We start from the raw sequence: 71,761 nt of genomic DNA, 5'->3' as shown, positions 1-71,761 counted from the left end.
AGATGCTGCGATACAATTGCAATCGCTGCTAGTCATAATACAATCTGTAGCTGCTTGTAGCATTCTGGAAAAATCTTTCCTTGGCTTAAACCTGCTGTTTATTTTATTTCAGTAGTGTTATTCTTCAGGTGAAAGAAATATTCTAAGCATTGAATTGTCTCAGACAGAACTGAACGCTGCCGGCATCATATTTTTCAATGTTTTCAGAGTATTTCTACTGTGCTATTTGCAGGGTATTTTTTTTTATATCAGCGCTAATGCAATGTTGTTTAATGTCAGCCTCACTAGTGCTCCCTGTTCTTGCAGTGAATTAGAGCTGTCGCTTTGAATATTCACTTCAGTTTCTCCTCAGGCTATTTGACTTGTCTGTCATGCTCTCCTCCTGGCAAAGGCGTTTATCTAATAGATCCGCTTCTTTACAAAGCCACACTAGCTATCTTGTGCTGCCCGACACGGTAACAGCTCTGACATTCATAGAATTCCTATTAGCGTCAGAGCTGTTACTGCCACAGCCAGCGCTAAAAACACTAGCGCGGCTTTGTAAAGGAAGGGGAGGGGGGAAATGGTCTGACCGGTAATTGCCGCCCTCAGCTCGTCCAGAAATAGGTCTGGCTACCACTTGTGTTCCCTCTAAGCAGAGCATGTCAGCAATCGTTCCGACAGTTTACATGGTCGCTCATAAAAATGCTGACCCGACCCGCCTTTCCAACAAAATTAAGCGCAAAATCACAAATAATGAAAAGTGGAGTCGAAGGGAAAAGAGAGGTTAGGTCCCAGCAGTTCATGTTGTGCCTCAAATCCGCGGAAAGTGAACAGTGTGTGGTTTTTCATACATTGGCATAGTAGGGGGAGCAGGGGGGGGCGCGGTCCGTCCTGGCTCATAGACGAAACCGCACAAGACAATCGCGCGTGGACAAACCCGCTCAGACAATCACGCGCAGGAACGTCGGCGCACTGGATTTCAACACCATTTTAAAGCGCTGTGAAGGGGTGTGTGTGGGGGGGGGAACCCCGCCACTTTAGTTAGAAATGTTGGCGCTCCCGTTGTGTGTGTGTGGGACCCCCCCCCCCATTACAGAGGAAACAGCCTTTTTCCCTGTTTTTTAGGGAAAAATTACTGTTTGCTCTGTAACGATGGGGGGGGGGGAGGGGGGTTACATGCAAAAAAAAAAAAAAAAGCTTATAGAATCACCCCTTAATCTGAAAAGAGTATTACTACCTCTTTCTTTAATGCTGGTATTATCTATGACATAAGGCAATGATAGCAATCAAGTTCAACATTAGTTTGTTCCCAATAACTTGGTTCTTTTGATGCTCATCAAGGGTAATCTAATTTGTCCCACAACCATTCAAAGGAAAATGCCCTTAATTAGCTGTAACAATACAGAAAGGATAACGGATACCAGATGCATCGTGCATCTTCATACAAAGTGTGGCAGAGGATGCCATAAGGGTAGCCCATAAGGGGTTACCACGCCACAAAGTGGGCTAAAACATACAACCTGTACATAGAAGAACCACCCAGACCAGTATCCTAATCTTGTCGATTCTTTATTAAAAAAAAAAAAAAATGTTTAAACACCTGTAAAAATTAATATGTGGTGGACCTGCCTCAAATAAGTTCCCTCCTGGCAAAAAAAAAAGGTCAATCGGTAAGATATTGTGCTTTCAAAACCCAATTAAAACCTATTACAATCACTCTTATTAAGAGAAAAAAATTATAGCTACATTTTGGAGAAGGATCCTCCCCCCCCCCCCCCCCACATACACATATTTAGATTGATTGAATAAAGTTTGGAAGGTCTTTAAAAACTGGAGAAATTAATAACATATCACCCTTCTAGGAAATTTGGGCTCTGTTTCTTTGTTGTAAGGAAACATAGGGAACTTTACCACCCTACCTCCCCTTTACAAAGCCGCATTAGGCTTTTTTTTTTATCATCGGTCGTGGCGGTATTAGGTCCGATGCTCTTAGAATTCCTATGAGCCATGGCCATCATGGCTGGCGATAAAAAAGCCTAACGTGGGGGGGGGGGGGGGAGAGGGATTAGTTTTGTAACATACTGTAAACCCACGAGCTATTATTTTCGAAACGGAATTTATCTGGCGTGCCTGTTTGTATTTTGCTTAATTTTTAATACTTAGGGTTGAATTTCAAGTTCCAGGTTTCTTAGGTTTTTATATACCGCCTATCAAGGTTATCTAAGCGGTTTTTACAATCAGGTACTCGAGCATTTTTCCCTATCTGTCCCGGTGGGCTGACAATCTATCTGACGTGACTTGCCTAGGGTCATAAGGAGCAGGCCAGGATTTGAACCCACAACCTCAGGGTGCTGAGGCTGTAGCTCTAACCACTGCACCACAGTCACCTCTAATGCAATAGCAGCAGTAAGCCAAGTATAGAACACTGAAGCTATTGTGACATCACCGATGAAGTTAGCTCTTAGACATTGGTGGATTGAGGCATTATGACATCAAGGAAAGGAATTGGGACTTGTATACTGCCTTTTTGTAGTTTTATAACCACTCTCAAAGTGTTTTTTACATACAGGTACTTGAAGCATTTTCTCTCTCTGTCCCGGTGGGCTCACAATCTATCTAACGTACCTGGGGCTATGGAGGACTGAGTGACTTGCCCAGGGTCACAAGGAGCAGCACGCGGTTTGAACACTGCACCACAAAGGTTATTGCACCACAAGTTGTGCTATTTTAGCAGAAGGTCTCATTGGATAAAATGGGCCTTGTGGTAAAATAACCCGTCTTGACAGTAGCACACATTGATGAATTCCCCCTTAATGTAATTTTTTAAGTGATATGGCTACAATTAACAATATGAATGTTTGTTTGGTGATTTGGAAGGTGAGGGATAGGGGATGGGTGGGGGAGACATTTTTCCTCCTCCCTTATAAAGTTGCGCTAGGTTTTTTAGCGCTGGTTGCTGTGGTCACAGCTCGGACGTTCATAGGAATTCTATGAGTGTCGGAGCTGTTACCAACGGCCAGCGCTAAAAACGCTACTGCGGCTTTGTAAAGGAGGGGGGTTGATCACTATCCCCCCCCTTTTACATAACCACCAAAGCGGTTTTTAGCGCCAGCCAGCATGCTGAATGCTCTTTACTGCGCTGCGCTGCTCCTGATGCCAAATATATATACAGTGGTGCCTCACACAACGAACTTAATTCGTTCCAGGAGCAAGTTTGTTATGCGAAAAGTTCGTTATGTGAAACGCGTTTTCCCATAACAATACATGTTAAAAAAAATAATTCGTTCTGCAGCATAAAATATGCTAAGATGACATAAAAAAAGATAATTTTTTTGTTATTATGTTTATTTAGATACATCTAAAAACATAATTGTTTTTTAAAACAACACACATTTTTTAAATTTAAAGACAGACTAAGTAGAGTCTAATTTTACAGTGAGAGAGGGCAGAGTCTCAGCGGCAAAAACTGGGACTTAACTGTTCATTTTTTAAATGCCTGCATGGTTGAAAATGTTGTCCATTTCCTTGGGCAGATCATTCTGTCTATAATACTAGTTTATACTTATTACAAAATGGTCTTAATGGATAAGCTTTTTTTTTCCTGTTTCTTTCAATATGTAAACAGATTGCCAATGGTGAGAGAGAACAAAGCTGTTATTTTTCTAGCATCGGGGAAGCGGCGAGAGTAGCTCCGCCCCCCCCAACGCATCAGCAGTAGGCGCCGGGCCCCTGCGAGCCGACGGTCCGCCACTGCACAGGGAGCCAGGCGGAGAGAGGGCAGTTAAGCGCAGTGCCTGCGCAGAAGGATGCAGCTCGGGCGACTTCGTTGTGTGAAACGAAGTTCGTTGTGGGAAGCAAGACCTGAAGTTCGTTGTGCGCAGCGTTCGCTGTGCGAGGCGTCCGTTATGCGAGGCACCACTGTACATGCAATGGGCCAATCAAGAAGAGAATGATGTGGAACCATGAAACTTAGAAGTTATTCTACACTTTTCTTGATACTTTTTGTTTCAATGATATCAAATGAAATGAAAAGTGTCAAGAAAAGTGTGGAATAAGTTGCGAGTTTCATGGCTCCACATCATTCTCTCCTTGGTTGGGCTGAGACTTTTTCAGTGACCCCCCTCATATTGTGATGTCATAATGCCTCATTCCACCAATGCTTAAGAGCCAACCTCATTGGTGATGTCACAACGGCTTGGTTTCCCTATACTTGTGCCCGTTAACTAGATTAGGGGTCTCAAAGTCCCTCCTTGAGGGCCGCAATCCAGTCGGGTTTTCAGGATTTCCCCAATGAATATGCATGAGATCTATGTGCATGCACTGCTTTCAATGCATATTCATTGGGGAAATCCTGAAAACCCGACTGGATTGCGGCCCTCAAGGAGGGACTTTGAGATCCCTGAACTAGATGCATCTGCCTCATTGAAACCAAAAGAGTCAAGAGAAGTGTGGAATAACTTGTAAGTTTTATGGCTCCACATCATTCTCTTCTTGGTTGGGCTGAGAACTTTTCAGCTGCCCTTGTATTGTGATGTCATAATGCCTCATTCCACCAATGCCTAAGAGCCAACCTCATTGGTGATGTCACAACGGCCTGGTTTCCCTATACGGTACTAGATGCATCTGCCTCATTGAAACCAAAAGAGTCAAGAGAAGTGTGGAATAACTTGTAAATTTCATGGCTCCACATCATTCCCTTCTTGGTTGGGCTGAGAACTTTTCTGTTGGTCCTCGTATTGTGATGTCATAATGCCTCATTCCATCAATGCCTAAGAGCCAACCTCATCAGACCTGTTGCCCATTTATTAGATGCATTTGCCTCATTGAAACCAAAAGTGTCATGAAAAGTGTGACATAATTTGTAAGTTTCATGATTCATTATATATACTTGTATAGTGCAGTTTGGCACAGACTCACATTATATTTGTACTGATTGCTGTTAGAATTGATACCCAGTCTTACATTATGCCTTGGGACCTAGAATCATCAGGACTGAATTTAAAGGAAGTCTGTGAATCATTTAGAGGCTTGAGATCTGAAGATATATTATCCCATTAAACTGTACGAATAACATTTCAGGCCAGATGAACCAGAGGGTTGTTTTGGGGTTTTTTTTTTAAATTTTCATATAGGGGAAATCTTTTCATGTAATTTGTGTGTGCTGATGACTCGGTGTGCTTGCTCCAGAAATCATATTTACTCTGAGCTTCATTTATCTTTTTCTAACTAAACTAAACTAAACTAAACCTTAGGTTTGTATACTGCGCCATCTCCACAAGCGTAGAGCTCGGCACGGTTTACAGAGTTAGGAGGAAAGGAACTACAATGAAGGGTTATAGGAGAGGAACTAAGAAGATAGAGAGGGACAAGGGTACCAGAGAGCGGGAGGAGATTAGATTTTTGAAAAGAGCCAAGTTTTCAAGTGTTTGCGGAAGGATTGGAGGGAGCTTGAATTTCTGAGCGGGGATGAGAGGTTGTTCCAGAGTTCTGTGGTTCTAAAGGGGGGGGGGGGGATTTTCCAAGTTTTCCTGCGCGGGATATACCTTTTATAGAGGGGAATGATAATTTCAGTTTTTGGGAGGGTCTGGTGGAGTGGGGGGTTTGAGGAATTCCAAAAGAGTGGAAGCCAGTGAAGCTTGGAGAGGAGTGGGGAGACGTGATCGAACTTGCCTTTTGCGAAAATAAGCTTAGCCGCGGCATTCTGAATTAGCTGAAGTCTATGTAGGCTTTTCTTAGTTAGGCTTATATAGATGGAGTTGCAGTAATCCAGTCTAGAGAGGATGGTGGATTGAACAAGGACGGCGAAGTGAGAATGATGAAAACAGGATCTCACTTTCCTCAACATATGAAGGCTAAAGAAGCATTTTTTTTTTTTACCAAGGAGTTGAGGTGATCATTGAAGGAGATGTTCCTGGTTGGCTTACAATTTAAAAGTAAAAATAAAATAAAAATACTAGGACTAGGGAACATGCATGAATCTACAGTGGAATCCCAATTATCCTGGACTCAACCAACCGACACTCTCACCCAACTGGCAAAAAATAAAAATAATAATTGTTCACCCTCCCGTCCCCAAAGCAGAAGCGGCAGTGGTCCTGACCAGACACCCCCCCCTACTGAAGCAGCAGTCCTCTTGACCGGATAATCCCTCTTCATTCCTCTCTACAGCCCATGATGCAGCAGCGGCAGTGGTCCTGACCAGACACCCCCCCCCCCCTCCTGAAGCAGCAGTCATCCTGACCGGACAATCCCTCTTCGTCCCTCTACAGCCCATGATGCAGCAGCGGCAGCAGTCCTGACCAGACACCCCTCCTCCCTCCACCCTCCTGAAGCAGCAGTCCTCCTGACCGGACAATCCCTCTTCGTCTCTCTCTAAAGCCCATGATGCAGCAGCAGCAGAGGTCCTGCCAACCCCCCTCCCTCCCTTACTTACATGAAACAGCAGCGACTGTGGTCCTGACCCATCAATCCCTTCCCTTCCTCCAGCGCCAAAGCAGCAGCGGCAGTGGTCCTGACATGCCAACGTTAGCTCTAATACTGGGATCTCAAAGTCCCTCCTTGAGGGCCACAATCAAGTCGGGTTTTCAGGATTTCCCCAATGTACACGCATGAGATCTATTTGCATGCACTGCTTTCAATGCATATTCATTGGGGAAATCCTGAAAACTCGACTGGATTGCGGCCTTCAAGGAGGGACTTTGAGATCCCTGCTCTAATACGTCTAGTACCTTGGGTCTTATGGAGATACCAGCAACTTCAGCCACTGCTAATACTCAGGCTGCCATGAAGGAAGCAGCAGTCTGCTCTCCGGCACTTCAGGCCAAGGTACACCTATGGGACCGAGTTGTGCAAACATCCTGTAAACATTTGCTGCCACCTCTTGGTGCAAAAATATACAAACAGTCATTTGTTACGAATGAGATCTTTATTGCTATTCTTACTTTTTATTATTAGCATGATTTATAGACAGCAAACCGACATTTTTTTGAAATTTTGCAAACATAAATTAAACTCACTAAAGCAAGGGAAAACAAAATTAAGTCTACAGAGGAGATACTAATTTGATTACATGTTAATGTTGAGCTTGGAGCCATTGTCAACTCTCTTCTGCTCCACAGCAAAGCTCCCGTCCTCTCTCTGGCTTGACGAAGCCTCACGAAGCAGCTGTGTATCTTCTGTTAAGTCTTTTATTAATTTGTCATATTTTTATTATACCTGTCATAATAGCCTACAAAGCAGATTACAAGAGATCAAAGAACAACATTTATAAAGGAATAAAACATTTATAAGGAATAAAAAGGCAGTGTATGGGAATGGAGTGAAAACATGGTACAGGCACAAGATGCTTTATCAGAAATCCTTGGGGACCAGACATATTTTTTCATAAGAATAGCCTTACAGCAGGGATGTCAAAGTCCCTCCTCGAGGGCCGCAATCCAGTTGGGTTTTCAGGATTTCCCCAATGAATATGCATGAGATCTATTTGCAAGCACTGCTTTCATTGTATGCTAATAGATCTCATGCATATTCATTGGGGAAATCCTGAAAACCCGACTGGATGGCGGCCCTCGAGGACCGACTTTGACACCTGTGTCTTACAGGGTCAGACCAAAGGTCCACCAAGCCCAGTAGCCCGTTCTCATGGTAGCCAATCCAGGCCACTAATACCTGGCCCAAACCAAAAGAGTAGCAACATTCCATGCAACCGATCCAGGGCAAGCAGTGGCCTCCCCCGTGTCTTTCTCAATAACAGACTATGGACTTTTCCTCCAGGAACTTGTCCAAACCTTTCATAAAACCAGCTACGCTATCTGCTCTTACCACAACTTTTGGCAACGCGTTCAAGAGCTTAACTATTCTCTGAGTGAAAAAATATTTCCTCCTATTGGTTTTAAAAGTATTTCCCTGTAACTTCATCGAGTGTCCCCTAGTCTTTGTCATTTTGACAGAGTGAAAAATCGATTCTACATGTACCTGTTCTACTCCACTCAGGATTTTGTAGACTTCCCTCAGCCGTCTCTTTCCCAAACTGAAGAGCCCTAACCGCTTAAGTCTTTCCTCATACGAGAGGAGTTCCATCCCCTTTATCATCTCGGTCGCTCTTCTTTGAACCTTTTCTAGTGCTGCTGTATCTTTTTTTGAGATAAGGAGACCAGAATTAACGCAATACTCCAGGTGAAAAAAAACAGAAGTGGTGCTTTTATTTTTAGGATTTTTCTTTGGGGTTCTTTGATATTGAAGTTTTCCCTTCTGTTGTGCCTTTTACACAGCTATAGTACTGAATTTATTTCATTATTTTTTTCCCTCTTCCTTCTCTTTTAAAGGTAAATGTAAGTAATTATTTCGTTCATAGGGACTATAGTTAGTTTTTGAGCCCGTTGGAACAGAGAGGGAAATTCAAAGTACCTGATTAGATTTTTGGCCATTACTTAAGTCAACTTCATTGTTTTGTAACCGCCTTGAATTCCTTGGGAGATTTAGTGGTTTATAAGACACCACATTAAATGCGCTAATCTCCTCCCTAGGCTTTCAGTATCACCTTTATGCCAATGACTCATAATGCAAAAAAAATATGATCACGTCACGCCACTTTTGATCGATTCTCACTGGCTTCCTATCAGTCACATCTTCTTTAAGGTCATGCTGTTAACATTTAAAACTCTAACCTATAATGAACCTCAATTTATAGCCAGAATGTTAATACCTCATAATACTATGTGACCACTCAGATCATCCTCCCAGAATCTTTTAACCATTCCCTCCTTGAAAATAATAGGTACGAGAAGATCCGACATGTTCTCCGTAATGGGCCCCAATGGTGGAATTCTTTACCACAATATATTAAAAATGAAAAAGATCTTTACCTCTTTCAAAAAAATCTTTAAAAACTCATCTTTTTAAAGATGCTTTTAACATCTAAATTTTTAGACTCGTTTCATAATTTTAGATTTTTAACTCTCCCGTTCCCCTTTGTGCCTTTCCTTTTTGGTTCTTTCTTCTAAATGTAAAAGTTGTAACTTTCCCCTTCCTTCCTCCCAATTCAAGTTCGTCTTGTCGTCAAGCCTTAGTCACTTGGTTTGTATTTTGTACCTTTCGTCTCTTTTTATACTTTGTACATCGCTTAGCAGACCGATTAAGCGATACATCAAATATTAATAAACTTGATCTCTCTTTCGCTACACCTGACATCTTGACAGACATTCAATCCCGGATCTCAACCTGCTTGTCTGACACCACTACCTGGATATCTCGCCGCCATCTAAAATGAAACATAGCCTAGACTGAGCCATCTAAACCCATCTCTCCTTTTCCCCCGTTCTCTATTTCTGAGAGCAACACCTTCATCCTCACTGTCCCTTGGGGTAATCTTTAACTCATCTCTCTCCTTCTCTTCACATAATCCAGTAGACTGCCAAAACCTGCTGTTTCTCTCTCTACAACATCACTAAAATGAGACCCTTCCTTATCCTCATCACCTCTCACCTAGACTACTGCAACCTGCTTCTTACTGGCCTTCTGCTAAACCGGTTCATAGACAACGGCGCGAAAGACAAAGGCGTGCCCGGACAATTGAGCGCAGCGCGGAGGTGCGCGCCGCTCTAAATTACTGTTTTACTGTTTTACTGATGGGGGGGGGCGTGGGGGGGAACCCCCCACTTTACTTAATAGACATTGCGCCGGCGTTATGGGGGGTTTGGGGGGTTGTAACCCTCTACATTTTACTGTAAACTTAACTTTTTCCCTAAAAACAGGGAAAAAGTGACGTTTTCAGTAAAATGTGGGGGTTATAACCCCCCAAACCCTCCCCAACGTGGCGCGATGTCTATTAAGTAAAGTGGGGGGGGGGTTTCCCCCCCACGCCCCCCGTCGGAGCCCTAAAAACAGTAATTTAGAGCGGAGCGTGCCTCCGCGCTGCGCTCAATTGTCTGGGTGCACCTTTGTCCCGGCGCGCTTTTGACCTGACACCGCTAAACCATCTCTCTCCCCTTCAATCTGTCCAGACCTCTGCTGCACACCTCATAGTTTGCCAGTGTCGAAACGCTCATATTACCCCACGCCTCAACTCACTTCTTTGGCTCCCTATCCGTTTCCGCGTACAGTCCAAACTCTTCTTACTGACCTACAAGTGTATTCACTTTGCAGATCCTCAGTCTCTCTCCTCTTTCCCCACACCCCAGCACTCCGCTCATCGGGTCTCACTTAACTGTACCCTTCTCTGCTATGGCAGACTCGAGACGCCGCCCCTTCTACTTTGCTGCACCATGTGCCTGGAACAAACTGCATGACTCAAATCCAGACTCGAAGCCCACTTCCAAACTCCAACCCACCTTCTAAGCACCAATATCTGTCTTATCATTCCCTCTGTAATTCCCTCTCCTGAGCACTGTGTCTAGATGCACCTTCTTGTCCAGTTTGTCTGTCTTGACTAGATTATAAGCTCTGTTGAGCAGGGACTGTTTCTTTCTGTGTTTTGATGTACAACGCTGCATTTGTCTAATCTAATCTAATCCTTAGGTTTGTATACCGCATCATCTCCACGTTCGTAGAGCTTGACGCAGTTTACAGTATGAGAAATAGGAAGGAACTACAACAGAGGGTTAGAGGTAGAAGTGTGAAGAAAATTTAGAGGACTTGGGATGCCAAGATATAAGAATTTCCTTGATTCCTAAGTTGGAGGGAGACTTACATTTTTTGAGAAAAGCCAGGTTTTCAGATGTTTGCGGAAAACTTGGAGAGAGCTCAAGTTCCGAAGAGGGGAGGTAAGGTTGTTCCAGAGCTCAGTGATTTTGAAGTGGAGGGAGGTCCCTAGCTTTCCTGTGTAGGAAATGCCTTTTAGCGAGGGGAAGGATAGTTTTAATTTGTGGGAGGATCTGGTGGTATTAGGGTTTGAGGAATTCCAAGAAAGAGGGATAAAGGGAGGGAGGATACCGTATAGGATTTTGAAAGTTAAACAGGCGCATTTATAGTGGACCCTGGCGATTATCGGAAGCCAGTGGAGCTTGGCCAGGAGCGGGGAGACATGTCAAATTTACTTTTAGCGAAGATGTCTAGTAGCGCTATAGAAATGTGGAGTAGTAGTATAAACAGAACGGGAACCCTGAAAGAAAGAGTGGTCTGATCTACTGCTTTCTGACAGGGGAGGCATATTATTTCTGGAATCTGCCATGAAAGATGTCTAGATAGCACGTGCTTAGTGCTTGATGCCAAACTTCCAGGAGAATCTAAACAGTTGTTACATTTGATCTCTGTTTGAATGCAGCAGAAAAAAAAAAGTGAGTTCTGAGAGACATGGACAGACTGTTAACCGGTTGCCTCTGTTGCTTCGGGAGAGGGAGGGGGGGGGGATTGGTGTGGCAGCATAGGAACATCCATCTTGTAAAATGGCTACTGAAGTTCATGCAGAAAAGAAGAGGAGCCTGTTGGCGCAGTGGACTAAGAACCAAAGGACTCGGGTTCAAATCTCACCAGCTCTTCTAGAAATATATTTTTCTTTTAAATTGTGAGAAACAGAAAAGTGCATACTGTATTTGAATGTGCACGGTTCAGTTGTCTTCAGGTTTGCAGGCATATTTTTTCATGTTCTGGGACAGTAGCTATTTTTCTGTTCCAGGATGTCTTACAATTTAAAAGTAAAAATAAAATAAAAATACTAGGACTAGGGAACTTGCATGAAACTACAGTAGAATCCCAATTACCCTGGACTCAACCAACCGACACTCTCACCCAACTGGCAAAAAAAAAAAAAAAAAAAAAAATTTTACAAAATAATAATTATCCACCCTCCAGTCCCCAAAGCAGAAGCGGCAGCGGTCCTGACCAGACACCCCCCCTCCCTCCAGCCTCATGAAGCAGCAGTCCTCCTGCCTGGACAATCCCTCTTCGTCCCTCTCTACAGCCCATGATGCAGCAGCGGCAGAGGTCCTGACCCCCCTCCCTCCCTTACTTACATGAAACAGCAGCGACTGTGGTCCTGACCCATCAATCCCTTCCCTTCCTCCAGCGCCACAGCAGCAGCGGCAGTGGTCCTGACACGCCAACCCTCCTCCCTCACTTACCTGGAGCAGTAGTGGCAGCAGACCTGACCCGCCAATCCCCCCTGGCAGAGGAAAGGCCCTCCTAAAGTATAGCGCTGCCTCTATTGATCGACTGCCGCTCCTGCTTTGGGTGTGGGAGGTAGGGAGAATTGGCGGGTCAGGACTGCTTCAGGTAAGTATGGGGGGGTCCAGGAGGCCAGACCTGTGGGGAGGGAGGGCAGACCTGGGATGGGGAGATGCACCAGAAGTGTGTGGGGAGGGTCCAGCATGGTGAAGGGCTAGGGAAGGATGCTAGATGGACGCTAGACCCATAATTGTGTGTGTGTGTGTTGGAGGGGGGGGGGGGGGGGGGGGGAGGAAGTGAGAGAAAGTGACTCAGACCAGAAAGGAGGGTGAAGAGGAACAGATGCTGGACTACAAGTGGGGGTGAGGGGATGATAGAGGAAGAGAGTGAGGTGGGGACACGATACAATATGCCACTATTGAGATGGCTTGGGCAAATCCACTGCTTATTCCTAGGATAAGCAGCATAATACCTGCTTTACTACTTAGGATCTAACTAGGTACTTGGGACCTGGGTTGGCCATTGTTGGAAACAGGATACTGGGCTTGATGGACCTTCGGTCTGTCTCAGTATGGCAATTCTTATGTTCTTAAGTGAGCTAAGTAAAGGACAATTAAGCCATTATGACATCACTGCTGAGGTTGGCTCTTAGGCATTGGTGGAATGAGGCATTATGACATCACAATCTCAGCTCTGGAATGTTGCTATTCTTTGGGCAAACAGCGTACCGGGCTTGATGGACCTTCGGTCTATCCCAGTAAAGGCAATTCTTCTTATGAGCTATCGATCCAAGCTCGTATACGGCACTTCCTCCATCAGGCGCGCGATCAGGGAGGTCACATGACACGATTCCTGGCAAGGGGCGTGGCTGAACGCTGCCTGGGCGAACCCGCAGACCAGAGCCGCCCGGCACTGGCCACCGCAGGGGCCGACGGGACTTGTAGTTCCCCCCAGCGCTCGCCCCGACCTCCTCGAGTTCTCACTTTTCTTCCGAGCCGCGCGCGAGCTCCTGCGCGGCTTCCTTTCCCGCCCCCTGACGTCACGGCGCGCCCCGCCCCCTCCTCCTCCTCCCTGTCAATCGGCCGCCGGCTGCGGGCTCCGCGAGTCACGGTAAGGCGTTGTCGCGAGCTTCCATCCCCCCCCCCGCCACCGGGTCTTCCCCGTAGGGCGGGTTGCTGCCCCCCCCCGCTCTAACCCGAGCCAGCGAGCAGGCCGGCCACGCAGCCGAGGCATGACCTTTCCCCGATGCCTCGCGCTCTTGTGCAGCATGTGCGCCTCGCGCTCAGGGGGTTGCGCGAGATCCCGGCCCTGGTCTCCTTCCGCCGCCCAGATTCCTATGCAATGAATCAGCCCCTTTTCCTATGGCTGGCGGACTGAGCGCATTCGGAGCATGAAGTGGGCCCGAGGCATGTGCTTTACATGCATTAGATATATATAGATAGTTGAAATCCTTATTTAATTCTATGCCCCGCGCGTGGGTTAATTTTGCGTGCAGTGGAGGCGGCGACTGCAGCTCCTTCACCCTCCCATCCCAGCTCAGCTGTGGCACGGGAAGGTGACCTTCCTTTGGAGCGGCAAGGCTAGGACTTGCCATGATGCAGTGCTGCAGCAGGCCCGGACGCGGTGCCCAGCTTGCAGGGAGAAGAGGGCCAAGGAGAAGCCTCTAGTGACCTTAGCGAGGGGGAGGGGGAGCCCTAGGTTTCGTTTAATATCTTTTTAGTACTGGAAGCCAGGCCTGTTTCCAAGGCCATCCCAGTCATTGTATCCAAGTCCGATGGGTATGATGCTGAATTTTGCCCGATGTCAGCAGTTGTATTTTTCCTGGTGTCTACCGAAACTCAAATTTATTTTGGAGAAGAGCATTATGTAGCAAATTATATGAATTAAAGCAGGGAGGGCTGCAATCCAGTCGGGGTTTCAGGATTTCCCCCGATGAATTTGCATTGAAAGCAGTGCATGCGCATAGATCTCGTGCATATTCATTGGGGAAATCCTGAAAACCCGACTGGATTGCGGCCCTCAAGGAGGGACTTTGAGACCCCTGTATTAAAGCAAAGAAAATTTTTGTAAGATTAAAGAGAGCATCTGAGACTGTGAACGATTTTTCTAGGAGCATATGAATTTTGAGGCTTCAGCAGAAATAACCAAAATTTTCCACCTTCATTAAAAACTAGAGTGGTCAGCTCAGTCAGTGTTAGGGAGAAGGCCTGCCATGATAAGAAAACTAAAAACTTGTATACATATAGTTTCCTGAATATTACACACATTTTGTGTTATATGGTCCAGTTGGATATGCTATCATCTTGATTAACTGTGCCGTGCTAGCTCAAATTAAAGCACAGAGACATGTGAAGTGATTGTACCCCCCTCTCCGTTCTAGTAGTTATGGATTGATCTACCAGCAAAAACACTAGGAAAGAAGCAGCAGCTAGTGTGCTATAGAGCAGGGGTGGGGAGCCGTATTCCAGTCGGGTTTTCAGGATTTCCCCAATGAATATGCATGAGATCTATTTGCATGCACTGCTTCCAATGCATATTCATTGGGGAAATCCTGAAAACCCAACTGGAATTCGGCTCTCGAGGACCGGAGTTCCCTACCCCTGCTATAGAGGGAACTTAAGTACATTTATTAATGAAACAGTACAAACATCTTTGCTAGTTAGTATCAGTTTTAACTACAAATATGGAGTTTCATATTTGCAGAGAGCTCACTACTGAGACAGAGTAACAGAAATGAGAGCTGTAACCTGCCTGGAGCATCAGGTACAGTTCTAGCCACATTATTGGTCAGAATGGATGGGCCCATGCGAGTCTTCATATCTGCTATCATTTTCTATGGCTCCCTTCTACTAGTGTTTAGCATGCTGACAGATATTCACATGTGCTAAGTGCCACATGGCCCATAGGTATAAAATAGGACATGCAGCATTTATCCTGTGCTAAACTTTAGCAAAAGGATGGAGTCGGGTCCAGAGGAAGGCTACTAAAATGGTGCGTGGCCTTCGTCATAAGGCGTATGGGGACAGACTTAAAGATCCCAATCTGTATACTTTGGAGGAAAGGGCGGGAGCGGGGAGATATGAGGCGAGTCTCTTTCATTTGAAAGGAAGCTCTGGAATGAGAGGGCATAGGATGAAGTTAAGAGATGATAGGCTCAGGAGTAATCTAAGGAAATACTTTTTTTTACAGAATGCATGGAACAGTCTCCCGGAAGAGGTGGTGGAGACAGAAACTGTGTCTGAATTTAAGAAAGCATGGGATAAGCGCGTGAGATCTCTTAGAGAGAAAGAGATAATGGTTACTGCGGATGGGCCATTTGGCCTTATCTGCCATCTTGTTACAATGTTTCTATAACCATAAAGTTCTATGACATCACAATGCCTTAGCTAATATGGAGAGGAGGATCCCCTCTATAGCGATTAACTTGTTCTATTGATCACTCTCTCCTCAAAAATGGATTTCCTGTCCTATTAACCCTCTTTCTCCCTCCCCTCTTAAAGTCAATCAATTTGTACCTTTGCTTAATCTTTGTAAACCGCATAGAACTTCACGGTATTGCGGTATATAAGCTGTTATTATTATTATAGTGGATGCTGTGGATGGGCCATTTGGCCTTTATCTGTCATCATGTTACAATGTTTCTATAACCATAAAGTTCTATGACATCACAATACAGGTGTAAAGAGCCTTAGCCAATAGGAAGAGGAGATGCAAATGTTAAGAGCCTTAGGCTATAGGGAGAGGATGCTGCGGATGGGCCATTTGCTCTATGACCTCACAATGCAGGTGGAAAGAGCCTTAGCCAATAGGAAGAAGAGATGCAAATGTTAAGAGCCTTAGCCAATAGGGAGAGAAGGAGAAAATAGATGCTGCGGATGGAGAGACTTGAACTTTATCTGCCATCATGCTTCTATGTTAACTTCAGGTATTAATTAATATTTGAGGTTTTTAAACTGAAATTCCTTGGGGCAAGTGCATATTTCATAGCAGCATTCTGGATGATTTAAGGGGGGAAGGACTCATCTAGTCTTCCCATTTATTCTGTTATGGTTTTTTTTTTTCCTTCCTGAGAATTTCCTTTTGCCACGTTTCATTTATATCCTTTGTAGACATGCTCAGCTCTAGGTGACCCAAGGCAGTCTTGCAACACCTCAGCAGGCTGTGTGCCTCATTAAATCCCTGTAACAAGTGGGTGCTTTTCAGCAAGCTTTGCAATGGAGATGATTTTCTTGAAGGTGTTGTAATCTGTTGATAAAAGGGACGTAAATATATAAAAAAAATTCCAGGCGCGTCTTTTGTCTTTTCAAGCAGCTTTATGGATTAGGGACCTGACTCATATTTACGTTTTCTAACTCATAGCAACAGTTTCAACGTGCTCTAAAGACGCATCTCTTTAAAGCAGGAGTGTCAAAGTCCCTCCTCGATGGCCGCATTTCAGTTGGGTTTTCAGGACTTCCCCAATGAATATGCACAAGATCTATGTGCATGCACTGTTTTCAATGCATAGTCATTGGGAAAATCCTGAAACCCCGACTAGATTGCGGCCCTCAAGGAGGGACTTTGAGATCCCTGCTTTAAAGAATCTTTTGCAAGTTAGACACTTGTGACCTTCATTTGTATTTTATCATCTTTGTGAACCGCATAGAACTTAACGGTATTTGCGGTATACAAGTGAGTGTTATGTTATGCTCTTGGGCAGGGATGTCAAAGTCCCTCCTCGAGGGCCGCAATCCAGTCGGGTTTTCAGGATTCCCCCCCATGAATATGCACGAGATCTATTAGCATACAATGAAAGCAGTGCATGCAAATAGATCTCATGCATAGTCATTGGGGGAAATCCTGAAAACCCGACTGGATTGCGTCCCCCGAAGAGGGACTTTTGACACCCTTGCTCTTGGGGGCTGATGTCTATAAATGGCGCCAAAATCATCAGGCACCTAGAAAAATGGTGCCAGGATGCGTGTCGATCACACTTGGGCGCCATTTACAGAATCGCGGCTAGCGGCGCCTATTCAAAAACATAGGCACCTGAAGTGTAGGCCAGGGTTTTAAAGGCTTACATTTCAGGCACCTAAGTTTTTGGAGAATTGTGCTCTGCCCATAGAAATGCCCACTTAGGCGTTATGCGCTGCTAAAGTAATTGTGGATATCCTGAAAACCTGCGCTGCATGTTCATTGTGGATATCCTGAAAACCTGGCCTGCCAGTAGATTTCGAGGACAGGACTTGGGCAGCCCTGCTCTATACTAACTCCTATAACCCTTCACTGGAGTTCCTTTTCTATACCAATTCCTGTAAACCGTGCCGAGCTCTATGATTGTGGAGAGGATGCAGTAATCAAACTTAAGGTTTAGTTTAGTTTAAGATACAATACGGATACATGTTATTGGGCGCTGTTGGGTTGCTTTCTAATCATGGTGATCCTGTAGTTCAGGGGTTCTCAGCCAGTCAAGTTTTCAGGAAAATGCTGAACAAACGAAGTACTCACAAAAGCATCAATATTAAAAAAATAAAAAAGTGCTTTTGTGAGTACTACGTTTGTTCAGCTTTTTTCTTGTATTTTGCACTATATGTGACCTGGTGACACATTTATAAGGACTCCTGAGGCAGGCTTTTTAGCCGAAACATGGCCCGTGTCGAGTCATGTGAATGTTTGCTTCTTCTGGTTGCTAATAAAGTTCACTTGGTTTGAAGCCTTGGTTTCTTCTGCTTGTCTGTTTGCATTACCCATGCTTGAGTGCCATTTATAGAATCGGGCTCAGTGTGTGTTCTTTGATAGTAAATTGCTCCGTCAGCGTTCCCAATGGTGTAGGGTTCAAGTTGAACAGCGTAGGGCACCCCGCTAACCCCTGGATCTGGATCAGACTTCACGTATCCTTTGGCTTCTATCTCACAAGCGCAACTGAAACCACTGCAAGACTTCTGACACTAGAGTTTAATACAGGTTGATTCAGTGCATCAAATGCCAAACTTAAATCTAATAGCAGTAATAAAACGTCATCATTTAGATCAGGGATGTCAAAATCTCTCCTGGAGGGCCGCAATCCAGTCGGGTTTTCAGGATTTCCCCAATGAATTTGCATGAGATCTATTCATTGGGGAAATCCTGAAAACCCGACTGGATTGCGGCCCTCCAGGAGGGACTTTGACACCCCTGATTTAGATATTCTCTTTAATAGAAAGAAAGCACCACATTCCTCGATTAAGCTACTTTTACTTCCAGGTGTTTACCGCTTTCTTTTGCTCTCTTGGTAAGTGTCTGATGATTGTGCTCATAGTTACTGTAAACATTCTCGATTCTTAGGCTTTGTAGAGTCCCAGACAGTTGAGTTTGCTCCTGAGCTATTCTTGTTCAGTCCAGAATATATTGTTTTGATGGCTAAACCTGGCTGTACTTTCAGGGGTGTGGTAGACTCTTTTTATCAGCATTAGCAGCTGGTGAAAAAGATTCTCTGGCTAGCAGCTTGTCAGAACTGGTTGAAGTTGAGTGTAAATGGATGGTATGTTCATGGAGTTAGATAGGGTATAGTAGAAACCACTTAAATAATGGAGCAAGAGAGGTTAAAAGCAGCTTTATTTTTACCACTTTGCACCTTCTTCCTGATTCTTTGGGCTTTCAGATAACAAAGCAAAATGTGGAACTGATGTTCTGGATGAAAAATGTATTAACAGCCAAAATTATTCAAATGACGAGCAGGAGGAGATGCTCATTGTTTGAATAAGCCAAAGAAAGGAGAAGCTTCCAGAGCCATTTTTGGAAGACTGTTCCAGACTTCTTAAAATTGATATAATTTCATATTTAAAAAACACCCATGGATCCCAGAGAAAGGCTACATTTAGCCAAAACACAATCTGTGTTGGGTCTGGAATGTTCATCATTCTTTTTTTTGTAATCTTTATTGATTTTCCAAACTTCCATTGTGCAAACAAAAAATTTCAAAATACATAATGATACAAGAAAAGCACATTAAACTTCTAGACATTAATGAACAAATATTTTCCCCCACCCCCCACCAGATAATCAGAAAGACGATACCTACCAGAAACTACCCATATGTTCCCTGAATTAAAGTCCAGTGAAAACCCCTCCTACCCACTAACCCTGGATGTGTATGCTAAAAGGTCAACAAAATAAATTATCATTCCTTACAATACTTAGCCAATGGTTCCCAAACATCCATAAAATTCTTGTACCATCCCCGTTGTATGACCAAATGTTCATCATTCTTCGTATGTCAGCCATATTGAATGCATTGCTTTTATTTTGGTTGTTAATAAACTTTTCATCCAGAACATTGGTTCTACATTTGGGATTCTCCTCTTTTGTGGAACTGTGTGGGTTTTCTTCTCTTTTTGTTGTTTGGCTCTTTCAGATAACAATCCTCGCTTGATTCAGCAGTTCCATGAGGCCTCAAAGGCAACTGCTTGAGGTTTTTCCTTTCGCTTCATGTTTTAATCCCCTTTCCTTCAGGCCTGTAGGTTTCAGCCAGGGACTCATTAGCATTTAGAAGTCTATAAGAACATAAGAAATGCCTTCGCCGGATCAGACCCTAGGTCCATCCTGTCCGGCGACCTGCACGCGCGGAGGCCAATCCCAGTGTTCCCTGCTAATACCTTGTTTACCCGTATCCCTTATTGGTCTTCATGGTGGACCTTGAACAAAAAGAATGTCCTTTTGAAATGTCTATTGCGGTTTTTATATCTAAGAATGATACATCATACGACACTTTGGATTTTGACACACAGTTGACTTGTATTTGAAAATGTTGTCTTGTTTGTCTAATCTAGCCTTTTTTTATTGACAGGACATGGCAGTGCCACCAGCTTATGTTGACCTAGGAAAAGCTGCCCGAGACGTTTTCACCAAGGGATATGGTAAATGCTATTAACAGGAACCTGTGGAGATCTTGTATGTAGATACATTAGAGGAAAGGAGAGCCACCAACCCATACCCTGCTGCTAAAATTTTTGTAGAGTGACACAATGTATTTGTTGCGATTTTATTATTTTACTGGGAAGAAACTATAAGCTAACTTTCCAATTTGTCTCTTGGGTATGAAAATACAAATTTGGAAGTACAGATGTGTCCGGTTAACTTCTTCTAAATATAGAATAAGGATAGTCATAGAAATAAAGCATAATCATCCTGATACACAGTTTTGAACATCGCACAATCCTCGATGCCTAGGGGTATGTAGTTTAGTTAGAAAAGGAATATCAAATTATTAATAATGCCCAGTAAAATAATAACATCACAAAACTCTAAATGAAGTGTGTTGAAAGCAAGTGGGAAAACAGCCGTGTTCAGTGAGGGTGTATTTATATGTATACATGCATGTTTATGTGTACACATGGGACGGGGAAAAATTTATTCCTGTTACATTCTCTACTTGGGAGATCAGTATAGAACATTGAATCAATAAATAGTGTGAAAAGTTTCAGCCTCTGATAGCCAGAGCTGCTATTGTGACATCATAATGCCTCATTCCACCAATGCCTAAGAGCCAACCTCATCAGTGGTGTCACAATGGCTCGATTGTCCTTTACGTGGCTCACTTTTACTACATTATGATGTCTAGAGTGGTGCAATAATATCAGTGGCAGTTACAAGGCTTTGTAGTTTTCTGTAAGTATGTGCCAGTTGCCAATAGCGTCTGCTTTGCAGATTTACATATTTACTTTCCCAAAGCAGGGGCAGACATTTACATCAACTGTCATAAGGCCCTGGTCCTGTAAATGGTGCCTAAAAATAGGTGACAAGGGGCGCAGTGCACAGTGGCTGTCAATCTTCAGTTAGGTGCAGTTTATCAAAATGTGTCCAGCGGCACCTAATTTGCTAGGCGTCAAAATCTTAAGCGCTCCCTATTTATGTTAGAATTTTCTTGGCCAAAACACTAACTCCTACGTCCACTTTAGGAGCCTACATGGAAAACGCAGCCGAAACCCGCCCACTGTCTGGTAGGCGCCTCAGGCTAGGCACCTGACTAGCAATTAATTTTAATTGAAGCCTATTATTGAGCCAGTTAACCTCCCCCCTCCCCTTTTTACAAAACCGCACTAGACGCAGCGGTATCAGCTCCGATGCTCATAGGAATTCTATAAGCGTCAGAGCTGTTACCGCTGCGACCAGTGATAAAAAACGGTTTTGTAAAATGGGGGGGTAAAGTTGTTAGCACCGATTAAGCTAATTAAGTTAAGCACCTAAATTGGCTTCTTTTATAGAATCTAAGCCTATATGGGCACTCGTAAAAACAAGCATGTGTTTGCCTGGTTACACTAGTATTCTATAAATAAGACTGTTCCTGCTTTTTCTTCATTGAATAGGGGTGTTCATGACACCTACAAATACACTTCTCCCTCCCATGGTGGTTAGGGACAAAGCCGACCTGCGAATATTTAAAAAAATGCGAATAATATTCGGTCTAGTTCTGCCCCTAACCCCCGCTTCCCCCTGGCTATTTTAAGCCCAGTAAGCACCCCCTTAAGCCTTACCTGGTGGTCTAGCGGGTTTTTGGGCAGGAGCGATCTTCCCACGCTCCTGCCCCGTGCAGATCGCTCACAGGAAATGGCTGCCTTGAGCTCCCATCGTTTCTCGAGACGACGACGGGAGCTCAAGGCGGCCATTTCCTGTGATCGCTTCATGCTAGACCACCAGATAAGGCTTGGGGGGTGGGGGGGGGGGGGGGGCGGCTTACAGGGCTTAAAATAGCCCGAAAAAAAGAAAAAGAAATTTTTGGTTTAAAATCGCGAATAAGTGAATCCATAGATACAGAAGCCGCGAATGCGGAAGGGGAAGTGTAGCTGCTGTCTTAACGAATAGCCCTCTTTGTGTAGATATAGACACAGACCCAGGTCATAAACACCAACATATATTGGAAGAGTAAATGTACAAAATAGTTATCTTTTGTTTTTTTTATTTTCTAGGATTTGGGTTAATAAAACTTGATCTGAAAACAAAATCTGCAAATGGATTGGTAAGTTTGAATCGGAAGAGCACAATTTTGGATTTGTGTTTGTCCCTAACAATAAACTCCAGCTAATCTCAAAGGGGTTATTTAACTTCACTTTTACATCCTGGATGTTTTTGCTTCACGCAGGAGAAAGGGGGCAGGATAATTTTTGAGGAGTAAAGTTTGCATTGCCAAGTTGTAATCATTCCTTGTATGAGAAGAGACACCGTTAATATAGCGTGAGAGCTGGAGAAGGGGAACATTGTACTTCGCTTATCTCCTTTCTAAGGGGTATTTAGGATAGGTTACATTATACAGACCGAATCTAGTAGGGATTGTGAACTTTAGAATAGTTTTACTGGGCCCATCAAGCCCAGTAGCCCATCCTCACGGTGGCCAATCCGGGTCACAAGTACCTGACAAAAACCCAAATAGTAGCAAGCAGTGGCTTCCACCATATCTGTCTCAATAACAGCCTATGGACTTTTCCTCCAAGTTGTCCAAGCCTTTCTTAAAACCAGCTTTGTTAACCGCTCTTACCTCATCCTCTGGCAATGCGTTCCAGAGCTTCACTATTCTCTGAGTGAAGAAAATATTTCCTCCTATTGGTTTTAAAAGTATTTCCCCACATTTCTCATGTTATTGTGTGCTTCTTGACCCTCTCCAGGAGGCACACCTAGCCATGCATGTTTTCAGGATTACCACAGTCATTATTTATGAGGAAGATTTGCATGAAATAAGTGTCCACTGTATCATTCTTGAAATCATCAAAGGCCAACGGGCCAGATGTGCTTCCAGGCGAGGGGGTTGGGAAACGCTGCTAAAGGGTTACACTGTGCGCAGAATTGAATCGGTTCAGCGGACGGCCACCAGGATGATCTCGGGGCTCAAGGGTCTCTCGTACGAAGAGAGACTGAACAAATTGCAGCTCTACACTCTCGAGGAACGTAGAGAGAGAGGAGACATAATCGAAACATTTAAGTACCTCACGGGACGTGTCGAAGTGGAAGATGATATTTTCTTTCTCAAGGCACCCTCGGCCACAAGAGGGCACCCGCTCAAACTCAGGGGCGGAAAATTTCATGGCAACACCAGAAAGTATTTCTTCACAGAGAGAGTGGTTGATCATTGGAACAAGCTTCCAGTGCAGGTGATCGAGGCAGACAGCGTGCCAGACTTTAAGAATAAATGGGATATCCATGTGGGATCCCTACGAGGGTCAAGATAAGAAAATTGGGTCATTAGGGCATAGACAGGGGGTGGGTAAGCAGAGTGGGCAGACTTGATGGGCTGTAGCCCTTTTCTGCCGTCATCTATGTTTCTAATTCATAAACAGTCAGGTTTTGTTCTTCCTTTTTCATGCGTGAGTATCCCAGGCTGTATTTAACCAGAAAATTCATCAGCAAGGTGTAGGAACCACTAAAATGTCCAGATTCACAGTTTATGATAATAGCTGAGGCTTCCACATTGTTGTTTGTGGCTTGCTTTTTTTTTTCTTAATGGCATTTTAGTAAAAATATATTTACTAATATTTATCTCATTCTTTAAGGAATTTACAAGCTCAGGTTCAGCAAATTCAGAGACGAGCAAAGTCACTGGCAGTCTAGAAACCAAGTATAAGTGGAAAGAATATGGTATGACCTTCACGGAAAAATGGAACACGGATAACACTTTAGGAACCGAGATTACAGTTGAAGACCAGGTAACCCTGAGATAAAAGCGCCACTTTGCCTTGAAAAGTAAACATTATGGGTGCAACCTCCCCCCCCCTCAAATAAACAACAAAGATTGTCAGCATAGTTTGATGTTGATGTTAATAGTAAAATGCACCAGCAAAATGTACCATGTGGTAAGTAATTGCTAGATCTGCAAATGACGTTCAAGTAGTCTTCAGTGAATTTTACTCTTTGGTTCACCCAAAAATTGCGAACTAAATTCTGTGATGGCAAAATATGATGAAATGTATTCTGTCAGTTTTTAGCCTGGGCCAGGGGTAGGGAACTCCGGTCCTTGAGAGCCGTATTCCAGTCGGGTTTTCAGGATTTCCCCAATGAATATGCATTGAAAACAGTGCATGCAAATAGATCTCATGCATATTCATTGGGGAAATCCTGAAAACCCGACTGGAATATGGCTTTCGAGGACCGGAGTTCCCTACCCCTGGCCTAGGCTGAAAGCCTTTTTTTGTTTCAAAATTCTTTTTTTATTATGCAAAAACATGCAAAAACAGTTCAGCACTCATAAGTGTACAAATCCAAGAAAATACATGGTCCACAAGTGGGTCATATATAATGGAACAATATAATCTCTTATAACCCTCCATAATTATTGCCTAGGTTCCCACCCCTCTCCCCAAAGATACAAATGGCCAGGGTGACGGTGCTCTTAGACACCCCAGCTATATAACCAAACCCCCCGTCCCCCTTTCCTTCCCACCTTAACCGATGTGCATGTGCCTAGCAAGATCAATGGATATCAGTGTTTGACTTCGTGCTCTCGGTGAAAGAGTTTGCATATAGTTATCCCAGCCCTGTAAAAATATTTTTTGCGGCCACCACGTACCCCGTAGGATTCTCATAACACCAGGGCATGTAATTTGTTGCGCCAATGCCAAAAGGATGGAGGCTGCTCTTGTAACCAGTAATTCAAAATGCTCTTTTTCCCCACCAAATAAGCCTTTCCCAGGAATTTGCGTTCCCCACTATGCAAAGTACCTAAATAGCGGACATCATGAAATAAAATCCCCAGTTTCACCTTGTATTTATGCACACACGTGTATGCTTTTTATCAATGTATTTTTTTTGTGTGTCATGCGTGTAACTGACTCTTTGTTTCCGTTCAGATGGCAAAAGGCCTGAAGCTCACCTTTGACACTTCATTCTCGCCTAACACTGGGTAAGAAGTGAATGCATTTGATTGGGTAACAGATAAAATAGGAGTTTTCTTATCCATTATTGAAGGGTTTTCTATTATATCTGTTTGAGATTCGCAGGTAGACTGAAGTACTGAGTACAGACTGGCACATCATGGCTGAGTTGTACACTAACAATTATTTTGTATTTATATAGTGAATTTCTGTTTCAGATTATTTTATTGTTGTCAAAAGCAGCACCAGGCAACGTACAGTCAACAGAAGATGACTGCAGGGTTGGGTTCACCAGAAACATTTTGAATCTACAAAGGGGTACTGAAAAGTTCTCAGCCCAACGAACCAACTTCCTAAATTCTGAGCGTTATTTTGCTACTGTAGCTGAAAAGAGCGTTATCTTATTTCGTTAAGTGCCAATTTGCAGAAACGAACTTCTATGTTTTGACATTGTCTTACATCATTGATTGAACCATATCCATATCATTCTCTTCTTGGTGGGGCTGAGAACTTTTCAGCACCCCCTTGTAAGGTGAAGAGTTTTCCTTGTCTGGTAACCAGAGCTGAGATTGTGATGTCATAATGCCTCATTCCACCAATAAGAGCCAACCTCATCAGTGATGTCACAATGGCTTGATTGTCCTATACTCGGCTCACTTTTATTACATACAAAGGGGTGCTGAAAAGTTCTCAGCCCAATCAAACAACTTCCTAAACTCTGAGCATAATTTTGCCACTGGAGCTGAAAAGAGTGTTGTGTTATGTTTAGGAACGAAATTCTCTGTTTTGACATTGTCTCAGATCATTTCTTGAACCATATCCACGTCATTTTCTTCTTGGTGTGGCTGAGAACTTTCCAGCACCCCCCTTACTCTAAAACCTCCTATAACCCATCTCTTCTTCCCTGCATTGCTATAGAGTGAAACTTTTCTCTATCGTTTTAACAGTTCCCCAAAATACAAGTAAAGCAATTCACGTATAGCTATAACAATGGCCAGAAGCAAAGTTTGATAAAAAGAAAACCTTCAAGGAAATATGAGGTTTCCAGGTAAACCATTTTACACACAGCACAAATATAATTTTAGAAGAAGGAAAAGAGGAAACCAAAAAAAAAAAAAATGGCATCCCTTACCCAATCGCCCAAATTCAGAACATATGTATAGTGGCTCATTGAACTGGGATACATCACCCTTTTATTGTTTTATAATTCAGGCAGAGTCACTTCTTCGTTATAATGTACCAGTTCTTATGCACATGTTACCATTGCTGGATTGTTCCTATATATTACATTACATTACATTACATTACATTAGGGATTTCTATTCCGCCATTACCTTGCGGTTCAAGGCGGATTACAAAAGGTTAATTTAGAAATACAGAGTTACATTGATTGGCTAGATAGGTAAGTTGTAGCTTTTATAAATATTAACTGGTTGTTGAGGGTGAGGTGGTTTGTAAGAGAATTAATAGTTGGTCATATTGGAGGTTCTTTTGTTGTTGTTAGTGCAGTAATGGGTAGATCAGATGTCGGTTTTAGAGTTACTAAGAGGTCGTGATGTTAGTGCTGCTTCAGGAATTTCTTGAAAAGTGTGGTTTTTATTTCTTTTCTGAACGTCCTATAGTCTGGAGTGGTCATCAGAAGGTTGGAGATCTGGTTATCCAGCCTTGCGGCTTGGGTAGCTAGGAGGCCGTCGTGTAGTTTTGTTCTTTTTACTTCTTTGATTGGGGGGGGTATGAATGGGGAGTGTGTTTTTCTGTGTCTGGTAGTGGGTGCTTGGATGAGGCGATTATTCAAGTATGATGGGCTGTCTCCTTGTAGGGTTTTAAATAGTATGCAGTAGAATTTGAATTGGATTCTTTCTTGGATTGGAAGCCAATGTGAGTTGATGAAGGCTTCAGTGATGTGGTCGTGTTTTCTCAATGAGTAGATGAGTCTCAAAGCTGTATTTTGGATTGTTTGGAGTTGTTTAATCGTTGTTACAGGGCAAGGAAGGAAGAGGATGTTGCAGTAGTCCAATATACCTAGTATTAGTGATTGTACTATGAGTTGGAATTGTGTTCTTTCAAAGAATTTTCGGACTTGTCTCAGATTTCTCATGACAGCGAATGATTTCTGAATTGTTTTATTTATTTGCGGTTGCATAGTGCAGCATCTGTCTATGGTCATGCCAAGTAGTTTAATGGTGGTTTGGATTGGGTATTTGATTGCGTTTATTTCTAAGTTGGTTGTGGTTTGGACCTTGTCATTTTCGAGAAGGATGAATTTGGTTTTGTCTTGGTTGAGTTTAAGTTTGTGTTTTTTCATCCAGGTTGTGACTGTTTCAAGTGTTTGGTGAAGTTTGTCTGTCATGGTCGGTTTAGAGTGATCATATGGGATGAGGATGGTGATGTCATCAGCATAACTATAGGTGGTTATGCCCAGATTGTCCAGATGCGTTCCTAGAGAAGCGGTGTAGAGATTGAAGAGGGTAGGGGATAGTGGAGATCCTTGTGGTACGCCGCAGGGGTTTGACCATGATTCTGACTTTTCTTTGTTTGATTTTACACTGTAAGTTCTGAATTTTAGGAATCCTTCAAACCATGAGTATACTTTATCTGAGATGCCTATTGCGTCTAAGATCTGTAGAAGGATGTTGTGGTCCACTAAGTCGAATGCTGCAGTTAGGTCCAGTTGTATGAGAAGCATTTTTTTCCCTGTACTAAGGTGTTGTCTGACGGTATCCATAAGGGAGCCTAGTAGTGTCTCTGTACTGAAGTTTGTTCTGAAGCCTGATTGCGTGGGGTGGAGTAGGTTGTGGTCATCTATGTAATTGGAGAGGCGTTTGGCTACTAGGCCTTCTATAATTTTGACATATAGCGGAATTGAGGCTATAGGTCTAAAGTTAGATGGGTGGTTTTGTGGTGCTTTTGGGTCTTTTTGGATTGGGGTGATGACGATTTCACTGAGGTCAGCAGGGAATGTGCCTTCTGTGAGCGTGAATTGAATCCATTGTAGAATTATGGTGCGGAATTTTACACTAGCGGTGGTAAGGAGATATGAGGGGCAATGGTTGAGGTCACAGGAGGCATGGCTGTATTTTTTGTAGAATTTGTTGCCGTTTTGGCCTATCTTTGCTTGTTACTGTTAATTGTGGAACTGAATAAAGATGATTAAAAATAATAATAATTCAGGCAGAGTCGTGTGCAGTCAAGCTGGATGGGCTTCCAAGTTTAATCCATTTCAAAAAGAAATAACATTTTGTCAGCTTTTGTAATCATTTTGTGCTGTGATTTCAAAGTTCACCTGCCCCCTCCCCCCACCCCGCTGAAGATTGCACTTTTGAGTTTCTCTTGCTTAATTTTACATCTGAAGAGAATAACAGGGTAAATGTCGAAACCTTGTGTCTCTACACACTGTTTATAGCAGTGGCCCCGCAAACATTTTGACACCGCAGGGCGTTGAACTCGGCGCCGCAGCTGGAGGGCATCCGGAAGTGCGTGGTCGTCGAAGCAGTGATGTCATGTGCATGCATGGTGTCGTCACCCGCACGTGGGCAGAGGCCCTCCATCCGCGGCCCTGAGCCTATTTCTATGCCGGTAGGGGTTGCTGACAGAGGAGAGGTGTGGGGAGAGGAGAGATGCCTCTCACACGTCTTGTAAGCAGCCAGCTGGCGCTTCTCCTTCGCATCAGCGTCTGGCGGCACACAGTTTGCGATACACTGGTTTATATTAAAAATCTTGAGGTATCATTGATTCTGAAGAAAACTGAAATCTTTACAGTTTGATCTTACTGAAAAATAAGCCAGGTATTTCAGTGTTAACTTCTGAGACGACACAAGTGCCTTGTTCAGACTTTGAAGAGGGCGTCTTGCTGTCCTGAAAAGCACAGGGGCTCCTGCATCTCATGATAACCTTGCAGAAATCATTTCCATTTTGAATCGGAAAAGCTATGATCTCGATAAGCTTTTTGAATTATTTTAATACTAATTGTTGCTTAATTTTGGGATTTCTTTAGGAAGAAGAATGCTAAGGTCAAGACGGCGTACAAACGGGAGCACATTAACCTGGGCTGCGATACGAATTTTGATATTGCTGGGACTTCAATTCAGGGGGCCATGGTCTTTGGCTACGAAGGCTGGCTGGCTGGTTACCAAATGACCTTTGAAACAATAAAGTCCAGAGTTTCTCAGAGCAATTTTGCGGTTGGTTATAAAACTGATGAATTTCAGCTTCATACAAATGTGTAAGTCCGTGTTTTTTTTTTTAATCCTCCTTCCTCCCCCCACTGTCTCTTCTTTCCAAGAGTCTTACACACCCTTCAGTATTGTATTGTTTTTTTCATAGGCATTCCTTAAGTTATGCATCTTGAGTGAATTAAACACCCAACAGAGATGCTGGACTGACAGCACTCAATAAAGCAACTTTAGTCTGGATAGCTGCAGTGCAGTCTTTCATAAAAATGACACTCTTCTGGCATATACAGTCTCAAAAGTTACTGTAGCAACAACTTTTAAAATAATGCTACATGTTCATAGAGATGCATATTCTCAAAAAAGACTGTAGCAACACCTTGATGTAATGCTACACACCCATAGCCGTGCACAAGCTCTGTGACTGTAGCAACAACTGGGCTACAATTTTCTATATTTGGTGAACAATAGTTGTCTAGCAACGAATTACTGACATTGGCACCAGTTAGGGTTTGCACACAGATCTGGCTGCGTGCTGGACTATTAACACTTGAGTGCGTAAATCTAATAGCATGCAACCCAAAAGGGACCGTGGCCATGGGAGGGGCATGAGCAGTTCAGGGTTGTTCCGAAAAGTTGGACGCAATGTTATAGAATATTGGGTCTCTACACCCAACTTGGGCACCAGGATTTATACTAGGTTTCAGCAGGCATAAGTCTGGCACCCAGAGTTTGGTGTGAGAATTGGTGTCATGCACCATCTTATCAAGGATGCATGCCCTTTATAGAATAGTGGCTAGCGTTGGCCTATTCTGGTGCATATTTTTGAGCGTGAATTATAGAATCCCCCCGTAGAGCATAAGATTGAGGCGGGGGGGGGCTCATGTGGGCAGAGAGTGGATAGATGATGAACATATGTATTACTACAAGTTAAGTGCACTTGGCGTAACTTTTTAAGTCCTAACTAACCCCAAAAAATTTTTGTGAAATACACTAAATCCCTTGCAAAGGCAAGTCACAAGACAGAAAAATCCCAAACTGGAATTTATAGAGGGATCTATAGGGAACTCAAGCGCTCACAGCTAACCCTAACCCGGATGTGACATCAGACGCCTTCATTTCTCTAACTCAGAAGGTTGGCACGGCACGACGCTGAATAAGGCGGTAGTAAAAGGTTAAGCTTGTTATGCCTTAATCCTGAATGCCTGCCTGCGGTCCGAACTGCCGCTGATATAAATAGTGAAATCGGTGGCCTTTTTTCCTGACGAAGCTCTCTTAAAAATATTCGGATGAGCGAAACGGAGATCTTCCGTCGTCTTTACCTTTCTGTCACCATGCTATTAAGCTAAGTACTCTTAAAATTATATAGAGGACTTTAAAAGTATTGTTTGCTATTTGAAACAAAGCAAAATACTGAATAAGTTTTTTAAGAAAACAGTTGAAATAAGAATAAAATAATAATTTAAAGATTTTTTGATAAATAAATAGTTTAGGGGAGAACTTAAAGGGTCCGATGATAGCTCACCCTATGGTTATCAGTTTGTAAAACATATCAAGCTGTTAGCTGTGAGCGCTTGAGTTCCCTATAGATCCCTCTATAAATTCCAGTTTGGGATTTTTCTGTCTTGTGACTTGCCTTTGCAAGGGATTTAGTGTAGTAACTTTTTAAGTGCCAATGTCAATTTATGCTGATATTCTATAGATCTGGCACTAAGGGCAAGTCGCTAGATTCCCAAAACAAGGTTTATCAATAATGAAGTGCTATATCGAAGGGAAAGGATCTCAGAAATCCATGCCAAAAGATCGTACAATCTCTCGTAGGCATTAATGTGGTTGGGGGTTTCATTCATTGATCCAAAAACCTTCAGAAATTTAAATTTAGTTATATTTTGGCACACTTTATTTGTGATATTTTTTTCAAGATTTGTTTCAAAATTTTTCCACTCATTTTACTTTTTTTTTTTGTATAATCATTTTTATTATGTTTACTATTCAATTTTTCTTCTTTTTAATTATGTTTCATTGGGGAATATATGTAATCCCTTCTTATCGATAAAAGTACAATAACATTAATTCAGCAACTACTTATCTTGCCAACAGCATGGGCAGATCTTTGCTTTACTCCTCCTGCCAGTGACTTAGCATTTTGTATTCTATTCTAACTTTACAGCTGACTCAATCCTCCACTGCCCCAGGTACGTTAGATAGATTGTGAGCCCACCAGGACAGATAATGACAAATGACTGAGTACCTGAATGTACACCACTTAGACAATTACCGTATTTTCACGCATATAACGTGCGCGTTATACACGATTTTTACAAACCGTGCATAACCTTGCGCGTTATATGCGTGAGCGCGTTTTACAATGTTTTTTTACATAATTTCCCCCCCCCCCCCCGACGTCCGATTCACCCGCAGGACCGCTCGCACCCCACCCGATGTCCGATTCACCCCCCCCCCCGCAGGACCGCTCGCACCCCCACCCCGCAGGACCGCTCGCACCCCCACAGCCTCCCCACCCTCCCCCATCATGGAGAAGCTCCTACCGTTCTCCTGCTGCTTCCTCTGCCGGCGGTCCCGGGCCTTCTGTGAGCCCTGCTCTGAAATGCTTCCTCTTCCAGCGGTCCCGGCCCTTCTGTGAGCCCTGCGTCTGCGCTGCTTCCCCTTCCGGCGGTCCCGCCCTTTCTCTGACGTCAGAGATGATTTCTCTGACGTCAGAGAAAGGGCGGGACCGCCGGAAGAGGAAGCAGCGCAGACGCAGGGCTCACAGAAGGGCCTGGACCGCCGGCAGAGGAAGCAGCAGGAGAACGGTAGGAGCTTCTCCATGATGGGGGGTGGGGTGGGGAGGCTGTGGGGGTGCGAGCGGTCCTTCGGGGTGGGGGTGCGAGCGGTCCTGCGGGGGGGGGGTGAATCGGACGTCGGGGGTGGTGGTGCGAGTGGTCCTGCGGGGTGAATCGGACGTCAGGGGGGGCATCAGGCTTTCAAGGTGGGGACAGGACTTCAAGGGGGAGAGGAGAGTCGGGGCGGCCAGAGGAGAGTCGGGGCGGGCGAAAGGAGAGTTGGACGGCGACGGGAGAGTCGGGGCGGCATGCGCGGTATATGGGTGTGCGTGGTATATAAAAATTTCTTTACATAAATTACAGTTTCCTGCGTGCTATACCCGTGTGCGTGTTTTACACGGGTGCGCGGTATATGAGTGAAAATACGGTAATAGGCAGTAAATAAATAAATAAATGCTTGCTGTGTTGGAGTACCTAAATCATGATGCCAAGTTATAGAATTTGTATCTTATTGTGTTTAAAAAAAAAAATTATTATTAGTTTTGAACATTGTTTCTGAAGTAATAAACAATTTACTTGTTAAAGGAATGATGGAACAGAATTTGGTGGCTCCATTTATCAGAAAGTAAATGACAAATTGGAAACTGCGGTGAATCTGGCCTGGACCGCTGGAAATAGCAACACTCGCTTCGGAATAGCAGCCAAATATCAGATTGACCCTGATGCAGCTTTCTCTGTGAGTACATCTGTATGCAAATTAATAAATTGTATGCAGATATGTGTGATGGATAGTCATTGCTTATATCCTGAAAACGTAACCATTTTATGATCCTCCAGTAGCAAAGTGTGGAATAGGATGAGGGAGAATTCAGGGAGGAAAATTCTTAAACAGAGGAGGGGGAAGTGGCTCACCTAAACATTGTATGTTTTTTTTTTATGCCATACTGTTCCTTCAGCCTCTTTGGTTTCTCCAGGAGAGGTTATACTTTTCTTTTATCTCCTGGAGCTGAGCTTTCCTGGGTTTCATTTCCCACAACTATTTGTGCCTTGCGACTGTCGGAAGCTCCTTTATTAAAATCATGTCTGTGTTATCTAAATTCTGATTCTTTATTAATTTTGGTACATCACTTAATAGCTTTCTAGTAGATGATGCCTGATAAGGGCTGGTTTTTCTGCCCTGATTTTATTTATTTATTTAATTAAAACTATCTATTACTTGCCTAAAATCCTAGGCGGTTTACATTAAACAAACAAACACCAAAAATGTTCGTAATCATTTAAACAAGCACACAAAAAACCAATTCCCAAAACCCCAAATCACCTGTAGCCTGAGATGTTCTTGTTGACCTGGCTTTTAGCTAAGGATAAATCCCTACTAAACAGATATGATTGCCTATGGCAGGGGTCTGCAACCTTTAAGACATAAAGAGCCACTTGGACCCGTTTTCGAAAAGAAAAAAAAACTTGGAGCCGCAAAACCATTATAAAACAAATCTAACACTGCATATATTGTTTCTTATCTTAATGCTATATACAGGATCACTAAATTGAAAATAAAATCATTTTTCCTACCTTTGCTATTTGGTGATTTCATGAGTCTCTGGTTGCACTTTCTTCTTCTGACTGTGCATCCAATCTTTCTTCCTTTCTTTCAGCCTCCTGTATGTTTCCTCTCCTCCAGACCTCATTCTCTCCCCCAACTTTTTCTTTCTGTCTCCCTGTTCCCCCTTCTTTCTGTCTCCGTGCCCTCCCCCAAGCCACTCGGTTTGCTGCCACCGCAATCGGGGAACAGCCCCCAAGCCACCGCCGTCCCAAGCTTTCCCTGCAGAAGTGTTGCGCTGACCAGCATTCCGCTCCTTGACGTCAATTCTGACGTAGGAGAGGAAGTTCCGGGCCAACAAGGCATTTCTCCTCATTCCATCCAGCCTGAGCCCCATCTCTCCTTGATCCAGCATTTCCCTTCTGTGTCTGTCAGAATTACCATTCCACCTATTTTCCAGCAACACCCTTCTTTATGTCCATCTCACCTATATCCCTATCTCACCACTTTTTCAGAATCTTCATTTGTCTCTGTCCTTATCTTTACGCCATGTTCACCATTTGCCCTTTCAATGTCTTTATCTCCCCCCCCACACACTTTTTCAGCATTACTTCTATGTCTCTATTTCACCTCCTCTTCATGTCCCCTCTGTATCTCTATCCTTATTCAGTAGGTCCTGCTTACCCTTTCTCTTCTTTGTGTCACTATCTCCATTTTCAGCTTTCCCCCCCTTTTCCTTTGTTACTGCACCCTGTAGCCAGAATCTTTCCACCCTCCCTCCACTCCGGCCCAGCCCAGTATGAAATATTTCCTTTTGTTTCCCTCCCCTCTCTCTTTCTCTCTCTCTTCTCCTCCCTCACCCACGAGTCCTGCATCTGGCCCTCTCCCTTCTACCTGCACCTGGCAAAACCCCCCTGCTCCGCGGCTCTCTTCAGCAACTCGTCAGCAGCAGTGATCAAGACAAGCTACCGACATCGAGGCCTTCTCTCTACGAGTCCCGCCTTTGTGGAAAAAGGAAGTTGAAACAAGCGGGACTCGCAGAGGGTAGGCCCCACCGTCAGAAGCTTGTGTCGATCGCTGCTGCTGAGTTGCCGAAGAGAGCCGCGGAGCAGGGGATGTGGCCGGAAGCAGGTAGAAGGGAGAGGGAGATAGGAAGGCTGTAGATCTCCGGAGCATGACACCGACCCCGGCCAGGATGATTTCTTTTTCAGGCACCTTACAAGTCCAGCGTTGCGGCGGGAAATAGCCATGCTGAGCAGTGAGCTCAGCACTACACAGATGAAAGCCTTGCTTGCTGATTGGTCCGGCGGCACGGCGGGGCGGGGCCACCGGACCAATCAGCAAGCAAGGCTTTCATCTGTGTATGTGCTGAGCTCACTGCTCAGCATGGCTATTTCCCGCCGCGACGCTGGACTTGTAAGGTGCATGCCTGCGTGACACACTACCGGAGCCGCAGCAAAGGTGGAAAAGAGCCGCATGCGGCTCTGGAGCCGCAGGTTGCCGACCCCCGGCCTATGGGATAAAGGTTTTTATTCCAGGCAGTTAATCTACAGGCCTTTAGTTTTGTTCAGCTCTGAGATGAGTGTTTTAAGTTCACGTGCTTTAAATCAGGGGGTCTCAAAGTCCCTCCTTGAGGGCCGCAATTCAGTCAGGTTTTCAGGATTTCCCCAATGAATATGCATGAGATCTATGTGCATCCACTGCTTTCAATGCATATTCATTGGGGAAATCCTGAAAACTCGACTGGATTGCGGCCCTCGAGGAGGGACTTTGAGATCCCTGCTTTAAATGAACCCCTGGCCCTTTATTTGTGTATCCTCTCGACCCTGTGTCTATCCTCGGTCTCTCTTGGGTGCATTTTTTTCAGGCACCCACACTTGCTACAGATTTGGTGGGTGCTTAGCAGCGGTTTTTCGAACTTTGAATGTGTGTATTGTTTACTTTAGGCTGCTGCATTTACATGGGTATATTTTCCAACCAAAATAATGCCTGCAGTCTGTAAAATCCAAAACTGTGAATGTAATTTTCTCTCTTAACCTAACCACTCCTGCCCCCCTGGGGGCTGCCTCTGCTGCAGTGTGAGCACAGGTGGGCAGGTTATGAAATGATATATGTGTTTTAACTGCATGCAGGGTGGCTAATTTTCAAGTAGCCCATTTCCCAGGTTAAAAATAGTTTAATCTAAGGGAAGGGCTTTGATAATTGGCACCTGGATTTGTCTCCAGTATGTTTAAATTCTGTCACGCCTCACCAAACCTTTTTCCTAGGTGCTGGATTACTTTAGACATTGTTCCCATTCTATGTCTTGTGAATCAGGTTCTTCACGTTCTTGTCTAAATGCAGTGTGTGGTCTTTTGACTGAAATATCATTTTCTGTTCCATTTTGGGAGTGATATTCACAGGTATATGGGCACAATCTGTATTTTAACATGGTAATGTTGTAAACGACAGCAGATAAAGACCAACTGACCTATCCAGCCTGGATCGAGAGACTTTCTCTCCGATTTTATATCACTGGATAGATGAAAATATAAATTTCCATTGCATAAGCCAGCAGTGGGCTCCCCTTGTGTCTCCCAACCAGCCTCTCAGCCCTGCTCTCCACAAATACATCAGGTACGTGCACCTCTCATTTCTTGTACCTGTCTGTCCCCCCCCTCACCCCTGCGGTCTGTGTCCTACCCAGGTATATTCATGTTTTGGCTGCCACCACAATATTGGTAGACCACTAAAGACACCTCAGCCCCTCCCCCCAGCAAAAAAAAAAAAAAAAAATCATGTTCCTATTCCTCCTTTGCATTTCCTTTCTCGAACCACCCTCCATGGAAGACCTTTTCCCTTTCTTTCACTAAAGTCCATCAAATATTTGAAAGCTTCTATACTTTCCTTTCCATCTACCATTGCAAGCAAATCCTGAGAACCGTAAGCCCCTCCTTGCACACCCTGTATCATTTCAGCAGCCTTTCAGGCACTTCACCTTCACAACACCCAAGCCGAGGTCTGAGAAGTCACCCGCACAGAGCCAACACCGCACACCCCTCCCTCACTCTTAACCCTTCCCTTGCACACTGACAGACTTTTCAGCCGCTTAACTACGATAACCAATCACTCTTGACTGTAAAGTGACCCATCCCAGGCCCATTTCCTTACCTGGCGGCCCTCCAATTCTGCTCCTCACAAATGATAAAGGAATGCCACTTTCCAAATGCACAACTCTTGTCTGCTATCACGTTGAAGCCCATCCTCTAAATTCCTGACCCCAGTCCCCAAGCCTCCTCCTACCACTTCAGCTGGTTTTATCAGCAAACGAGCGCACCTCTCCTGCAAGATCTCGAGCAGGGCCACAAAGATCACAGCTCTCTAGATCAGGAGTCTCCAAATGTTTTGCCACGAGGGCCACATTGGGTACTTCGGCACTTTTCAGTGGGCCGTAGTAAGAAGAAAAAAAAAAAAGGATAAATAACTCTAGATATGAGTTTTATTGAAAGTAGGAAATTTTATAAACTAATTAGAGTATGTGAGATTAAATTATCATATATTAATGACGACAAACACTACCAGCAAATTCTCATTTTGTCGTCACAAATTATAATAAAACCATTATTGTGAATGACGGAGCTGTTTTTGTGTTTTAAAAATCTTATTAAACTGAGGTTCAAATTTTGAAACGCTAATTACAATTAGCAAGAACTCCATATAAGCAAATATGTGGATACCGTATATACTCAAATATAAGTCGAGACCCCCATTCCCCCCCCCCCTAAAAGAAGGAAAAATGGTTGACTCGAATATGTCGGGCGGCTTAATATTCAAGTGCCCTGTCTCATTGGAAAATTAGTCCAATCGGTGCGCATTTCCGTACAATTCTCCCACAGGCCGGGTAAAATCATATTGCGGGCCGTACTTTGGAGACCTCCTGCTCTAGATTAATCATGAAAAGAGCCACTGGCCACGCTGTCCATGTACGTTCTCTGGTATCCTTGCCTTCCATCAGAGTGGCATGGTTTCTGGCTGATTTAGTTTTTAATTAATCCTTTCACCACACAGGAGGTCACAGTGATATAGTCATGCCACTATTTTAACAAACTAATACCTTCATCTAATGTGGATAACAACCAGCTGATCTCAGAAAGTAGCTTCTATATATCAGAGTAGAAGCAGTGTTGTTAGACCTTCTCTTAACCAACACACATGCATATAATCCATGTAAGAACTCTTAAGGGTCCTTTTAGTAAGGCACGCAAGTGCGTATTAGCGTGCGTTAAATGCTAACGCTTTCTAACGCATCCATAGGATATAATAGACACATTAGCGCATGCTAAGACACACTAGCGCGTCTTAGTTAAAGGATGCTTCATAATATACCATCATTTAAACTGATTTGTTTTGCAGGCTAAAGTGAATAATTCAAGTCTGATTGGATTAGGATACACTCAAACATTAAAGCCTGGTAAGTGCGGTTGAGAGGATTGTTTAAGCAAAGTTCAGTTAAAAGCTTATTTTACTCTGTTTTTTAAAGGTGAAACTTCATCATGGTAGTTGTAAAGCTCCAGTGCTAGTCCTGAGACTTACCTAACTGGTCTGCTGTTCAGGATATCCTTATGAATATGTATATGAAAGATTTGCATGTACTGGGTCTCCAGTATGTGCCAAATTTGTTTTCATGTATGTAAAACATAAAAATCAACTTAAAGACTGCATAACCGTGAGGATCTAAGTGGTTTAGAAAAGATTTAACTTGTAAATTACAAATAGAACAATGAAGAAATTTAATTACCCCCCAATCTAGAAAATAGATGGACCTTCAAATGTCTTCTGAACTCCAAGTATGAAATATATACAAATAATAGTTGCCTAAAATCCTTGTCCCAAAGAGCAGCCTGATATGATAATGTACGCTCATGTTGTCTTTTAAATTTGCAACCCTTCACTGATGGATAACTGAAAAAAGCACGAGCTTTGCAAAAATATTTTGGATTAGGGACTGTGAATGCGTCTAACAAGTAAGAAGGAGCCTGGCCCGTTATGATTCTGTAGTAAATACAACTGAATCTGAAAATAATACGGATCTCCATGGGCAGCCAGTGCAATTTGTGGTAAGGTGGAGATATGTGATCGTATTTTTTCAAACCATGTATGTTCTTATTTTTTTTTTTTTTAATGTTATACGAGTATTTATAAATTACCCAAATAATCATACAAGGATATGATTGAAAATTGAGTGCAAACTTTAGCAAACTTATTATCTAATGCAACATTGTTGAAAATTGAGGGCCTTCATAAAGTAATAAAGTAACAAGAAAATCATTCTATCTGAAGAATAACTCTTTCAATACTATAATCCACAAATATGGGTGAGGGGAGATTATTTAAAGGAGGAGAAACAAAGAAAATGCTCTTTCCAGCTAAACTGTGCCTCACAGTATTGTAACAGAACAAGCAATTGAAAAGCTAATAGGGCTGTAAAGTTAATTCTCTGCCTTTGACCTTTATTTCTACATGGAATATGAAACATGTTGCTTGCCAAAGGTTGGTATTCATGCTTCTTCCATTCAGCAGGTCACTTATAGTAGTGGTTTTAAATTAGAATAGGGGGAGAGTGTGGTGCAGTGGTTAAAGCTATACAGCCTCAGCACCCTGAGATTGAGGATTCAAATCTCCTGCTGCTCTTTGTGACCCTGAGCAAGTCGCTTAACCCCCCCATTGCCCCAGGTACATTAGATAGATTGCGAGCCCACCAGGAAAAATGCTTTGAGTACCTGAATAAATTCATGTAAACCGTTCTGAGCTCCCCTGGGAGAACGGTATAGAAAAATGATTGAATAAATAAATAAATAGTCAGCCAGGCTTGAGGTGGTTCATACAGGCCAGAAAGTTGCTGGTTACATCAGAAATAAAGCCAGGAAAATGCCAGCGAAAACAGCAAACCCGTAGAATTCAAGAATCTGTAGTCGGTGAGAAAGCAGCATTAAAAAAAAACAACCCTCGTTTGTGTGGGTAACAAAGTACAGTGGTACCTCGGTTTATGAGTGTTTTGCAAGACGAGCAAAACATTCGCAAAATCGGCGCCTCGGAAACCGAGCGCGCTTCGATTTGCGAGCGCCCCCCCTGCGAACCGGCACCCTCCCCCCCGCTATACGGCACCGCCCCCCCCCCCCCAGCTGCCATCGGTCACCCCCCACGCCACGACCTGAAGTCCCCCCCAATCCACCCGAACCCTCTTCTTACTTTTCTGTAGCCTCCGCAGCGGCACCGGCACCAGCACCAGCATGTCCTGTGCGTGGTGCCGGTGCCTGAAGATCTGCTTCCTGTGCAAGGCCTGAGAGTTCACGTCGAACGTGAAGTCTCACGTCGAACGTGAACTCTCAAGGCCCAGCACAGGAAGCAGATCTTCAGGCACCGGCACCACGCACAGGACATGCTGGTGCAGGTGCTGCTGCGGAGGCTACAGAAAAGTAAGAAGAGGGTTCGGGTGGGTTGGGGGGACCTCAGGTCACGGCGGGGGGGGGGGGGCCAGTTCGCGGGGGGGGGGGGGGGAGGGTGTGTGCACCTTCGGGGGGAGCAATGCCGGTTCTCGTGGGGGGAGAGCAGCGCTGCTGGCCTCGAGGGGGGGAAGGGGGGGGGAAACATATCAAAGCAAGTTTCCCTTCCTATGGGGAAACTTGCTTTGATATACGAGCATTTTGGATTACGAGCATGCTCCTGGAACGGATTATGCTCGTAATCCAAGGTACCACTGTATATGGTCACCTTAATTTCAAATGTTTTGTGTTCTTATGTAGTTCTGAAAGTCAATAAAGAGATGAGTGACCATAATACATTTCATTGTTCCATAAAATAGTTGTCATCAACCCACTACTTTGAGAATGCAGTTATATCTTTCCTTTTCACAATAATACCACAATTTTACAATCGTTTTGGGATGGTGAGCATTCAGACATACATTTGGACAAAAATTCATGAGTTCTTCTTTAGGTGAATATGTACATTTGCTTCAGTTCTGACCCAGCTATATTCAAATTAGCCTGTGAATGTACATTCTTTATTTTTTAAAAATTATATTCTACACAATCTGAAATGGAAGGCAAATAACAAACACACATACGTAATCATCTAAAAACATAAAACACGTAAACTGTACACCAGGCAATCTAACACATTCTTTTTCTGCGTTTCCCCATGCAGGTATTAAACTGACGTTGTCAGCTTTGCTGGACGGCAAGAACGTGCAAGCTGGTGGTCACAAGCTTGGTCTAGGACTGGAATTTGAGGCATGAATAAGGCAACATTGTACAATTCATTTTCACACAATTTACAGCATAGCTCCCTTCAGAATTTAGTGTATCTTTCAGTGTGTCATGCTGTGTGTCAATCATGTTGAACATTCTGGTCACGGGACAACTCAGCCACTGGGGCTGATTCCACGCCTTCAAGGGCCACAGATTGTTCTGGTTTTCAGTATATATACAGTGAATATCCATAAGTTGTATTTGCATAAAATGGCTATGATGTAAATATGAATAGTGTCAGTTGCAGTCGCAGAGTTATAATTATAACTCCCCCCACCCCACCCCCACCGAACAACAAAAAATCAGAACTGCATCTGGCCCTCAAGCGCTGGGAATGGTCACCCTTGCAATCAAGTTAACTCGGCATAAAAGAAAGAAGAGTGTAATCCCTACAATGTCCAGCAGGGGCCAGAATATTTTGGGCCCTTTTGAACTGCTTTTATTAAACTTTATGGTACCTGCCACCTTTTATTTCAATATTCAAAGCATTATAAATTAAAATGGGAAACATGTAATAATGGATGTTCTATGCTGTATGTGTGACATTTTCAGTACAGTTATAAATGATGACTTTGAAGAGAAGCACTGTATTACTTGATCAAAGTTTTATCCTGTAACAAGGCATGTAGGCTGTGCCTAAAAGCAAATGGTGGCTCATAAGCACTTCTTGGTTTAGTTGCCCTTTGAAACCCTGTGCTGTCTATTTGTGGAGAAGGGTTGATTTGTCTCGGCCAGTGGCCATTCACATTGTCTGTTGTGGTTCCCACCCTTCACACTTGCTTTGGAGAAGCTTGTAAGAGAAAACGTATGCAGGGAGAGAGTTTCTGTTCTTGTATTAACACCATGGCATCACCAAGACCAACTTAAAAATGTGACTTGTATTTTATTCCCGCCATTTGGTTTTCTTTTAGCAGCGTGATTTTACAGTCTTCCATTTTGTGGAATTAGATTTCCCCGGTATGCTGTATTTCACACCACTTAAAACAAAAAACTTGAATAAAATATCGAATCATTGTTCTTGCTTTGTTTCTCTCTGTCTGAGCCCTGGAAAAAAAAACAAAAAAAAAAAAACAACCCAAAAAAACATTCCATGCAAATCCATTTGAGTTTGTGGATGCAGCTTCCCTCCCCCTTCCCCAGTCAGGCTCCTAGAAAGCACCTATGTAGTGCTTAGTTTAATGAAGACACCTATTTTCCTGTATAGAAAAGGAGCATAACCAGATACATAAGCATATAGATAGGCAGGAGCATTTAAACCAGCCTTAGAGCTTAAGTAAGTGTTTACACCTAAATGCCAGAGCTTATTTGTGGGGGAAGGACATAGAACACAGTTTTACCTCTTCTTTTCATACTCCAGTACAGCTAGGGCATTCTGCTGTATCCCCCTCCCTTCCAAGCAGCCCGCAGGAGAGAGGAGGGTAGGTGGTGAGCCTGAAGAGGAGCAGAGAATAGTGATGATCCCCTAATCCAGCAACTCTGCTCCTGTTGTTCCTGTCCCAGCACCATAGTTCCACTTCTTTTTTATCTACAAATTAAGCCCTGTGTATGCCTACCTATAAAAATATGCATAAAGTTAAATTTAATAATAATAATAATAACAGCTTATATACCGCAATACCGTGAAGTTCTATGCGGTTTACAGAAGATTAAGCAAAGGTACAAATTGATTGACTTTAAGAGGGGTGGAAGAAAGAGAATTAATAGGACAGGAAATCCATTGTTGAGGAGAGAGTGATCAATAGGACAAGTTAATCGCTGTAGAGGGGAGAGAGATGAGAGGAATCAGTTGTCTAGATGCTTTAGGAACAGGTGTGTTTTTAGACGCTTCCTAAATTCCTCATAAGTAGTGGGCGAAAGCAATTGCTCTAGGTCTTTACAATTTACAGAATAGTGCTTGCATAATTTCACATTTATGCACAAATGTGATATGTATGCCATTCTAAACTAGGGGGTCTTCAAATCTAGTCCTTGAGGTCCCACAGTGCAACCTGGTTTTCAGGATTTTCACAGAAAACCTTTATAGATCTCATGCATATTCATTGTGAAAATCCTGAAAATCAGGCTGTGTTGAGGAACTCGAGGACTGGATTTGAGGACTCTTCTAAACATTTGCTTACCTACTCAGCACATTAATGGTAAAGCCTTCTTGTGGAGGGTCAAAACCCAATATTTAACACTTTATTGGGATTTATTAACCGCTTTTTCATGAAGAGAGTCATCCAAAATGGTTTACGATACATTGAAGGAAAAGGATACAGTAGAATGCCCCAGATGTACTTGAATTTGAAATGAGCAGTAGAACTGCGTTCTATGTCTTTCCCCCTAATCCAGCACCTCTGCTCATGTTGTTCCTGTCCCATCACCACTTCCTTTTTATCTACAGGGTGTCATGGATACAGTTAGAAGAAAGAAGCACAGTTAAACCTTGGTTTGCGAGCATAATTCGTTCCAGAAGCATGCTTGTAATCCAAAGCACTTGTATATCAAAGTGAATTTCCCCATAGGAAATAATGGAATCTCAGACGATTCGTTCCACAACCCAGAAACTTTAATACAAAATACTATACGCACTTGTATTGCAAGACCTCGCTCGTTTAGAACAGTCACTACACTCCTGCAGCATCAGAGAGCGAAGAACCATCGGCTCAGTTGTGAAGTGTGTATACTGTATGTACTTGTATTGCAAGATATAATAAAATGTTTTGCTTGTCTTGCAAAACACTTGCAAACCAAGTAACTTGCAATCCAAGGTTTTACTGTATATAATACCCTATAAAATTTTTTTAAAAAATAAGGTAGTAGAAAACCTTTTTCTGAGAAATCATTTTTGTACAATATTTTGGGGGGTCAGCTGCTGTGGACAGATTGTTTGCAGTGTCATAAATATTTTTAGTTTATCTGTTATAACTATTATTGAAATGGGGTTTTTTTTGCAAGTTGTTTGCATTTGCTGACAACTGTCATCTTTTGTGCATTCTGTTTTTGGGTTGTGAGCAAGGGCTTCTAGGTCCTGAAAGCTGGTCAAGAAATTAGTTTAATTAGTGCAGTTAGAAAAAAAAACTACCACTGTCTCATATTTATTTATCTGTAGAATGATCACAGCAATTGCTGATATTTAAAAGTAAAGCTAATTATTGTAGACTGCTCAGATATGTTTCTTGATGTGTGACAGCAGAAGCTTGATAAATGAGAAACTCATAAAGGGAATGTATAATAACCTCTTACCTTCCAATCAATGCTCAAGGTGGATTTTTCAGGGGGTGCACAGTTAGAAGAAAGGAGGTTAAGTAGAGGTTCTTAACCTTTTATTGTTCTACATCTCTTTGATCAATGCAACCACATGTCAGCCACTAACAATTTGATGGAGAAGCTGGGGGAGGGGAGTACTTATGAACCTGAGGCCCTCCCACCCTTTGGGCTTGGACTTTCCAAACTGCACTATCCAGAATGGCTGGTGTGGGTTACTTAAGCCCTGCTAGCTGAAGCGCTCTGCGTGCTGAGTGAGCCTTCCCCCCGTGAGGAAGTTGGCAGTGTGCTTTCCAGCTGCTTAGGCCAGCATTCCTGTGCATGGGTGAGGAGTGCTGGCACTGGTGGCTGGAAAACCAGAAAAACTCGGTGGAGTGACGATGTTCCCAAATGGACTTTATTTGAAAGTATCAAAGTTCCAAAGGTACACTAAAATCATCCACATAAAATAATTCCATCCACATAAAAGTAAATCATCCACATAAGAGCCTTAAAGGACCTAGTCCGCTAGGGATATAGGACCCAACACGGTCCGCGTTTCGACAAAAAGTCTTCTTCAGGGGTCCCTGGGGCGTCCTATAAAGGTGAGTACGTGGGAAAGCAGTGTCTCACTTCCGGCTCACCACACAATTGTTTCCCACGTACTAACCTTTATAGGACCCCCAGGGACCCCTGAAGACGACTTTTTGTCGAAACGCGGACCGTGTTGGATCCTGTATCCCTAGCGGACTAGGTCCTTTAAGACTCTTATGTGGATGATTTACTTTTATGTGGATGGAATTATTTTATGTGGATGATTTTAGTGTACCTTTGGAACTTTGATACTTTCAAATAAAGTCCATTTGGGAACATCGTCACTCCACCGAGTTTTTCTGGTTTTCTCTGGATTTTCTTCTTTGTGGATATTTTGGGGTCAATTCCTTTGTTTTTTACTGGTGGCTAGAAAGAATTCTGCCAACTTGGGCTAAGAAGCAATTTAGTTGGTGGGGCTTGGGTATAAGAATAGGTGCTTCCCCCATGGACTTCTGCCTATGCCCCTACGGTGCTACCCACTTATTCTTTGCTCTAGCTACAAAGTCAATAAATTGCCTCATTTTCAGAACTTTTTTTTACACCCCGTTTGCTTTTTTTTTTTTTTTTTGGGTGGGGGGAAGAGTGTTAGCTGCAGGCAGCACTGGTTAAAAAAAAAAAAAAAATCCCTGGGTTAAGCAATAACGTATTTTTCTCACAACCGGATCTGCATGCGTGCTCTGCCCTGGGAGGAAAGCCCCGCCCCCTCTCCCTATGCGACGAAGGACCGCCCCGCGTGAGGGCTCGTCCAATCGGAAATGCGCTCTCTCCCCCCCGCCCCCTTCCTTCAGGGTCACGCGGGCCGCCTCTGACGTCGAAGACAGCAGCTTCCACGTCCCGTCGCGCAAAGATGGCGGCGCGCAAGTGGCTCTGCGGTGGCGCCTCTGCCTCAGCCCTCCTGCTCCTCAGCCTCCTCCTCACCGCCGCCGCCGGGGATAGCGGTAAGTGGAGGCCAGGTTCAGGGCCCCACCCCTCTCTTCAGTTCGGGGGGGGGGGGGGGTCTGCAGACTCCGCTCCCGGGTCCGTTAGCGGCGCGCGTGCGGTAAGATTGGGGGAGGGGCAGGGGCTGTAAAGCTAAAACGATGCATTTGCGGCCCCAGCTCAAACCGCCACTTGCAAAAGCCTGGAAGGTGAAGGACTAAATAACGTGCCCGGGGGGGGTCCGACAGTGCTTGGACCCCCGATTTGAGCCCGACCCGTTCGTTGCATGGCAGCAAAAAAAATGAATAACAATGAATGTGAGACTCCCACCCTAAGGCTGTGGGTTCGAATCCCAGCCTGCTCCTCGGTGACCCCTGGCCAAGCCACTTAATCCCCATTGCCCCAGTGGAAACCCCCCTCCCCCCCAAAAAAAAAAAAATCCCCTGAACCCGATAGGAACACTGTGCTTAAAGCTGAGAAACCGTCGAATGGAATTACTGAAGTTACTGCCCTCTTCCTTCTGGCACAAAGTAGGGCACCAGCCTTTTCCCCAGCAGCATACCTGAACAATCATACACTTCTCCCTCCCTTTTCGCTGTGAAAGGGGATTAACAGAACCTCAAATACAGAAAAACCACGAATAACCTTTTCATATGTTATTCTTTGTTTTCTGTTAAAAACCATCGTAAATATGGTGAAACCGCGAATAACATGGTGGGAGACCTGGCCTGTTCCTGAAGGAGAGGCAAAGTACGGTGAAGAAAGTGCTGGGAATCAGCGATTTTCTCTGTAAACGCTTGGAATCGGCGATTTCTCTATGCAAGCTGATGTAATTGGGGGAGGGGAGGGGAGGGGGGGGGAAGGAGCCAGCAAGCAAGCAAGCTAAAAACCGTGAATAATCGAAACCGTGAATACGGAGGGAGAAGTGTATTGCCTGTTTTGCCCTATAACGGAGACACCTTTTTACTGGACAGGCATTCTTATGTTAGCTGACGGAAGTTGAGCTCAAGCCATTACAGTACATCTCCACACCTGACCTGGCCCAACTCCTCTACGCATATGTCCTCTCCAGAATGGATTACTGCAACTCCCTATTTAATGGACTAACCCCAAAAAAATCTCAAGCGTCTCCAACGGGTCCAAAATGCAACTATCCGCCTCCTACACAGCCTCAACTATCATGATCCCATCTCCCCAGCATTCCTCGCTGAACACTGGCTCCCAATTAGCCAGCGCTGTGCATTCTAGGCCCTGGCAATAACGCATAAAAGAATTTATGCCACCACCCCCTACTACATAAAATCCAAGCTACCCTTCTACATCCCCACCCGCACCCTCCGCTCAGAATCGGAGACATGCCTATGCATTCCCCCCGGAAGGTCCCTCCTCTCAGAAACTGCCCGCAAACGCTCCTACAGCTACTTCATTCCCCATCTCTGGAACCAACTCCCCCCTCAACTCAGACTACAGAACTCTTTAATGACATTCCGGAAAATGGTAAAGACTCTCCTTATCAAATAAAGGTCACCCTCAGTCTACACCCCTCCCCTTAAGCCCCACCTCTACTCTTCCTTCTCCTTTCTAATCTTTCACCTAATTCCTATAAAGTCCTCTCTCAGCCTGCACTCAAATAATGCCTTTTCTCAAAATCGCCATTACAGTACTTTCAAGTAATCTAAGCACACATGCACGTCTGACAACTGTTTGCCGATAGTTAATGCCTATTGGATCAAATTCCGTGAATCCTTTTAGTAAACCCATATCACATCAGCTGTTAGATACAGTGTCATTTTCTATGAGCAAGTTAACATTTTCAATTATACTTTTAAAATGAACACAGTTTGTTTCTTGATTGAAAGATCTGAAAGAAAATGAGCGTTAACTATGCCAAAATAAACATATTTACTCAGATTTTCTTGGACTAAAATAATATCCATGTACTAGTAAAGTTAAACAATGACTTTGTACTTCCTCTAAAAGTAAGTATATGCAAACCTCTGGATGGAGTCCAAGAACTTAGTTCTGTAGAAACTATGCAGAATACTTAGGAAGCTCCAGATCGAATCCACATTTTTTCTCCATCGTCTCTGCCCACTCCCCTCATTTTAACTCACTGGAGGTCAAAAGCGTCATGTTAACACCATGTGGATAAATATTAATTTTATTTATTTATATTTTTATCCCGTCCTTCCAGTAGCTCAGAACGGTCTACAAGTAAACATTCACAATGGAGTGTAATTGGACATACAAGATTATACAGTAGATTTAAATGTTTGGACATACACGACTGTGCAGCAGTTTAAATACAGGGACTATATAGCAAATTAAGAGCAGTAGTTTAAATATAAGAAGTTTAGTTTAAATACAAGATGCTTCTGTGTGAAGACTTAAAGTTTGTCACAAAGTTTGGGATCAGTATCCTCAGTTTTACTCAGGAGGGCACAGTTTTTGAGGATTCCACAGATAAAGATCTGAGGGATTGATACGATCACTGTGGACAGTTAGTGAAGAAAATACATATATCCATGCGTCGGAAGATTATCAAATTAGAGCTGGAGTCTAAGAAGACCGTTTACTAAACACTTTGGAAACTAAGCTATTCTGGATTATATTCTTGCATATTTATGTACTATACTTACATTATTGTAAACCAGTGGTCTCAAACTCACGGTCCGGGGGCCACATGCGGCCCGCCACGTACAAAAGTAAAATAAAACTGTTTCTTGATCATGTCTCTGTAGCTATAAATTACAATATTATTATTAAGACTTAGCCAAAAGGAAATATTTATAAACTATAAAGAGTTTTACCTCATGCAAAATTGTCATTTCTTTAATAAGAGAACTATTTTTTCTGAGGCTCTCCAAGTACCTACAAATCCAAAATGTGGCCCTGCAAAGGGTTTGAGTTTGAGACCACTGTTGTAAACCGAGTCAAGCACCTTTTGGTTGACGACCCGGTCTATAAAATTAAGTTTTAGTTTAAGATAAGTGGTGCCAGTGCTTTAATAATAATTTCATTTTTTGATTGAACCAATTAGGGTTAAAAAAAAAAAAGTAGAGCACTTTTAGTGCATAGTATTTGCACATTGACTTCACCTGTAGGTGGTTGGAGGATTTGGACAGATGATTAGAGCCTGTTTGTCAGGATAGGGATCTGGAATGGCTTGAGTCATAAGAGATTCTAAGATCTGATCCTTATGTCACTATGATGTCCTTCTCCGCCTTTATTAGTAGTACTATTATATTTAAGTGGGCAATATTTTGCAGTTATATTTAATTTAATGTTACTTGGTTGATTATTACCCCGCTTTTTTCTTGTTTGTTACGTTATTGTGGATAACTTTGAGACCTTTTTTCTTTAATTCTAGTTAGATATCCTTTTGGTCTTTTTTGCTAAGAAGGTCTTAATTCAGGTAACATCTGCTCAACACTTTACCTTAGGAATATGATGCTTTTCCTTTTGCTATACTATATGGTGCCAGGTCCATGTGAACATTATAAGATATTTCATAAAATTGTCTGTAATCATACTGTTGATGTCTGTTCTGCTGAGAAAGTTTTCATACATTCTTGAACACTTCGAATTCTAAATCTGTACCATCATTTTCTATAAAGGTTGCATTCTGGAAGACTAATGGCAACTGTTTATATAAGCTCAGAGACCTTAAGCGCTAGTTTGCTTCTGTGTATTGCTTGTGTTAAATACATTTTTGATTTCTAGTCCAAAAGTTATTCATCATGAAATAAGGATTGCTTTTTAATTATGTAGCATGAGGCTGTATACGAATGCATTGTTTAATGCAACCAATATGTAAATCTGTGTCTTAATGAGTTTTGTGCCTTACCGTGATGAATAACGGTGCATTTTAGCCCATGTTACAGATGCTGGTTACAGAATCAAGATGAGAGTAGACGTGGCTGTTACACTTAAGGCTTTAGGCTTATCAGGGATGGGCCGGAAAGGGGCGGGCCCGTCTTATTTCGACAAGGCGAGCCTGCCGGCTGGTAGCAAGACTGACCAACGATTAAAGGTTAGTGGGGGGAGGAGGTTGGGGGGGTCCAGAGGGGGGCATCCTCTGGCAGGATGGGTTGGGCACCTTCCTACCGGCGATTGTCAGGGGGGGGGACAGGCGGCCACGACTACTATACTTATCACGGTAGGGAGATCCCTTGCCGCGATAAGTGTAGCGGCCGCGTCTACTTACAATGAATGCCAGCATTTTGCTGGCCTACACTGTAATTGTCTCTTGCTCTATTAGGGAGACGCGTAGGACCATACAAAACACTGCCCTTAGACTGATCTACTCCCTGAGAAAATATGATCACATTACAACTGCCTTCTTAGACTCTCACTGGCTACCCATACAAGCACGAATTCAATTCAAATTCTACTGCCTATTATTCAAAGCGTTAAATGGCTCTTCCCCCTCCTACCTAAACAACCGCTTAAACCAGATCTTCACCTCAAGACACAGAAGAACCCCGAACCCTTTTGCCTTCCCCCCACTCAAAGGCACACAGCGCAAGAAAATGTTTGACAACCTTCTGGCAACACAAGAAGCAAAACTCAACCATTCCATCTCCAACCTGCTGACGACAAACATTCCAAAAAGAAATCAAAACCCTGCTTTTCAAAAAATTCATCCAAATATCTTAACCCCTCTTCACCTACCTCCAAATAATTCTCCCCTATAAAATCCTCCCCAAATCACCTACCAAGTAAACAGATCCCTGAAATGTATTGTAATCTTACCTACTCTAAATGTAATCTATTTGTTTATATCACACAGTTCTGCACTGTCAATTTGCTATCCAACTTGTAAATCCCCTCGGAATCTTTCCAGCTATATCTCCTCTGTTGTAAAAAAAATAAAATTGTATCTTCACTGGAAAATGTCCAGTCAAATCTTTTGTAATCCGCCTTGAACTGCAAGGTATAGGCGGAATAGAAATCCGTAATGTAACCTTGGTTCACCTAAGGCTACTGCCTAGGTTTAGGCGAGCTTAAGCGGTCTTGCAGGCCTCCCTAGGTTCCCGGAGGCACCTTCAATATAGGTGGCCTACCTGGGGAGCATTAAAAAAACAAAACAAAAACGTGTGTCCCGATTGGCTGATTAGACAGCTGTAGGACACCTACAGCTGCCTAAAATCTGGACGCACTTTGCAGAATCTGGGCCTTTGTGCACAGTTTCTGTCTATGCTGAAAATTGGACTGGATTGCTATTCTGTATATGAAAACTGTAGCTGTGCACAGGGTGTTGAATACATACATGTTATGTACTGGAATGCTTTTCTTCACATCAACCTCGATATTCTGCACAGGAATATTGTATGTCAGCAGCCCAGTGCTTTAGTTATAGCACATTTCCCCTAAAAATCTTTATCCACCGTCTCTTGGTCCAGAAAAAGCTCAGGTCCTTCATGCTGGTATGAAATCCTTGCTGACGCTGAAAGCAGAACAAAGGCCTAATCTTTTAACATCTCCTTACCTGGTGGTTGTTTTTTTTGTGGGGAGGATAAACTGTGCTCAGCCTTTGGGTCTTTGATCTTTTCTGCATCTGGGTTTCATAGCTAGTACCTTTATTACCATGGTAATTGAAATAAGCTGTCTGCAGTGTTAATGTGCATTCTTGTGCACAATCATGAACATAGTGTCCATTAAAGGCCATTTGAAACCATACTGACACCCTCTTCCTGAACAGCACTAATTCCTGCTCCCTCTGGATCCACCTTAAATTCTGATAGTCTAGTAGCCAAACCAGGGCAGGAATGATCTCTTGTTGCTCCATCCTTTGTCATCTCTGCCATCAAAATGGCTGCTGAGACTTCAGCAGCAGGTCTCTGCAGTCATTTTGATGGTGGAGATAAGGGGGAGGTGTAATTAGGGATGGCTACTGCCCAGTAGGCCCAGTGATAGCGTAGCAGTAGTGGGAAAGGTAGCACTTTTGATCATTGGGGGTGGGGTGTTGGAGTTTGTTTCATCTGAAAAAGCACTGGCATTGTCGTACCCAAAACTGAAACATGGCTGAATCAGAATGTTTGACTGGTTTCTTTGCCAAAACCAATATAGAACAGGATATTAACTAAGACAGTCAACATTAAAGGTGCTTCCCTTCATGTGATACATTCCAGACAGATTCTTAAAGTAAACTATTCATACACATATCAACTGCAGGGATGGTGAGAAATTCTGTTAAACTGTGTCGTTCTCTGGGTATTTGGTTCATCTGATTTGGTAGTTTTGTTTTCCTTGTTTTTAATGAAACCTTGACTGGACTTTGTCATTAAGAGACAATTTGAGGGCCGCGACATCAGTGGTGTCATTTGGTGCCCGAGTATGCCATTCAAAGCTCAGCTTGGTGGGAGACCCGAACGACAGCGGTGACTCCCCCCCCCCCCCCAGTTCCTTCTGGCTGTGGTTGATTATGTAGATGATGCGCTGTATGACCTTTTTAGGGTCTTGAGTAAGGTCTCTGCTTATGCCATCTCTGCCTGCAAAATGCTCTGGATCAGGCAATGGGTTCCAGGCAATGAGATCCAGTCTCTAAGACAACATTCAGTAAGCTCCCCCTTTATAGTGCAATTGTTCTTTAGCAAGGGTTTTGACAATCTGTTGGCCAGTTTGGTGGATCTTAAGCCCAAGTCCTTACTGGACAGCAAACTGCGGGCCCAACGAGGCTCCAGTTAGGGAAATTTTCTTGGTTCAAGGTGTTTTCAGCAGTACTCGGGAGCATTGGCTTCCCAGAGGACATTTCAAATCCAGAAACACAGATTCAGGGGCTCCAGGCACCACCAAGTATCTTGGTCCTGCTCCACTGCAGCCCCTCCAAAGCAGCAATCACATCAGGCCTGTAGAGGCTGGCAGAGTTTTTGCATGCATGATTGTGGATCTCTTCAGACCACTGGGTGCTGGAAGTCATTCGGTAGGGGTACAAGCTAGAATTCCTTCAACCCCCTTCTGAATCTCTTTATAAATTCTCCTGTGGGGAAGCTGGACAAAGTAGCCAGAGTTCTAGCGACAGTACAGAGGCTCAGAGCTCTAGGAGCCATAGAGGCCATACTGGAAGGTGAATGGGGCTTGGGCAGATACTCAATATACTTTATTGTGCCCAAAAGAGACTCGGACAACTGGAGACCAATTCTGGATCTGAAGTCTGTCAATGCAGCCCTCAAGATCCCCCGCTTCTGCAGGGAAATGGTCTGATCAATCATTGCATCAGAGGTGCCGGGGGAAATTCCTTGCCTCTCTAGATTTGACGGAGAATTATCTGCATATTGCCATCTTCCGAGCTCTCAAAGTTCTTGAGGATCCATGTATTAAAATGTCATCTCCAGTTCTCTGCTTTTTGTTTGGACTAGCTACAGCACCATGCATCTTCACCAAGATAAAGGTGACCCTGGGCAAGTCACTTAATCCTCCATAGCCCCAGGTACGTTAGATAGATTGTGAGCCCACTGGGACAGAGAGGGAAAATGCTTGAGTACCTGATTGTAAAAACCGCTTAGATAACCTTGATAGGCGGTATATAAAATCCTAATAAACTTGAAACTTGAACTTGAAACTTGTCATGGCAGCGGTGCACCTTCGCAAGGCAGGGATACAGATGCACCCTTAACCTGAGAGAAAAAAGAAATGGTAGTCTTTGTCAACCTACAGGGAGGCACCAGGAGTGCACTGCTGAGATTGGATGCTCAAATGCTGTTCCAGTGGGCTGAGGCCCATCTATTGGCTCTCTCGGCGGCATGTGTAGCAGGAGTGGACAGTTTGTAAGCGGATTTCCTGAGATGTCATATACTGGATCCTGGGGAGTGGTCTCTGTCTCAGGAGGTCTTCGGCAGCATTCTACAGCACTGGGGGGCGACTGACAGACATTTGATCTCATGGCATCAGCCAGCAACAAGAAGTTCACTTGGTTCTTCAGTTGAAGATATGAGCCAGGAAGTGACAGCTTGGATGCTCTGGTCCAACCTTGGCCTCAAGCAGAGCTTCTGTATGTGTTTCCCCCCCGTGGCTGATGATAGGAAGAATCTTTCAAAGGATACAATCCCACAAGGGACAAGTAATTCTTTGAGATAGCCAGAGTATGCAGACCTTGTGCATCTGCAGAGGAGCAAGGGGCTCAGGCTTCCCTGTCATCTGGGACTCCTCTTTACCCTGGAGGATCCAGACTTGGCTCTTGAGTGTGAAGCCTTAGTGTGCAAAGGCTATTTGGACTTGATGATCATCCTGTTCAGATCTAAGAAGCAGTTCACTTTGGCAGCCTATATGAAGGCTTAGAAGTGTTTTGAGAGCTGATGCAGTCAGACACACAGATCTGACCAATTTCCATGATCTTAGCCTTTCTTCATGAAGGGCTCAATAAAGGCTTTGCAGTGGGTTCACCCAGTTACAGATTTCAGGTCTTTCCTGCTTTAGAGTGTAAACCAAACAATGAACCTTAGCTTTTTATCCAGATGTGTCCAGGTTTTTTAAGGGAGCATTGTGTCTTCGCCCTCCTGTGTGCCAGCCTTTTCTGTCATGGAATCTTAATCTTGACCTATGATGGGCGCTAACTTCCTCATTGATTTAAACAGTCAAGACTGTGTTTTTAGTGGACTTTGGCCAGAAGGGTATCAGCATTGCAGGGAACACCTGTCCTGTAGGAACCCCCTCCTCAAGATTTCATAGACTGGTGCCTCGCTTTGAACAGCACCATCCATCTTACCAAAGGTAGTTTCTAGTTTTCACGTAAACCAGGAAGTGTGTCTCCTGGCCTTTTTTTTTTTGCTCTGTGTGGCAAAGAAGGAAGACAAGATCCTGAAATGCCTCGACATCCGAAGAGAAGGAGTTTGCTGTTTAGAGATGATGAACTAGTTTCATCTGTCAGATCATCTCTTCATTCTCCTGAGTGCAGCACAACAGGGACGGTTGGCATTAAAGGTGACCATTTCAAGATGGATTTGTCTGGCAATTTCTTCGGCATATATCGGGAGAGGGAAACAGTCTCCTGTGGGAGTAAAGGCACATTCCACTAGAGGGGTGGTTATCGTCCTGGGTGGAGACTGGATCTGAAGAAATTTATAGGGTAGCCATGTGGGCTCACCTTCACACTTTTACCAAGTTTTACAAGGTAGATGTAGCAACCAGAAGGGATGCAGAGTTTGGTTCTGCAATGCTGGAAGCAGGCTCACTTGTTCCTCCCTGGGCACTGGGGACTGCTTTGGTATAGCCCATTGGTCAAGAGTGATATTCCTCTAGAATGGAAGATGATATTGCTCTAGAATGGAAGATTAGATTCTTATCTTTGCTAATTTTCTTTCTTGTAAACAGGAATATTAATCTTGACGCGCACCCTGTCAGTTCGTTAGCCTGCTTTGTCTGACGTGTGAAAGGTCAGACATCTTGTTTACTTACATTGTCCCTTACGGTAGGGGAGAAAAATAATTTTTATTACAGTAGTGTAAAAAATTACAAATTGAGTATCTTTCGAATTGTTGATTGCACTTGCACACAAGTTTAATTTCATTTTGTTATGCATTGCAAAATGGTTTAATTAATGCTTTTTTTGTTGAGCAGTACAGACTTGTGTTGTCTCAGGGAGAATCCCTGTGTCCCCTCCTTCTTGTACACTGCTTTGATACAGACTGAGGAAATCCAGCACAGCCCAGAGAGAGAGGAAGAGGAGCAGAATATGTAAATTAGGCTTTGTATAGATTTTGCAGTAAAGGAGGGTAAATACCCATTGGTCAAGACTTGATATTTCTGTTTACAGGAAAGAAGATTAGCAAAGGTAAAAACCTAATCTTCCATTTTTTTCAACCTTGTCGGTATTTTATATTATGAATTGTATCACCATATGAACATCATGTCATTATCAAGGCAGTTTTCATCAGATAAAGATGGAACTTGAGATAGAATGGTACCAAGTGGGAAAAATGATGGGCAGTTTTATGGGGTGTTGACTTTCTTGGACTTTTGTTTGTCAGTACAATTTTCTATTTCTCTTGTAGGCAATGCAACACTGTCTAAAGCAAAATCAAATGACACTTCAGAAACTGGTAATGCAAGTACAAGTACTCCAGTAGAGAAAGCTAGCAAAAGCAACGGTAATGCAAGTACTCCAGTAGAGATAACTAGCAAAAGCAACGGTAATGCAAGTACTCCAGTAGAGACAGCTAGCAAAAGCAACGGTAATGCAAGTACTCCAGTAGAGACAGCTAGCAAAAGCAACGGTAATGCAAGTACTCCAGTAGAGACAGCTAGCAAAAGCAACGGTAATGCAAGTACTCCAGTAGAGACAGCTAGCAAAAGCAACGGTAATGCAAGTACTCCAGTAGAGACAGCTAGCAAAAGCAACGGTAATGCAAGTACTCCAGTAGAGACAGCTAGCAAAAGCAACGGTAATGCAAGTACTCCAGTAGAGACAGCTAATAAAAGCAACGCCGTGATTACTAGTCTAACTACTAAAACAACTCTCTCAAGTCTGGCTAATATAATTTCCTTCATTAGACCAAGTCCTGCTTCCAGACCAACTAATATCACCATCACTGCTCAGACAACAACACTTGTCCAAACATCAGAAACCACTGCAGATACTGCTGGAGATTCTACAATTGAAGAGGAAGGCCTTCTACCAGACCAATGGAATAATTTACCGGCCATAGAGGGAATAGTAGAGGTTGTCAATGAGGACGATGATGATGTGGATTATGATGCTATAGATAACACCAGGGATCAGAAGAATGTGCTTGTCCCGCCAAATATGATAGATAATGATGATGATGATGTGGAAAACCTAAACAGTTTTAACATGAAAGGTTTTAAAGTCAAAATAAAGGAGCAACTAACCTCTAGCTTGGATGAAGATGGTCATTTCTTTTTTCATCTTGTTGTTATAGCATTCCTGGTAGCAGTTGTTTACATTACATACCACAACAAAAGAAAGGTAGGTTTAAGTTGATTTTTTATTTAAAGCGTTAAGTATTAACTTTTATAGTCTCTCTCTCACACAAATATGCTATCTCAGATCAAGTGATGTACAGTACTCCCCCGATATTCGTGGGGAACGCTGTTCCAGGAACCCCCGCAAATGTTGAAAAACCGTGAATCCAGTTTTTAGGCTGGAGACGCAGGAGAGGGCAGCCGGAGCGCCGGCGAGTGAAGGAAATCACTCGCTGTATGCTCCGACCGCCTCTTCCTGTACTAAAGTTGGGCCTTACCAATCAGGAGCTGCTTTGACACACAGCTCCTGATTGGTAAGGCCCGACTTCAGTACAGGAAGAGGTGGTTGGAGCATATTGCGAGTGATTTCCTTCACTCGCCGGCGCTCTGGCTGCCCTCTCCTGCCTCCCCTTCGTGGTTGGAATATACCGCTAATGACCGGGACCGCAAATTCGCGGGGGAGCACTGTATTCATATTAAGCTGCAAAGCTTACTACATTTGTAAAACAGATGACCATAGTGTAAAACTGTCCCACAAACTTTTGTCAAGCCAAGGCACACTAAACATAGTGGTTGCGGCTTGAGGCTTCCAAAAGTGCACAGATGTCGCCGTGATGATGTCAAGCACATGCATGATATTGTCTCGTCGACATCCACGCATGTGCGAAGGCTGAGCCGCCAGTTGGGGGTACCAGCAGGGAAAAGGGCTGGAAAGGAGGAGAGATGCTGGTGCCGGCTGATTGTCTACAGAATGTGCCTCTCGCTGCAAGAGTCACGTCCTATAGGTAGTCAGCCAGCGCGCCTTTTCCTCCCCAGTGTGCGCGAGACACTGGTGTAAAAGATAATTACCCAAGTTAGTTAATATATAAAGAGTAAATTACTATTGGTGTCTTAACCAAGAAATAATTATAGGTAATGGATTTTTCCCCTCGACAAATCTGTCTTGACAGATGAATGTGAAGGACTACGGGGGAAAAATGTTCATGATGATCAATCATGCAAATCTAGACAATTGTGCTGCTACAGTGTTTCCCCGAAAATAAGATATTGCCTTATATTAATTTTGGGCCCAAAAAAGGCACTAGGGCTTATTTTTGGAGTAGGTCTTATTTTTTTCATGTACAATGATCATCTCTCTCTTCCTTTCCTCCACCCCAATTCTTCCTATTTCCTTTCTTCCCTCCCCCCCCCTACATGTGCAGCATCTTTCCTCTCCTCTTACCCATCCCCTTGTGCAGTATTTTTCTATTCCTCCCTCCCATCCCTTGTGCAGCAGAACCCTTGCAGCTTCTATGCCTCCCTCCCATCCCTTGTGCAGCAGAACCCTTGCAGCTTCTATTTATCCCTCCCATCCGCACCCCGTCCCTGCTTACCCTTCCATCTCTCACCCGCCAACCCGAAATACCTTGTAACAAACAGCAATGTCGGCAGCAATCTAGACAGTTTGCTTTGCAGCCTTCTTTCGCTCGGGCATTCCTCTGCAGCATCACTGATGATGTCAATAGCAACGTGGCATACGGAAAGCCCGAGCAAGAGAAGGCCGTGAAGCAGCCTGTCTAGATTGCTGCCGATGTTGCCATTTGTTACAAGGTATTTCGGTCTCGCAGTTGGCGGGGGAGAGATGGAAAGGGGGGTTTGTGCACGGCGGGGGGGAAGCGCTGCTGCCGGGGACTAGGGCTTATTTTCGGGGTAGGTCTAATTTGTGGGGAAACATGGTAGTTTGGAGTTGGATGGTAACAAAATAAAAATCTATTACATAAGACAAGAGCTGAGGATGCAAAACTAATTAGAGGGCATGCACTTTTATTTCGGAGGAAGCATGGGGCAAGAAAATTTGGGGTTATATGGACACCAACATTTTAGAAGAAAAGCTTTTCTAAATCCAAGAGAAGGGGCGTGTTTAACAGGTCATAGTTTTTTGTTGGGGGGGGGGGTTGCTGATGACAACTTATCTGTTCTGTCATGCCCTCCAAATTTTTGGTGTTTTACTGAAGATTTGTGATTAGCCAGATACATTAGATTGTGTATCTTTTGTTGAAAATGTTAGTGGTGATGCGGAGGATATGGCGACAGCATATAACTTATTGATGATATGTACTTTTTCAATAGAGAACAAGAGACGTGCAATTCCTGACTTCATATTATAGCTAGTAGAAATTGTTTCACATTTTCTATCGCCCTAAAATGCCACATTTTTGCTCTTTCTAGATCTTCCTCTTGGTTCAAAGTAGAAGATGGCGAGATAGTTTTTGCTCTAAGACAGCTGGATATCATCGTTTGGATCAGAATGTAAATGAAGCCATGCCTTCACTGAAGATTACCAAGGATTATGTGTTTTAAAAGTACAACTGTGTCAAGTTAACCAGTGACTGGTCATTTCTTTTGCCTTATTTTTACAGAGTAAATGTAGAGGGGATGGTGTGTTCTAGTTTAAGGAACAAATTACTTATGGTAATCTTGTTTTTATTAATGATTTTGCTATAAAACCCTTTGTAAAGTGAGGGGGCATTTTATATTTCCCTTCCACATTATTTTAATTTGTTGAAACATAAATAGTATACTTCCCTATTATTTGGTTTAGGCTTTGCAAAGAGTTTCGAAACGGATGTCTTTGTGATTTCACAACAGTTCTCCACCATCTTAATTTGGTTTCCAGTACTGGCAACATACTGCTTGTGTTAATCATGTATTTGGATAATCAACCACATTGTTACCCACCTAGGAAGTAAATGCAATTTTTTTTGTACTACAAATTATGTACGAGGATCATTTCATAAATAATGCACACTTAAAAAAAAAAAATTTACATGGTTTCCCCCCCCCCCCAAGTATTTCTTTACAGTCCTTCAATATAGTCTCCCTGCTTTGCAATGACCAAGTCCCAACGTCCGGGAAGCTTCATTATTCCGTCCAAGACACCATTTTAGTTCAGTTGCCGAATAGCTCGGGTACCGGCGGAAAAAAGCTCTTCCAGAGATGCAAACCGATGTCCATGCAAAGGCTGTTTCAACATTGGAAAAAGGACGAAGTCTGGTGGACTCATGTCTGGACTGTAGGGAGCATGAGGTAACACCTCCCAGCCGTATTTGCATAGTTTTTCAATGACGTCATTCCCTATGTGCGGGCGAGTGTTGTCGTGAAGAATGAGAGGCCCAGCCAAGAGCAACTTGGGTTGGGTTTTCTGCACATTTTTTTGCAAAAAATCATAATATGCTGCTGTGACACTTCTTCCACATGGAACTTTGTCTGTGATGATGATGCCTTCATGATCATAAGCAAAAATCATCATTTGTTTGACTTTTGATTGAGCTCGTCAAAATCTTTTTGGCCTTGGGGAAGATGGAGCTCTCCACTCGTTGGACTGTAATTTCAGCTCTGGCTGGGAGGTGTTACCTCATGCTCCCTACAGTCCAGACATGAGTCTACCAGACTTCAACCTTTTTCCAAATTTGTGGGTTCCAAAGTTTGTGGGTTCAAACCCCATGCTGTTCCTTGTGTGGTGCAATGGTTAGAGCTACAGCCTCAGCTCCCTGAGGTTGTGAGTTCAAAGCCCATGCTGCTCCTTGTGACCCTGGGCAAGTCACTTAATCTTCCACTGCCTCAGGTAGATTAAATATATTGTGAGCCCACCAGGACAGACAAGGAAAATGTTTGAAGTACCTGCATGTAAACTGTAGCGCGATGAGATGTGCGCAGTGTTGTACATAATCCCTATTCAAGACAGACAAATGGGACAAATAAGGGATTAGGGAATTACTTATGATGGGAATGTTTAAAACAGACACGGGTACTTGCCTCTCCAAAAACCAGGATATTTTTGGGGTTTTTTCATTTTTAAGATATCAATTAGGGTTTTACGAATGCTTAGCATGCTCTTATGGAGTGAACTCATGCTTTCTGCTATAACAGAGTATTATGTTCCTATGGGCACAGCGACAGGTAGTATGTGTTGATACGTAGGACTATAATGGGCCTTGGAAGTGGATAGCATTAGTTAATTCTAGTGTGTGCTAAGTGTTGGTAAAGAGGCCTTTAATTTTTCAGAATCTCCAGGAGGAGACTTGACAGATCTTTTACCATTTAATAGATCTTATGATCTGGTTCTGATTGCCAGAATTGTAATAGGCATTTTTTTTTTTTTTTGAAATGTAATAAGAAATCATTGAGGGCTCCTTTTACTTAGCTGCGTTAGGGCATTAACACGCGGAATAGCGCGCGCTACAATGCTTCGCTTGCTAGACGCTAACGCTAATCTGCTGCGTGCGCTAAAAACGCTAGCGTACCTTAGCATAAGGAGCCCCCAAAGTTTTTTGTTAAAGATTCTTAGTAGCATTTAAATGAGTGTACCATTTTGCTTAATCTGGGCATTAATCTGATCTATCAATGAGAGTTTATATTCAGGAAGTTCCATTGGTATTTATGTATTGGGGCGGGATTTTTTTTGTCTTTTCTTTGTTTACACTGTTTTCTAGACATGCTTTTGGTTCTGTGATAAATATTCAGAATTATGGAAAAATGTAAATAATGTTAAATTTGAACACTAATGGATGACTTGGTACTGAAGTATTATAATTGTCTTTTGGGAAAACAAACAGAATTGTAATTTTAAGCTGTCTGGCATGGGAAACGCGGTGGGCAAGCTGTTTAATATTAATGGCTATGCGTTATTGCAGCAATTCATTTGATGTGGATAGAATCAAAAGTAGAAGAACAAATGATTCACCGAAACAGTTTGCTTCCAGTAATTTTGATCACATATGAAGTTTTCATTTAGTATTTTGAACAGAGATTTTTAAAATAAATTGCAGAAATCATTTAAGTTTCTGGTAGTCATTGTAGTAATTTGTAACTTTTTTTTTTTTTATTTTAAATAAAGAATTGTTGTAGCTCATGAAAGTTTACAGATTAACAGGTCTGAGAGACGGTACAGTCTCTGAAGCAGCTCTAGAAACTACCCTGTACTACACTGCCCTTCTAGGAGTGGCCTAGTGGTTACAGGTGCTGCCTTAGCATAGTATCCACCATCGGGGCGCATTTCACGGGTGACTTCCCATTCAGTGCGCGCATTTGTCAGGGCGCTATTGTCATGCACGGATTTCACGGGTCACCATTGACACATTTTATCAACTGTGTCCAAAGAAGATAGGCATTTTCCATTCTACCAAACAGTAATCTATAATAATAAAACGCTACATGCGCATGCGCACTCTCGCCGCGTGTTCCCTGATCTTTCGGGCTGTGGCGGCAAGAGTGCGCATGCGCTACAAAGGACTCCAGGATGCCCTCGGCTGTCGGTTTTAGGCCCGTATGGCGGTGCGGCTGCCAGGAGGAGTCGGTTTCTGTGTAAGGCAGATCGTCGTCGTTGCCCCCTTCCCCCCCCCCCCCCGGCGCACACAAACCCCCGTCCGACCCTCCCTTCACGCGGTGTGGTCGATACCCTTAGTCCCTTGCCGCCCCCCTTCCCGCGGTCCCAACAAACCTCTAGCCTCTAGCAGTGGCCGCAGCACTCTACACACGCTGCTTCGCGCCCTTCTACTGCCCTGATTTGCTCTGCCGCGTCCCTGATGACATCATCAGAGACGCGGATAGTGATCTTCTTCAGCAAGATCTTATGCAACAAAATCCCGCAAGCCAGCAAGTTTTGCCTTCACAACCCACCACCTATCCATTCACACCATACCAAGCCCAGCTTCCACAGGTGATAGCTACCCCACTGCAGCCTCTCCATGTCACTGTGCCTGTGCAGGCACAAACTCAATAGCTCCCCCACAGGAATCTACAAGAAAACCAGCAGACACAAATGCAGAGCTATGATAGTTACTTTGCTGCAGATTCTGCTTCAGCAAAAGACCTAAGTGATGGCTATGAAGGAAGTAATGTAGTTGAATCTGACGGGGAAAGATCTCCCCGAGTTGAGTTTGCTGATGATATAATAAAACGCTTGGATGAGAAGTTACGCACTTTACTGTACGGGATGCGGCAGAGGGAACTTTCCCAATGGGTGGGCCTTGAGGCGGCTGTTGGCGGAGGGAACCTCTGATCAGGGGCAGAGCAAGGTAAGTGTATCATAGGGATAAGAAGGAGGAGGGAGGCAGAGCAAGGTAAGTGTATCATAGGGATAAGAAGGAGGAGGGGGGAAGAAAAAGGAAGGAGGCCTACTGCTGGACAGGGGGAGCAGGAAAAGGTGCTGATGGACAGGGGGGTGTGAAGAAAAAGGAAAGGAGGCCTACTGCTGGACAGGGGGAGAAGTAAAGAGGTGCTGCTGGACAGGGGGGAGGTAAAACAAAGGGAGAAGGGCTGCTGCTGGATAAGGAGAGCAGTGATGGGGTGGTGGTGGACACAGGGGAGGTAAAAGGAAGGGAGAATGGACAGGGGAAGCAGGCAAGGGGTGGTGGTGGACAGCCAAGGAAAAAGAAAGACAGACAGAAATACAGAAAGCGGCTAAGGAGAAAGTGAAAGAAATAAAGCCTGACACACACACATATTCTAGCACCCGTTAATGTAACGGGCTATAAGACTAGTGAAAAATAAACTTGGTAACTAAAGTATATATATTCAGTAGTTGACTACAACTGATAAATGAATTTGCAGAATTCTAGTTTACCCCCCCCCAATCCATTTGCAAAGTCGTGCTAGCAGCCGCCATGCGACAAATGCCCCAAACCCAAAGTTATTTATTGCTTCTCCACGTCCATGTAATAGTGATACATCTTTGATCATAAATAAACATAGCAATCCTATTCATTCGGCCATTAAGATATTGGGTGTGATATTGGATCAGAGCCTGACAAAGAGGAATCAGGTTGACTCTTTGGTTTGGAAGGGATTTTTTACCCTTTGGAAGCTTCGATCCGTTAGGGCTTACTTTGATGTTTCATTGTTCAGACTCTTAGTGCAATCCCATATACTTACCCCCTCTTTTACGAAACCGCAATAGCAGTTTCTAGTGTGGGGAGCGTCACGGGCCATTCAGCGTGACTCCCTGCACTAGAAACTGCTGCTTCAGTTTCATAAAAGGAGGCCTTAGTCCACTTGATTACTGCAATATTGCTTATCTGGCAGGATCTCATAGAAATATACCAAGACTTCCCATAATTCAAAGCACCGCGGTTAGATTGATTTTTGGACTGAAAAAGTATGACCGTATAACATCTTTTTTCGGAAATTGCACTGGCTGCCGGTGGAGGCATTGGTGAAGTTTAAGTTTGATTGTTTTTATTAAGGGCTTTGTTTGGTCTTACCTCTAAATAGTTAACTGATCTTTTTTCTTTTGCCACTAATAAACACAGGAGAAGTTTGCATCTAAATTTTGTCTTTCCGCCTGTAAAAGGTTGTAAACTTAAAAAATCACCAGCATCTTTTGTCTTACCAGATGGCTTTATGGGGTAAGGATTTGGATCGAATATGTCCTCCAGTTCTTACTTGGAATTTAGGAGACATTTAAAAACATTTGTTAAATATTTGGGTAACTAATTTTTCCATTCAATTGTATATCTTACTTTTTGTAAACCGCATAGAACTTCAAGTTCAGCGGTATATAAGCTGATTATGTTAAATCCCTATGGGCTTCAGGGCAGTTATCGGGCTTTATAAAAGAGGGGGTTAGCTTCTTGACAGGTGGACAGGCTGGTACAGTTTGTTTTGATCAAGCCAGCCAGCTCAGTAGGGTTGGTGCTGTAAAATTCTGGGTTTCCTTCAGAAAGGCTTTTAGGAAGGAAGCCTGATGTTGGCAAAAAGAAAAAACAGAGAGGCAAAATTTTGGGGAGATAAGGTCTTAATGTTTCCCGATGTGGAAAAAGGAAAGCCTTTTTGACGTTAGTGCTACATTTTCTTAAAATTTCCCTGTAAATGTTTTTTACATAGTCAAGATAAAGACTATGTTTTTTGGGATCTACTTCAATTAGAATTATTTCTTAAAGGGAAAGAAACCTGACTTGTTTAATTACTATTTATAGTCGAGTAGCGCTATATGTATGTATATAGGATGTGAAAGGGGGAAATATATTTCCCCCTTCCACTCCTATTTTAGTTGTCTTCCTTTAAGTTGTGGGCTAGATGGATATTCACCTGAATTAGTTTATTTGATTTCGATAATGTATTAATGGCTTTGAAATCCATATCTTTAATCATGTTTATGTTGATGTAAAATGATGAAAAATTTCAATTAAAAAACAAAGAAAAAATCAGAACACTAAGGCCTTCTTTTACAAAGTTGCGTTAGGGCCTTAACGCACGGAATAGCGCACACTAAAATGCCACGCGCTAGCCGCTACCGCCTCTTCTTGAGCAGGCGGTAGTTTTTCGGCTAGCGCACACTAACCCGGTGCGTGCGCTAAAAATGCTAGTGCACCTTTGTAAAAGGAGCCCTGAGATCTGTCTTAACCCTTAAGATTTTTTTTATCAGTGAAAAAATCCTATATAATAAAACCCTAAGCGCACATGCGCACTTAGGATTTCGTGTTGCCTGCCGCCGCTGTGGTGTGTGATCCGTGGCAGCCAACCCAGCGGCAGGAAACATTCTGGCCACTCCCCTCCTCCCGCCCTCACTCACCCTGGAAGCCAGGCAAGCTCTCTCCCTGCCCGCGTCTCGGCAGGGAACACACCTCGGCCCTCACTCGCCGCTGCCGCCGCTGCTGATCCTCCTGTAAAGAGCAGCCTGCGATGGTGGCCGGCTTTAGCGAACCTCGCAGGCCGCTCTCCAACTCGGTAGCACGTTCCCTCTGATGCGATCCCGTGCGTCAGAGGGAACGTGCTACCGAGGCTGGAGAGCGGCCTGCGAGGTTCTCTAAAGCTGGCCACCATGAGAGGAGCCGCCGCCAGCACTTTTAAAGCTTAAAACAAAAACCTTCGGCCGCAGCAGGCCAGCCCGCGGGAAGGGAAGGGGGAGGGGCAGAACGGAGCAGGCCAGATCGCAGGGAGGGGCCGAACGGAGCAGGACAGCTCAGGTAAGAGAAGGGAATGGAAAATACCGCTGCTGCTTCTGCAAAGGAAAGTGGGGGGGAGGAGAGACAGAAAGAAATACAGACAGACAAAGGAGGCTAGGGAGAGAGACAGACAGAAATAAAGACAGACAGGGGACCAGAGAGACAGACAGACAGACAAAGGGTGCCAGGGAGAGAGAGAGAAAAATAGCAGGAGGGAGAGAGACAGAAAGAAAGGAAGAAAGAGACAGGAGCAGGGAGAGAGACATAAATAAAGACAGACAGACAGGCATATATTCTAGCACCCGTTAATGTAACGGGCTTAAACACTAGTAGGATATAATTGGTAGAAATATAGTAATTCTTAGCCGCTGACAGAATGGGTTAGTTATTTGAAAGCTAGGGCCTAGGATTTTGGTGTTGGAATAACTCTCAACTCCTCCCCTGAACAACAGAATAATGCCAAAAATATGGCCAACCAGAGAGCAACAAGGATGATAAAAGGCATGGAAAACCTTTCATATGCTGAAAGGCTAGAGAAGCTGGGGCTTTTTTCCCTGGAAAAGCGGAGACTTAGAGGGGACATGATATAGAGACTTATAAGATCATGAAAGTCATAGAGAAGGTGGAGAGGGACAGATTCTTTAGACTAGCGGGGACAACAAAAACAAGAGGGCATTCAGAAAAATTGAAAGGAGACAAATTCAGAACAAATGCAAGGAAGTTCTTCACTCAGAGGGTGGTGGACACCTGGAATGCGCTTCCAGAAGAGGTGATAGGACAGAGTACGACATTGGGTTTCAAAAAGGGATTGGATGATTTCCTGAAGGAGAAGGGGATTGAAGGGTATAGATAGAGGGTTACTATACAGGATATTAAATGATTAGGAAATAAAAGGATTAGGTAAAGGATCACTTAAAGGTCATGGACCTGGGGGGCCGCCGCGGGAGCGGACGGCTGAGCACGATGGACCCCTGGTCTGACCCGGCAGAGGCAATGCTTATGTGCTTATGGAATAACCTATCTTGTGTAAGCGCTTTGCAATTGCCCTCAGTACACCAGAATTAATTTTATAACTTTCCCTCTACTGTATATTGTTTCCAATATATTATCAGAGGAAAGTGACATTTTTTTCTATAATTGCTTCTTGAATAATTATCAGAATTACTTAGCAGCTTCCTCAAACTTTTAATTACAAGGTCTGTTGCATTAAGTAATTTTCCATGTTGTTAATTTATCTTGGCATTTATCTTTTTCTGAACATGAAAATATGAATATCATTTATCCTGTGTGAAAAACATTCTTACTTTGCTTTATCCCAGTGTTTATCAAGGCCCCCTTTTATCAAGCTGCGTTAGGGTTTTTTAAATCACAGGCCGCTGTGGTAAAAGCTCTGATATTCTTAGAATAAATTTGGTTGTTTCATTAATTCATTTAAATGTGCAGAAGCAAAAAGCTGAAATGTACTTTTTTCTAAAATGATTTGTGATGTCTTTGTATTGGAATAAGAAGAACATTTTTGAAAAGGGTTAAAAAAAAGTATGTGCCTTTTAACCCACACGAGAAGGGGGTGAGAGAGTGGTAGTAATGTTAAAGCGCAGGGCTTTTTCATTTTGACAGCCCCACAAATACTTTCTAGTGTTGGCTTTTACACTTATTATGAAGCAGATGTGCAGTCCATAACATGACTTGGGAGATGGTAGGTTCTCAGATTTTTAATGGGAAGTATAGCTCTCCCTCCGTATTCACAAGGGTTAGGTGCAGAGCCGGCCTATGAATAGGGAAAAATCACAAATAAGTTTTTGGGTCGCCTCCCTGCACGGGGCAGGAGCATAGGAAGATCGCTGCTGCCCCAAGTCACTGCTAGACCACCAGGTAACAGGAATTCACGGCAGCCATTTTGATGACGGCTCTGCACGGGGCAGGAGCAGAGGAAGATCGCTGCTGCCCCAAGTCACTGCTAGACCACCAGGTAATGGGAATTCACGGCAGCCATTTTGATGACGGCTCTGCACGGGGCAGGAGCATAGGAAGATCGCGACTGCCCCACGTCACTGCTAGACCACCAGGTAACGGGAATTGACGGCAGCCATTTTGATGACGGCTCTGCACGGGGCAGGAGCATAGGAAGATCGCTGCTGCCCCAAGTCACTGCTAGACCACCAGGTAACGGGAATTCACGGCAGCCATTTTGATGACGGCTCTGCACGGGGCAGGAGCAGAGGAAGATCGCTGCTGCCCCAAGTCACTGCTAGACCACCAGGTAACGGGAATTCACGGCAGCCATTTTGATGACGGCTCTGCACGGGGCAGGAGCATAGGAAGATCGCGACTGCCCCATGTCACTGCTAGACCACCAGGTAACGGGAATTGACGGCAGCCATTTTGATGACGGCTGTACACGGGGCAGGAGCATAGGAAGATCGCGACTGCCCCACGTCACTGCTAGACCACCAGGTAACGGGAATTGATGGCAGCCATTTTGATGACGGCTCTGCACGGGGCAGGAGCATAGGAAGATCGCTGCTGCCCCAAGTCACTGCTAGATCACCAGGTAAGATCCGGGGGAGGTTCGGGCAGCCTGCAAAAAGAAGAAAAGATCGCGAATAATCGAATTCGCAAATAGGGAGACCACGAATCCAGAGGGAGAGCTGTATTGTGGGAAGATTCCATTTGGAAAGCTACTTCCATATGTGCCATATGTAGATTTGGGCCTAAATGTTTTTAAGGAAAAGTTCCATAAATGATTATTAATCAGGTAGACCTGAGAAAGCCCTTATCATTGGAAATAAGCTATGAGAGAGTTGATAACCTTTCAGGATCTTCTGCTCCTTGTGACTTGTTCTGGTTACAATTATAGACAAGATGGGAGGCTTCAGTTTGGTCTGACCCCCCCCCCCCATGGCTTTTCTTATGTCGCTGGTGTTTTACTGTATCATTTTAGATAACTAAAAGTCTCTAAGCTTGAAACCCCCACCACTTGGAGATGACAGCCTAGCAATTAATTTCCCCAGAATCACTTAGGATTCCTACCAGCCCAATGAGGCAAAGAGAACTTCTCTCTGCAGTCATCTGCTGAGCCATTCTGTGTCCCATATGAGAATTCTTAAATCTTCTGAGGTGTCAATATGGAACTGACCTGGTGACGGTATTACTTGAAGCGCATATCCAGCGACAGTGAAAAAAATGTTTAACATGGTCACTGTGCTTCTGTGGAGGAATATGTTTCTCAAACAGTTTGTTATCCCCTAGCTTCCTACATAGGGCCAGGGGTATAGTGGGGGGGGGGGGGTGCCATCACCCCTCCTCTCTGCCCCCATTCCTTCCCAATCCTCCCCCCCTGCCATATTTGTGCCTTCACTTCCCTCCCCCAGTACCTCTAGCTCAGGGGTAGGCAATTCCGGTCCTCGAGAGCCAGAGCCAGGTCAGGTTTTCAGGATATCCACAATAAATATGCATGAGATAGATTTGCATCTCAAGGAGGCAGTGCATGCCAATCCATCTCATACATATTCATTGTGGAGATCCTGAAAACCTGACCTGGCTCCGGCTCTCGAGGACCAGAATTGCCTACCCCTGCTCTAGCTCTTCACCGGCACCAGCAACTCTAACCTGGTGCTACAGTCAGTATCAGCTCTCCTGCCATCACTTCCGAGGCCCGCGCCGAGGCAGTGACATCGGAGGGAGAGCTGATACTTGTGCTGGGAAAGTTTGAGGTACAGGGGAAGGAGCGGGGGAATGACAGAGAAGAGGGTGGGAGGGGTGCCACCACCCCAGGTGCCTCTCACTCTTGCTACGCTACTGCATATGGCAGTGATTCCCAACCCTGTCCTGGAGGAACACCAGGCCAATCGGGTTTTCAGGCTAGCCCTAATGAATATGCATGAGAGAGATTTGCATATGATGGAAGTGATAGGCATGCAAATTTGCTTCATGCATATTCATTAGGGCTAGCCTGAAAACCCAATTGGCCTGGTGTTCCTCCAGGACAGGGTTGGGAACCACTGGCATATGGCACCTAAAATTGGACACCAATCCAAGATAATAATATTAACAGTTTATATACTGCAGGACCGTGAAGTTCTATGCGGTTTACAATGGTTAAAAGGTATTACAAATTAATTAGAATTAACAAGGTTAGAAGCTAGTTATTAACAGAGCTAGAGATCAGTTATTGTGGAGTAGGATTGTACAGGTTAGTTGCCTATATACTTCAGAAACAGATACGTTTTTAGGTGTTTCCTAAATTCCCCATAAGTAGTAGGCGTGAGCAATTGGTCCAGATCTTTGCCCCATAATGCCGCTTGATGTGAGAGAAGATGTTGATGGTGTTTTCTAAATTTACATCCTTTAACCGGTGGGGAAACAAAATTGGAGTGTGAGCTTCTCTTATGTCTGTTGTTTGAGAAGAGGTCAATTATATATTTAGGGGCTAAACCGAATAGTGCCTTAAAGCAAAAGCATCCAAACTAAAACTTCACGCGAGCCTCCATCAGTAGCCAATGTAGAATTTGGTAGGAAGGTGTTATATGATCGAACTTCTTCAACCCCAAAATTAGCTTGACTGCCGCATTTTGCACCAATTGTAATCGCCGCATATTCTTCTGGGAAATTGCCAGGTAGGCGATATTGCAATAATCTAGTTCAGTGATTCCCAACCCTGTCCTGGAGGAACACCAGGCCAATCGGGTTTTCAGGCTAGCCCTAATGAATATGCATGAGAGAGATTTGCATATGATGGAAGTTATAGGCATGCAAATTTGCTTCATGCATATTCATTAGGGCTAGCCTGAAAACCCGATTGGCCTGGTGTTCCTCCAGGACAGGGTTGGGAACCACTGCCCTAATGAATATGCATGAGAGAGATTTGCATATGATGGAAGTGATAGGCATGCAAATTTGCTTCATGCATATTCATTAGGGCTAGCCTGAAAACCCAATTGGCCTGGTGTTCCTCCAGGACAGGGTTGGGAACCACTGCCCTAATGAATATGCATGAGAGAGATTTGCATATGATGGAAGTGATAGGCATGCAAATTTGCTTCATGCATATTCATTAGGGCTAGCCTGAAAACCCAATTGGCCTGGTGTTCCTCCAGGACAGGGTTGGGAACCACTGCCCTAATGAATATGCATGAGAGAGATTTGCATATGATGGAAGTGATAGGCATGCAAATTTGCTTCATGCATATTCATTAGGGCTAGCCTGAAAACCCAATTGGCCTGGTGTTCCTCCAGGACAGGGTTGGGAACCACTGATCTAGTTGACTCAGTATAAGGGATTGTACTAGGATTCTAAATGATGAAACATCGAAATAAGCTTTAATGGACCGAAGCTTCCAGAGAGTAAAAAATCCCTTTCTAACTAAGGAGTCCACCTGGTCTTTCATGGTTAGACTCTGGTCCAATGTTACACCAAGATCTTCATAGTGGGTTGGATGGGATGACTACGTTTATTGATGCACAGTGATGTTCAGTGTCAAGTGGGTGTGGTGAAGCAACAAGATGTACACCTAATTAGTGCTAATTGCCACTGATTTGGATGCATGTCTTGCATGTTTTATAATGATAATGTTATAACCCACAATACATTATAATTCAGAGCGGTTTACATCAAGAAAAAATGCCAAACCCAGCAAAGATACATACTTGAACACATGCCTGATAAAACTGCTTTTATTTGATGCTGAACGCTTCCTAAGGACCGAATGTACAGAGGGATGAGATTGTTATATTTGAAAATCCAAGTGATGGGGCTTACTGAAAGCTAAAGATTGTGACCTTGACTCAATGCCTTATTTTAACAATGCATGATCGGTGGATAAGTCACACACAGATGAGCTAATTGTAGTCTTGTAAAGTGGGAGCTCATAAACGCGATTCTAAATCATATTAGATTATTCACGGTACATTAAAGCGAAAGATTCTTGCAGTGTTCTCATAGCATAGCGATTATGCACGCAGTAAATGTCCTCCTTTATAGCCTTTATTTATCTTCATCTCTTATCATTATCGCATTTTATTGCTTCCAAAACACTAGAACAGTCAAAGCAAAAAAAAAACCAACAAACCCCCTGAAACACAAGATAGGGGGGATCATCTCCACTAAGATAGGTGAATGGATTGTCTTACAACATTCATCACAGAAGGTGTGTGCTTTTAATTTTTGTTTTCCTTTCTCACCTGGGTAATCAGTACTGGCATAGTGTATGCTGCTATGTTATTGGCCATGAAAGATTTATAGTTGAGTCAGGGGCAAGAAGTGCCATACAGCTCCCCGAGGACATTCAATCAGGGAAATCAGAAGTGTGAAGCGAGTCAGCAGTTTGTAAATTAATTAAATGGTTAATGTAGCTAAACACATCATCGTATTCTTAGGATTGGATTTACAGAAATAATCATGTTCTAGTTTGGATTTCGAAGCAATAGAATTATTTCATGTCTCGCCTAAAGTAAACCGTGGAAACGGAAAAAGGATCTCTACAGGATTCACATGAAGCAAA

General features: G+C 43.6%; 2 protein-coding genes across 3 annotated transcripts; both read left to right on the top strand.

Annotated features, from left to right (window-relative positions):
• The first annotated feature begins 13,103 nt into the window (after positions 1-13,103).
• VDAC1 (voltage dependent anion channel 1) lies at positions 13,104-41,694 on the top strand. 2 transcript variants are annotated; one of them, XM_033927369.1, is made up of 9 exons: positions 13,104-13,191; positions 19,886-19,955; positions 22,005-22,054; positions 23,580-23,732; positions 24,873-24,925; positions 28,891-29,118; positions 32,434-32,584; positions 37,781-37,838; positions 40,574-41,694. In XM_033927369.1, exons 2-9 carry the CDS (start codon positions 19,889-19,891, stop codon positions 40,663-40,665), a joined length of 852 nt encoding a protein of 283 aa, XP_033783260.1. In that variant the 5' UTR covers positions 13,104-13,191; positions 19,886-19,888; the 3' UTR covers positions 40,666-41,694. The 2 variants fall into 2 exon arrangements, with proteins under 2 accessions (XP_033783260.1, XP_033783259.1); XM_033927368.1 differs by lacking the exon at positions 13,104-13,191 and adding an exon at positions 13,445-13,487.
• A 3,587-nt stretch (positions 41,695-45,281) lies between these two features.
• Positions 45,282-59,488, top strand: C18H5orf15 (chromosome 18 C5orf15 homolog). Its single transcript, XM_033926858.1, has 3 exons — positions 45,282-45,434; positions 55,407-56,341; positions 58,546-59,488. The coding sequence occupies exons 1-3, from the start codon at positions 45,344-45,346 to the stop codon at positions 58,675-58,677; spliced, it is 1,158 nt and encodes a 385-aa protein (XP_033782749.1). The 5' UTR covers positions 45,282-45,343; the 3' UTR covers positions 58,678-59,488.
• The last annotated feature ends 12,273 nt before the right edge of the window (positions 59,489-71,761 follow it).

The sequence above is a fragment of the Geotrypetes seraphini genome, chromosome 18 (assembly GCF_902459505.1).
Source record: "Geotrypetes seraphini chromosome 18, aGeoSer1.1, whole genome shotgun sequence".
Lineage (NCBI taxonomy): Eukaryota > Metazoa > Chordata > Amphibia > Gymnophiona > Dermophiidae > Geotrypetes > Geotrypetes seraphini.
This window is presented reverse-complemented; position numbering and strand designations above follow the sequence as displayed.

Bases quoted from the DNA above. Each gene is read 5' to 3' on its own strand.
- VDAC1 (XM_033927369.1), top strand. From the start codon at position 19,889: ATGGCAGTGCCACCAGCTTATGTTGACCTAGGAAAAGCTGCCCGAGAC. The intron at 19,956-22,004 runs GTAAATGCTATT...TTTATTTTCTAG, and splicing joins CGTTTTCACCAAGGGATATG to GATTTGGGTTAATAAAACTT. The intron at 29,119-32,433 runs GTAAGTCCGTGT...TACTTGTTAAAG, and splicing joins TTTCAGCTTCATACAAATGT to GAATGATGGAACAGAATTTG.
- C18H5orf15 (XM_033926858.1), top strand. From the start codon at position 45,344: ATGGCGGCGCGCAAGTGGCTCTGCGGTGGCGCCTCTGCCTCAGCCCTC. The intron at 45,435-55,406 runs GTAAGTGGAGGC...TTTCTCTTGTAG, and splicing joins CGCCGCCGCCGGGGATAGCG to GCAATGCAACACTGTCTAAA. The intron at 56,342-58,545 runs GTAGGTTTAAGT...TGCTCTTTCTAG, and splicing joins CATACCACAACAAAAGAAAG to ATCTTCCTCTTGGTTCAAAG.